We start from the raw sequence: 72089 nt of genomic DNA on the forward strand, positions 1-72089 counted from the left end.
ATGTATTTGTTTTATGCTTGTTGTATAGCACTTTGTAGATACTATATGAATAAAGATTGGATTTTATTTTGACAGACTATAAAATGCTTTTTTTTGAACATTTATGCGTGGCCATTTCATTCAAAGAAAGACTCTATCTGCTCTATCTGTGACCATGATTAGTTTAGGTGATTTTAAAGTCACTATGTAATTTCAGCCCTTAAAATGTGTGTTTCTGACTTCTTGTGAGGGCACACTGCTATTCATTGTATACTTTGCAGGAGAAGTGCAGAGGCATGAGGCAGAGTAATCACACTTCACAACTCGTTTTTTCTGGAACGACTTTACAGCAGGATTCTGCATCACATGCCAGCAACTGGATATCAACGCAATGGTCAGTTTTAAAGGCGCCAAGAAACACAAGAAGACATTATTTAAAAGGAAAGAAAGAAATGACAGAGCAGACTGCGGAAAGAGCTCAAAGTACAGGTAGGATGTAAGGTTGATGCCAAATTAGCCATCTAGAAAACTCTACCAAAGCTTAATAGTGTGGCTTTAACCTGGGAAATTGCTGCATAATCAAAATTAAAACAACATTAAACTTTTCACTTTTTTAACCTTTTTATTTTTCTTTTTTCTCTCTTTTGTCCAAGGTCAAATGCTTCCATTTATCAAAGATGGTTGTTTTTCATTTAAACCCAAAAGATTTTTTGGTGTGTTTGTGTTGTGCTTTTGGTGCAACAGTATTAGAGAAGCTAGAGGGATGGTGGTGGGCTAAGTTTTAGGAATCTGAATAATTAAACTTGACACCTGTGGGGCATTTATTTTCCTACTTTCCTTTGGTGTTCACTTAATTGAAATTTGTATAATTCTGTTGTCAATTTCACTTAAACATGCAAACACTAAGATGGTATTTAATATTTTATTTAAAATATTTCACTTAGTCATTTCCTGTGTCCTGAAGTGAACTAATTAAGTGAATGTGCAAAATTAAATCCGTTAAGTCCTTTCAGTGTGTCTCAGAAAGCCCCATGGAAAAACCCAGCGCTACAGGACCAAGAGACAGGAAGTAACATGCTACTGTGATGTCATATTACTCGTCATAACTGCCTGCAGCGCTTTGCTCTCTGAGATCCAGCACATTAGTGAAAGCAGCTGAGTAGCGAACACTTTCTCAGCGCTTTAGAAGTAAATTCAGTCAACTGCTGCTCGACAAAACACAAAGGTGTCTCTTTACGGCTGTCGCGTCTGTTGCTAGAGACCAAAACCGCTACGAGAGAGAAACGAGGCAACGCTCCACATCCGCGCTCCTGGTAATGCAACTTTACTCTGGCTGCTTATTGATCTGCCTGCTAATAAGGGATAAACATCTAATCGATCGCGCTCTTTATCAATGTGTGGTCTTCTGATCCTTTTTAAACCCCATGTGTTGCGGTGCTCGAGGTGCCCCCCTTCTGAGCGGGTTCAATTAGGTTTTCTGTATATTTGAGTCCATTTCAGTACAATTTAATACGAAAATAGCGGGACATATTTTAAAAAGTATGCCTCATCCAAATGTTTTTTCCTCCCTTAGCTCTTCCTGTTGATGAAGATTCATAATTCTGGCATCCTCACAGATAACATCTATTAAAGGTAAGAACTTTCACTTTATTCTTTGCACTTTTTCTTGATGTTTACCCTGCGGATAACAAGTAATTTTAAACGATCTGTCTATAAAAACATGTCCACTTATACTTTTTATCTTCCCTAATTGTTGCAGGCAGCTCCTCCATTTGGGAATCATGGTGCCAGGAGTGCTTAAGCTCTATGGCATTGTAACAGGGCTCTATGTTCTTGCGTTTTTTTATGGCATAGTGGACTCCTTTGGTGGTCTCATGTACAGCCCGGACTACCGCTACATACTGGAGCCGGAACAAACTCAGAGACAGTCATCCTTGAGCAACGACCCCCGAAGACCATCTATGACTAAAAACATTGGCTCATAAAGGGCTTGTAATGTATTTGTTGTATCCTTACCTTTAGGAAAGGCATTGCGCACTTGTTCTGTCTGTGAACCCCAGATCATGTTTCTGTTTGCTCATCTCCTGTCAAAACAATGTTGCAGCTAATATAGAGTAACTACAAAATCTTGGACTAATGTTACTGCACTACTGAATAATGATTTGCACTAAACCTTTTGTTTCTTGGATAAAATATTGTTTTTTTATTTGTTGTAATGGGTGTACTTTTATTGTAGGCCCTACATTGAACACAGGTCATAAGTTAACTCAAGTTGTTAAATGTACTGGGATTAAACAGTAAGATGACGCAGGGATTTGCAAGCCCACATAATCAACAGGTCCTGACAAAGTCCATGCTCCCTAAAGGACAAGAAAATGAAGATGATTGGGGAGGTTGCGCAACAGCAGCCCCTTAACTAGATACGGAGTTTCATGTCTGTCTTTCCTGGGCAGGAATCAAAGATTTCTACTTTTTGAGGCAGCTCTGAGCATCTTTTCTGCCTTATTTGCTGAGTATATTTGTTCTTAGAAAGATCAAATATTGTTTTATGAGTGTGAGGAGAACAGGCAGGGGAAAGTATATGTTTTCATCAATATAAGTCTGTGAACAAAAGACTTGCTTAATGACTCACCCCTGTTCCTGAGAAAACAGTATGACGCATTTAATATGTCACATGTAAGCTGATAAATTAAACTCCTTTTTTAAGGTGTTGAAATAGTTTAGGAAATAACTTAGAAGTGTTGATGGTGATGACAATGATGATAATAATGATATGTGTGTGTGTCACTTAACCAGGTCTTGTCCCCTCAAGAGTTTAATTATTTATACACTACTATTCCTTCATTTCCAAGTCCCGCCTTAATCCTGAAAGACAAGGTTAACATTGTTTTTCTGTAAAGTATATCCACTTACTGGGTTGAAATTATATAATAATAATAATAGAGGGTTCATTTAATACTTGCACACCTCCACACACACACATTAAAAAAAAAAGACCAGTCATTCAAGTTTACTCCTAACAAAGCCACTCTTCATATGTTTAGACTTTATGAGCCTCCTGAGGTTGCAACAAATGAGTCCATCTGTTTTAGAGGTTTGTCTTCACTCACATGACATATGGCACTGGAACCAGAAAAACCACAATCATTAGTCTTTTTTAAATTAAACCATTTATCATTCCAGCAAACATATAGTTAAATATAACCATGTGAAAGGAAGCAGCTTTTTGAAGATTTCCAAAGCCTGTTTTTGTAAATGCAGCAAAAGTAAAGCTTCTGTTCGGCAGTAAAATTACTAGTTAGTTTTTCTGAATCTTCCTCCACTCGACTGAAGACTCTTTGTTCTTGCTCTATAAAGGTAAATCAAACACTTTAGAATGAGGTCATGTCTGTTTACACTTCCTACAATTATTATGGCGCACACATTAACGACATTAAGTTTAGTTTCTCTTGGATACAAGAAGTTATTAGGCCTATGTCACGGTTGGTTTCATTACAAAAAAAAATCAAAATCGTATTCAGGTCTTTATTTGCAAATTACTCATTTGTATTAACAATCTACAAAACGTATTGCGTAACAGCACTGAAATGCCTCGTGCACTTGCTTCATGAATATACGTCGACCTCTTGCGTTGATTTATCTAAACTACAACTACTTCTTTACTCCACCATGCCGCACATATTCCTCATACATTGGAATGGAGAAGTTATTAAGACTTTTCAGCTTTCACTTATATTCTCTATGGGATTCCGATATTTTGGGCAGTTCATGAACCATCAATCAAACCGTTAGGAAAACTATTTTCACTGCAGGTGGCATGGGTTCATATCATCTCTTGAAATCTTAATCCTCCCAGCATCAGGACATCAGCATGCGGGCAAAAGCACCTGCTGACTAAACACAAAACCTTTTTTATGTTAATGACTAATTCAAGCACTTCCCACCCCTCACTTGCCTCTAAAGCGCAACACCACCGACCGAGACAGTGTCGGCGGGCATCTCGGTCACTAACGCGTATATTTATTATTCTGAGAGGTCCCCTCCTTGTGGACATGCACTGGAGACTCGTGGCCCTTGCTGGCTTGTGTGTCCCTCTCCTTTTTCTTTTGGGGAGTGCGAGCAGCAGCCGCCGGTGGGGGAAGACAGTGACTTTCCGCCGGACACAGCGGAATGAGAGCCGGGGACAGGTGCGCGCACGCCCCAGGAGAGATACAAGCAGCCCCTCCAACCCCTCTCATGGTCTTGCCTTCACCTCCTGTCGGATCCCACTCACCCCGGCCGAGCACGAGGTTCTAGATGACAACACTTATGAGGTGAGATTGATTTGCGTTGTTATTATTCTTCATTAGACTATTAATCACATTGATTTTAATCTTGCTGATGAGTTTATGAGATGATCATTATAATAATTACTAGCCTATAATAACTTGCCAAATCTTCTGTTTTCTCGTGATAGCAGGATAATTATTGTTATCTCGAGAAAACAAACATTTCTTTTCTCGTTTTCATGAGATAACGGATTATCCAAATGGGTCGCGAGGGGGAGAGCTATTCCATCACAGAACCAAGACAAAGAGACAAACATTCAGCCAGACCCCCAGTCGTTTTAGAAACTCAAATCAGCCTAATGTGCATGACTTTTCTGCTGGAAGCAGTGCTGGTTTTCACCCTTTGGGTGCAGCAGTCTGTCACTGAAGGAGCTCTGCAGGGCTGTAAGTTTTCCAGAGGGGTGTGGGGTGGTGGGGGGAATGAGGGGGACTGCCCTTCAACATGGATGAGAGCTATCCATCATCCCCCTCTCTTCTAACACCCCAGCTGGTCGGTCCAAAGGGTATCCCGGTACAGAGCTGTTCTGTACTGGAATGCCTCAGTATAGTTAAGCCAGCATCGGATGTAAGCTGTCAGATCAAGGAGCATCCATCACTGATCAATGCGTCCGATTTCACTTCTGTCAAGTCTCACAAAGGCTGAAATTGTGATGAGTCTGAAAATGAAGTTTTTACCATCAATTATTCACAGAATTACACATACACCATGATTTCCCTCCCCAGCTGTCATTGGGGTATATTTTGATCAATAAAATCAGCTGTAACACTTATTTTTAACCTTCTACCCTTGTTCATAGATACAAAGGTAGTCTTTTGCATTGTTTTAGGTCTACACCAGAGCTTATCTGGCAATAACATTTAACTATTTATCTGTTATTATTCTAATTATCAATCACAAAATACATTTTCCCTCATGTGCCACCAGAGGAAGTAAAAAATTGTGTTTGTATTTAGTAAAGTTTGTTTTATTTAACTCTAGATATATGTTCAGACATGTGAACCTTTCTTTTCTCTTTCCCTCCTAGACAGGGTTTAATGGTGATGATGGCTCCCATGTGATTCTCACATGGGTTGGTGATGGAACAGGAGTAAGTGTCTTTTTTTTTGTTTATTTGTTTTTTACATTTTATAAAAAAAAAAAAGGCCAAAAACACTTCTTTAAGAATGCATATGTCTCACTTAAGTTGAAATGATCATGAATGGATCCACCTGAACTGGGAATCTGACTCTGCTCTATGAAGTTTTAACCATGCCGTATTTCTTCTTAGGTGATCCTGGTACTTTCAACAATCAACACCCCACTTGATTCTTTCGTTGAAGGAGGCTCCTCACGACTTTACCGAAGGTGAGCCAGTGTCCTATCTCCACATTCACACCACTCTGTTTAGAAATAGTTAAAAAACTGTCTCTCTGCTTTCATCAGTACGGATTATGGCAAGTCTTTCCATGACATCTCCCAGCGCATCAACCACACCTTCATCAGGGAGGAGTTTGGAGTCAGTGTTGGACCGGGTAGCTCTGTAAGTGAACAGCTGCATCCTGTTAATAAAGTGGTTCTTAAACTGGAGGCTTTACAGGCCTCCACTGTTTTCGTAAATGACTGAAAACAGATAAAAGATTGGTATGGGTGAGAAAACAAAAGGATTGTGACCCTGGGCTTGTGGTGCAAGGGCAGTCTTACTTAACTGTTTTGCATGTGGTTGAGAAGTTTGTGAGGTTGCGACACAAAAGTGTGAAGACATCTTGCACCTTCTACAATTCACTTAAGACATATGTTTACTGTTACACCACACTCACCCTCTCAGTGTTACAGCTGAATTCTTTAAATACACTTCCACAGAAATTGAGACCATTTTTATCATTTTTACACAGGGATGTTGTTCACTGTTGCATGTTTTATATGACAAATTGAGTGCAGAAAGAAATAGTTTTTCTTCTAAACTATTTCCCCCTGTGAAATCAGAAAGACTGCTCACATTCTACCTCAACTGATTTTGATTACAGGTGATACTGACTGCAGACACTCCCATTGTTAACCACCCAGGCGGCATCATCTTCACCTCCACTGATGCCGGTGCAACCTTCAAGTTCATCCAGCTGCCCTTTCACCTGGCTCAACCAATCACATACCACTTCCTCAACCCAGACTACCTTGTGGGTCTTAGCATCGATGTGAGTCTTTTCATTTTCATCTCCCTGCCCATGTCTTCTAGATTTTTATCAAAGGACACACCTTGAAGTAAAAGCAAACATTCCTCTATTTCCTGGCTTGCAGGGTGATCTCTGGCTCTCTCTGGACTTTGGGATTAAGTGGACAAAAGTTCATGATGGAGTGCATTCTTTCTCATGGTGAGAATAATTAGAACAGAATTAGTCAAAGTGGACCATTGACTCTATCCAAAATCACTCAGCATGAGGCAGTTTGCTTTAAATAGAGTTACATGAAAAAAAAGTGGCCATCAAAACCATCTCATAAGATAACAGCAACATTTTTTGTGGTTATGTTTAATGTTTGTAACTTACTTTTTTTATTAGGGGGGCAGGGATCAATCTGTTCTTCAGCTGCAGCAGAGTAGATGCAGGTAAGAAACAAGAAAAAGTAACTTTAAAAAGGTAGTAAATGGTGGAAATAAGTGCAAGAGGATTAAAACAGCCTCACAATTGTCTAAACATGATAATCACATGCAAGAACATTAAAGCCATTTAGTTGCCATGTTTGCCAGTTGAAACACTGATGATTTATTATGGAGGAAGCTGATTTAAATTTATTACCAACAAGGAAAGATGGCCAAAACAACAGTGAACACAATCCAAGAACTAGATCAATAAACACATTTGAAGCCGTGTTTATGAATATAGCCTTCAGCTCTCAAATGTGTGTTCTTAAAATGCAGCTAACAGCTGAATTTCTTACTAACAGATGCACATGTAGCAAGCAGCTAAAAATGTGGCTAACAGCTATAAATGTGGCTGTTAGCTATATTATAAATTATTACTGAAGGACTCTTCTGATGTCAAGTATCCTTTAAAGGGATCATTTCTTGGTGAATTTGTTGTTGTCTATCTTCACTGGTCTTTATGCCTGTCAAAGATGGTGCCAACGGAAGAGATCTTGATATTAGCAGCGAATGTTTGATTTTTTTTCTCTCCTTTTGTTGTCAGTCATCATAAACTTATTAGAAACATAATAGCATCCTTCCTAGAACAACAAAGTATAAATTGCTCATTTAAATGGCTGTTGTGAAATCAGCTAGCAGCTGTTTTTTTCTGCTCTCATGTGTAGGATATAGGGTTGTTGTTTAGACTTGTTGACACGTTTGTACTGTTCCATTTCATATTTTCTGAATATCCTGACTTGGAAGTATGCCTGACTTTTAGAAGCACCTTTGTTTTTACTTGCCTTTTTAATGATGATGGACACTTTCATTAGGGTTCTGCTGGAGGCTTCTGCCAGTCAAAAGGAAGTTCTTTACTCCTGCTATCCGCAAGCGCTTTCTGAGATTAATTAAAAAAACATTTTACAGTTAGGCTACTGTTTGATGCTCTGATATCCCTAGCTGGCTTTTATAAACCTTGTTTGCTTTGGTGCGTGTAGATGACAACTGGTGATACCAATGTATTGCATAGCAGGAAAAATCAAACAGTATTAAATCGACTTGGTTGGACTTGATGCTCACAAGATAATAAATTGTTTATGTTTCAAACCATACCTTGCCTAAAGTAAATACTGGAGCAAAGCAGATCTTAATATAAGTGATTCAGTGCATGCATACGTAACTAATTCCAAGCTTTCCAAATTCCAGCATTGTAGACATCTATATTATTTCCAGCTAATATGTTTTGGCCCCATCTCGGTCTTCAATACTTAGCAACTATTTCTAAAGAACTGTATGCATCCTTTAAGTTTTTAATGTGATGCCAACTAGAGGTGGCTATTTTTGTAGTTTTACCAGGCTATCAGAGAATCAGAAAGACAGTAAAGGGGGTTTAGCTTTCTACTGGCACAAAGTCACCTTTTGCCTCAGGAGCATCTTTGTGGCTCCATGGTGGTTTTAAATGGGAACTGAATTAATCAGGGACCCCATGATTGAATATACAGCAAAATGAAAAATTTTCAGATAAATGCGTCTCATTTATAGCACATTCTCATGGTAGACACATTTTAAATGTAGTTGGTTTATAGGTTATCTATTTAATCACAGATAAACTTATTTTAAGTAAATGAAATGTGTTTTGGGGGTGTGTTTAGAATTTACTATCTATACATAAATACATTTTTATATATGTGAATGAATATTGGAACTAATATGTCAAAGCTTTGCCTGTGATTGTGATGACAACTTCAGCCCACAATTTAATATTTAATTTTATAGATATTTTTCATCACTTTGGAGGAAATACATTTTTATTTAAAAAAAAAACACTCAAAAACTAGTAAAACATTGTAAAACAATTAAAAAAAAAGGTCATTTGGACTAAGAAATGAAAGAATTTTAAGATAACATTTAACTTTCATGCCTTATTTTGCCGGTTAAAGATCAGTTTCTCACATGAAATGCTAAAAACTTTTATGCAAAAACTTATGCTGTATGCAAATACAGACGTGTGAGCAAAAGATTTTTCCACTAAGCACACTCATATTCTTGTCACTCTAGTTGAGGCAGATGAGAGAGGAGATTTGCTGCTGAAGAGGACGAAAGATCTGGGAAAGACCTTCACCACAATTCATGAGGACATTTACAGTTTTGGATACATTGGAGCTTTTCTCTTCTTCTCAGTGATGGAGGACTCGGTAAGCTGCGTGGGATAGTCCTGTAGCACATACGTCAGCATACAAATGACTTAAAATCCGACACATGATAATCTTTGCCTATCTACTGACACAGTCTGTTAATCCTAGAGATCTCCTCGGGTCATGTATTTCTCATCAGACCAAGGAGACACCTTCAGTCAAGCGTTACTTCCTTCTGCATCCACTGAGCAGGTAAGAGAAAATAAATGTATTTTAATGTTCTTTCTTGCTCAACGTTATTGGCAATAATATGGCTCTAAGTTCACAGTGGAAGATTAAAAACATATTACATGTTAAAAAATTAAATTAAAATAAAAAGAGCACCTCAGTGAGACAGAGTCTCTTCAAAGTAAAGATGGGATTAGTTTCAGAAATCTAAAAAAAAAACAAAAACCTGTGTCTATTTTGTGAAGAATTTGAATATTCCATCGATGGATTTTTAGTAGATGTATGAAGGGGGTCCTCAAGGAAATTTGGCTGAGAAACACTGGTCTATGCTCTAAGGGACTAAGAAATGAATGAATGCTGCTCTACGTGCTGCTCAGTAGCAAAAATCACAGCTTTAATAACGATCCATGTTCTTTAGTTTGACAAATATGCCAGGTTAAAAAAACTTATTTTATTATTACAACAAATGCTGTGTGAATGCATTAAGTTGTTAGTAAGTGGGTGTTTCTGCAGTAGGTTGAGTTTTCTGTATGTGAAATGGAGACTGGTCTGGTCTAGATCAGCTGATTGACTCCACTTTCCACATCTTTACCTCCTAGAAACTACTGCACATCATCGACAGCACATAACTGCACACTGCCTCCTCAGATCATACTATTATACTTTGGACAGTGAGCTGTTCTAAGCAGGATTACCAGTCTAATCTGGTTACTTATTTCTTTGGGAAATTAATAGTTTGCATCTTGTTGTATTTGCTTTCTGGATATGGCAGACTTGGACAATGATATGCCTACTTCCTGGGGCGTGTTCTGCATTTGGCTACTTGTTGTGAAAATTTTCTTAACCACAGAAAAGGATCCTGGTATCATCTACTATTCTACTCTATTGTGTGTTCTTTTCCTTTGTTTTGTTTTGTAACGTTGCAACTATCTCTCTGATGGATATGTTTTGCAGCTCCAGGATGGTCTGTTTCTCTCTTTGATCTCAACTCCAGATATTTAACTTGTTTTACTGATGAAAAAATAACTAAGGAAACAGATTTTATCCGCAATACATCTGTAAAAGAGTAAAGATCTGTGATTCCTAAACTCTTCTCTCAGTTATGATTAATGTTTTCTAAATACTAACACACTCGCATGCTTTGGCCTGTTGGGACATTATAGAGGCTTGTTCAGTTTAAGTAAATACAAAAGTGGCAACATTTCCGTTTTCAGCACCAACTGAACACACGCCTCCTCTGATGAAACATCCACCCGCACATCTTGTTGACACCCCAAACACAGCTTTTCTCTCCCAGTAATTAGACAAAGTTTATGGTGAAGATTAAATTGGTTATCAAAAACAACAACAAACAGAAAAAAACCTACAATTGCAGTTTTTCTGACCCACATGTGCTTTCTCTCTTCTTCTCTGTGTTTGCAGTTTTACTCCATCCTAGATGGAGATGAGGATATGCTCTTCATGCATGTGGACAACCCAGGAGGTACCAGACAAATATAGCAACACACTCACATGGTTAATCTCTTTGTCCATATTTTCCACTCGAAAAACATGGCACACATCTACAAAGTCTTAGCAACATGCCAGACACATATTTGTGCGTTTGCCCGCACAACATGAAATTTATAGCTCTCACCCTTCTTTTGTTGTAATAGAAAGGCTCAACAGAAACTGGTTTCACAAGTTCTCGTATTGCTGACAAATCAGCTTACTGAGTGAGTGTTTGTGTAAGCATTTCCAGCACCAAGTCTTGTTCCTTGTTCTTCTTCTTGTTCCTTTCCTTCCCTGCCTCCCCCCCTTTCACGCTATGCTTTCTTCTTTCACTTATTATTTTTCTTACTCTATTCTCTTCATTCACACATTATCATAATTCCCTTTTTTCCTCTGCTGGCTGCTTCAGTTTTTGCTGTTTAGGTCAGATGAAGGGACTTTTGATTTGCAGGGATAAATAGGGGAGGTATGGGGTAGAGGGGATTTATCTTTTGTCGCCTGACAGGAGGCCGGTTAAGGTTACACTGCAAAAGCTGACAATTATATCTTTAGATCAGGGTGCAGCACAAATGCACACACACTCACATACACACACATCACTGCCGCCAGCTTGGCCTGTCCTTCATGCATTACTTGACACATGTGTGTAGTCACACACATAAAATATGATTCATTACTTGTTGCTGAGATAGAAAGTTTTATGACGCCTGTTCCTACCTGCTGACTCTATTTTATGGGACTCAAAACTCTAAAAGATTCTAAGACACTGTGTAAAATGTAAGTAATGATTTACAGCATATCAGATGTTGAAACTGAGACATTTTACCCTTTCATGGAAAATTTGAGCTCATTTTGAATTTGGCGGCAGCAACTCATCTCTAAAAAGTTGGAACAGGCAGCAAAAGATAGAGCATTTCAGAGAAGCAGAGTCTCTCAGGTGTACAGATGGGGAGAAGTTCAACAAGATTGAATCATCTACAGCGTAAAATACAAACAAAGGTTTCAGAGAATCAGAAGGAATGTTTGTAGACAAGAGATGACGCTGAAGGTCAAACTGGATGCGTGTGATCTTGGGGTCCTCAGGCAGCACTGTATTAAAACCAGACATCATTCTTTATTGGAAATCACTGGATGGAGTCAAGAAATCTGTTTGTAAACACAGTTCACCCTGAAATCCACAATTAAAGGTTAAATAGTCCAGGTGCTGAACTGACCTGCTTGCAGTCCAGACCTTTCACCATGTGGACCATCATGAAACCAAAATTCCAGTTACAAAGGTCCAGGGCTGTAGAGCAGCTAAATCCTGCATCAGACTAGAATGGGACAACATTCCTCTCCTAAAACTCCAGCAACTGGTCTCCTCACTTCCCAGACGTTTCCAGACATGAGGAGATGCTCCACCATGATTCAAATAATCTACGGGAAAGCTCTTTAAATATTCCACTTTCAGGTTACATTGAATTTTTCAGTAAGGCTCCTGATGTTTCTTTGCAATAGGGATGAACCAATACCACATTTTTTCAAACACAAGTACAAGTACTTATATTTGAGTAATTGCAGATACCGAGTACCAATACGAGTACCAATAAATCCCATTCACCGTTCATTGGTAAGGAGTGTGGACCAGAATGTCGACTGAGTGGTTGTTTAATGTATGAAATGGATCAGCCTGCAGCCACCCTCTAAATGTAAGGCTTGAAAACGGTCAGATTCTTCATAAATAAGGATAAAGTGTTTTTGCAGGCTTCTGTTTGCTGCTGTGAAGAAGCAGCTACAACTCCAAATTATTACAAATATCACCAGTAGTAGTATGAAATTAATAATGTAAATATAAGACTTGAAACTATTAGAATCTCCATAAAGTAGGAGGTTAAAACTTTGCTTTTTTTTTTTTTTTTGTGGATTTCGTTCGCCGCTGTGACAATGCCCAAAATCAGCTTCGCTCACCAAGATAATGCAGAATTTTGATTTTTAAAATAGCACCAGTAATAAAATGTTACTGGACATCTAATAACTTAAAATGACAGCTGGAAAATTATCAGAATCTTAGTAAATAAGGAGGATAAAGGGATTTTTTGTGGATTTGGTGACAAAACACCTACATGCTCAAGATATCCATCTCTTGCTGAGATAATGCCAAATTTAGAATTTGTTTTTAATGACATTAATAATAACTTAGCTGTTTATGCATTATTTTTATAGTATCCACAGCATACAGTAGTAGCAGAACATCTAACCATGCATTTGACTCCTCTAACATGCACTGTATGCGTGTGCATGGGACTTGTGAAGTCCTGGTATGCGGCTCTCCCGAAAGCTCCAGTGTAATTCAAACCCTGGTAAACTTCACCCTGTTGCAACATTTTAGAGATTTATTGCTGCCATCAGACTCAAAATGAGCCAATATTTTCCATGAATTGGTAAAAAGTATCCGGTATGTTGTTTAAGTTCTATTGGGAATACAATACAGGTTTACGAGATTTACAAGTCATTGTATTCTGTTCATAACTTTTACGGAATTGGGGTTGTATTGCAGCAGTTAGTTACATGGTCTTCAAGCTGAACCTGAGCTGAACAGCCTCCCACTTGACATAGACAGGTGTGTCTTCTGTTTTACACCAGACACTTACTTTGGGACGATGTACACGTCAGATGATCGCGGGATCTTGTTCTCTAAGTCACTGGAGCGCCACCTGTTTGACGGACAGAGGAAGAGCGATTTCACCAACATTACATCACTAAGAGGAGTTTACCTCACTAATAAACTGGATGTGGGTAAGTTTCTTTTCCATCTAGCTCTTCGTCCATCTGTGCACTCAGTCATATTTGATCTGCAGGTCTTTGAACTACTTTTTGATTAAATCTTCAAAAGGAATTCTTTGGTCAGTTCCAACTTGGTGACATTTCTGAGGCATGGGCAGTTTTATAATCAGTAGTAAACAGCTGGTTTTTAATATTGTGTTTACCAGTTGAAATGAAGCTTATGTTTTTCCCTTTACCTTGATGAAACTATGTCATAATCAGTCAAGCAAAGACGTGAAGGAGAATTCATGAGGGTTTAAGAAAAAAACAACAACACAAACAGAATTTACCTGCAAAGGCTGTAACATATGTAACTGCTGAAGAGAAACTCCATTTGTTTAAAAGATGAATCAAATAAACCTAAATAAACTGGCCTATTTTACCTTGTGTGATTTTTTACTATTATTTCATGCAGACTGCATAAATATGGGTATCACCTTGGTAATATTATTTTATTAACGAGACTGATAATTGAAAAAAGGGGAAACAATAAAATAAAAAATACTTATTGCTTAATAAGAATGACTCATGCTGTATTACTGTATTAAACTAGCTGAATTTCATTGTTAATTCTGCTGAAATTGCGTGATTGTCTTCAAACATAGAAGATGGTCCAGTGTATCCTACATTAAAGGAAAAATAGCAAAGGAAGCACATAGCTGAAGTGTGAGTGAAAGCACACACTGATAAAGCCCTGAGCTGCTTCTGGAAAATCAGCATGAAAGATCAAAGAGGAAAACTTAACATGTTTACAAGAAAATACAAAAGAAAAAAAGATAACTGTGTTAATCTGACCAAAACTAGACTTTTACTATGCACAGTTAGACTCAATGGACTCACTCCAAACTTTTATATTTCTACATCTATTAGCTCCTTTTTTCTTTTTTTTAATTAGTTAAGTTGATTGGCTACTTATAAAGGCAAAATTCAGATAAAGCTCATTCTTTTGTCAGCAGCTAAACATATCAGCACACACTCGTGATCACTGCATCAAACATACTTCTGTAAGTAAATCAATTACCTTTCTATGCATGTGACAGGGAAAGCCGTCCAATAAAATAACCAGCTCAAGCCGTGATAGTGGCATGACTCAGCTGTGCATGCAGCTGCAGACTTAGCGAGGTCTGTTTTCAGTGTGACTGCTCTGCATAAGTCTTTCTGGGTCATTTTCTTTACTACATTAACTCACTCTCAGTGTTTAGTTTGTCCTGACTTGGCAAATTTACAGTAAACATAAGGACTGCAAAGGCTAAAATCAAATCCTCTAAATTCTGCATATTTATTTTCTTTTTAATTTGGTTATCTTCCAATGGGTAAAAACAAGTAAAGCAAATAATGACCTAAGCACTTTGTTACGTTGCAGATGGCCGGATAAGATCTGTAATTTCCTTCAACAGAGGAGGGACGTGGAGGCAGCTTAACAAGCCCGAGAATGTGGATTGTGGAGATCATGTCAAAAGTGTATGTCTAACAGAAAAACGTCTTAAGGCAGCCTTGTTGTTTTTTCAAATCCAGGTCTGGTCTTTCAAGTCAGTCAGTCTTCACCAAACCTTTTCATGTGTTTGTTTTTCCCAGTGCAACCTTCATATTCATGGAGAACACAGTCGAAAGAACTACATAGTCCCCATGCTGGCTCTGTCTGAGCCGACTGCCATTGGTCTTGTTGTTGCTCACGGTAATTTAACAGAACTTCACCTGCATTTACGGCCAAAAATGTTTCCCTTATATCTAATAAATGATCAAACATAAATGGAAGATCTCTTTTCACCAGGCAGTGTGGGCGATTCTTTGTCATCATCGCAGCATGCAGATGTGTTTGTATCCTCAGACGGGGGTTACAACTGGAGGGGTACACTGAGGGGCCCTCATCACTACAGCATATTGGACTCTGGGGGTCTCATTGTGGCTGTGGAAGCCCACCATGAAGGACAAGTCAAGACTATCAAGTACTTGAAAGATTTATTTGACCTCTGTTAGTCCCAGGGAATTTCATTTTAGAAATTGAAGTTCATTTAGGCTGTCTTACCATCAGATTCTCCACTGATGAAGGCCAGTGCTGGAAGCCGTACAACTTCACTGAGCAGCCTTTCTTCTTTGCTGGACTAGCGTCTGAGCCAGGCACCAAAGCTATGAGTGTCAGCGTGTGGGGCTTCAGGCCTGAGGAAGACGGCCAGCCGATGTGGGTGGCCGTCACCATTGATTTCCAGAGCCTCATTACCAGAGAATGTAAGTCGAGACACTTTAATAACATCTACTACCATATCACATAGAACTAGGGGTACAACAGTCTACATTAATACACCAATTTATTGATCAGTGAGCCAATATTATCAATCAGTGCGAACTCTTTGTACATTATGCATCCACGTGGTGGTCGGTACATCAACGCTTCTACTCTGAGGTGGTCTTTGAATTACAGTCATATGCAAAAGTTTGGGCACCCCTGATCATTTTCAAGATTCTTCTTTATAAATCACTGGTTGTTTGGATCATCAATTTCAGTTAAATATATCATATAGCAGACAAACACAGCGATATTGGAGAAGTGAAATGAAGTTTATTGGATTTACAGAAAGTGTGCAATAATTAATTAAACAAATAATGGCAGGTGCATAAATTTGGGCACCCCAACAGAAACATGTCATCAATATTTAGTAGATCCTCCTTTTGCAGAAATGACAGCCTCCAATCGCTTCCTATAACCTCCAATAAGTGCCTGGATTCTGGTTGAAGGTATTTTGGACCATTCTTCTTTGCAAAACATCTCCAGTTCAGTCAGATTTGATGGCTTCCGAGCATGGACAGCCTGCTTTAAATCACACCACAGATTTTCAATAATATTCAGGTCTGGGGACTGAGATGGCCATTCGAGAACATTGTACTTGTTCCTCTGCATGAATGCCTTTGTAGATTTTGAGCAGTGTTTAGGGTCATTGTCTTGTTGAAGTATCCAGCCCCGGCGCAGCTTCAACTTTGTGACTGATTCTTGAACATTGTTTGTAAGAATCTGCTGATACTGGGTAGAATCCATCCGACCTTCAACTTTAACAAGATTGCCAGTACCTGAACTGGCCACACAGCCCCACAGCATGATGGTACCGCCACCAAATTTTACTGTGGGCAGTAAGTGTTTGTCTTGGAATGCTGTGTTCTTTTCTCGCCATGCATACCGCCCCTTGTTATGTCCAAACAACTCCATTTTTGTTTCATCAGTCCACAGCACCTTATTCCAAAATGAAGCTGGCTTGTCCAAATGTGCTTGAGCATACCTTAAGCGACTCTTTTTGTGGCATGTGCGCAGAAAAGGCTTCTTCCTCATTACTCTCCCATACAGCATCTCCTTGTGCAAAGTGCGTTGAATGGTCGAACGATGCACAGTGACACCATCTGCAGCCAGGTCATGTTGTAGGTCTTTGGAGCTGGTCTGTGGATTGAGTTTGATTGTTCTCACCATCCTTCGCCTCTGCCTATCTGAGATTTTTCTGGGCCTGCCACTCCGGGCCTTTGCTTGAACTGTGTCTGTGGTCTTCCATTTTCTCACTATGTTCCTCACAGTGGAAATTGACACCTGGAATCTCTTAGCAAGCTTTTTGTATCCTTCACCTAAATCATGATGTTGAACAATTTTTGTTTTCAGGTCGTCTGACAGCTGTTTTGAGGTTCCCATGTTGTCACTCTTCAGAGAGGATGCAAAGAGGAGAAAAACTTGAAATTGGCCACCTTAAATACCCCTTCTGATGATTGGCTTCACCTGTGTATGTAGGTCAAGGGTCAATGAGCTTACAAAACAAATTTTGTGCGCCAATAATTATTGCTAAAGGTATTCAAATCAACATAACAACAAGGGTGCCCAAATTTATGCACCTGCGTATTTTCATTTAAGTAATTATTGCACATTTTCTGTAAATCCGATAAACTTCATTTCACTTCTCAAATATCGCTGTGTTTGTCTGCTATATGATATATTTAACTGCAATTGATGATCCAAACAACCAATGTTTTATTAAGAATAATCTTGTAAATAATCAGGGGTGCCCAAACTTTTGCATATGACTGTATTTGTTGCAGGAACTTTGGTTTCCATCTTTTAATTCAGCATTCTTGAAAAAATACAAAAAAATTAAATGCTTAACTATAACAGCATCCATATTTTAAAACCACTTCAGAGTTTCCTTCTTCTTTAGTTTATACGTAGCTGTCAAAGGTCAGTCTTTAATCATCTATCTTCACTCAGCCCTGTGGGGTCTAATGGGGTCCTACAGGACCAAAATTTCTGCCAAATTTAGAGCAGTTTTCCCTTCTTTTTATTGCTCTTTTTACTTATTTGAAGGAACATGAAATACTGTTTTGTAGCCAAATTCCTAAAGAACCTTTTCCGGGTTTCTTCCTGCACCATTTGGCTTTGTTACATGACTATTAAGATTTAGCTGTAATCATGTGCAACTGCAGCACATTTGCGTCACCAGTTCAAAATGACGTTACCTTAAAATTTTGTCCGTAAATTTGTATATTTAGAGCTATTTTGTTATAAGGTGGTTACCCGTGACAGTTACCATTATCACTGAATTCATCAGGTACAGACCAGGACTATGAGGAGTGGTTGGCTCATTCTACAGACGGAGTGGAGTCAGAGAGAAATGGCTGCATCCTGGGCATGAAAGAGACATACAGGAGGTTAAAGAAGAAGTCTGTGTGCAGAAATGGACGAAGCTTTGTGGTGAGCAAGAAGCAAAGCTCCTGCTTGTGCACCAGAGAGGACTTCTTATGGTACGTCAGATACAATGTGTTATTGGACCTGCACATAATTTGCAAACATTTTCATAAAAGTTGGGAAATTTTTTAAAGTGCAGAAAAAACTTAGATTTAAAATTTGCTAATTTGTTTGACTATATGCTTAAAAAACAAAAGAGAAAGTAATTACTTTTTAGAGTGTTCACTAATTAATTTTATTATATTTGGAAAGCATCAGCTGATTTGATTTATACAATTTACAACACTGTTTTTTTTAAGATTCTACCATCAAGAGATTATTTAGTGACCAGTAAGGGTGCCACAATTGGGTATAAAAAGGACCATCGTCATGGCTCACCATTTTGTGCCAAAACTATATCAGATAAACTTTTTTTTCTTTTAGTTTTGTAAACAATTTTGGTATTTCAAGATCTACAGGGCATAATACTATTGAAAGATTGTGATAAATGGAGAATATTCAGTGTATAAAGGTCAAGGATAGAAACCACTGTTGGGTGACCTGTGTGTCCTCAGGCAACACTGCATGAAAAGCTTCACACCACCATGATCTACACATGGACCACATGGGCTCAGAGATACCTTGGAAAACCATTTTCACTCAACACAGTTTCACTCACCGCTGCTTCCAGATATGTCAACTAAAACTGTACAAGGAGAAAGAGATTTATCAACTCTCTCCAGAAAGGTCACAAGGTTATCTCAGGTGGACAGAAAGACAGTGAACATATGTGCTATGGCGCTATGAATCCATGTTTCAGCTGCTTTAGGGAAAAGTGTTTGGTTCTGGGTGCCAGTGATAAGGAAGACCATTCAGGATGTGATCAGTGACTCCATGACTCCATTCTAACATTTTGTATGTTGCTGTCATCACACTTTAAATGTGCTCACAATAAACAAATAACACATTCAAGGTTTTTATTGCATTTTTAAAATGTTCCCATATTTTCCAGAAATCAAGTTTGTCTCACCAACAAGCTTTCTCAGGCTCAGTTTGTGTAGAAAACCTTTCTTTCTCCTTTACAACAGTGACTATGGTTACTATCGTCACTTGAACACTTCTGAGTGTGTGAGACAACCAAGTCCTCCAAATAAGACCTTAGAGACGTGTCTGACTGGAGAGGAGGATGAGCTTCTGACAACAGGGTAACAGTCACTCCTATTTTAACTGAGAACCCGTGTATCCTTATTACATTCTCACACATCTTTTTGCATTTTCTACATGTTTATAGGTACCGTAAAGTCCCGAGTGACAGGTGTGAGGGGGGATTCACTCCTCATCTTTCAGAGCAGACAGTCATCCGGCCATGTGGTGTTAAACCCAGCCCAGGCCCTCTTGCTAAGTCTACATCTTCAGTAACACACTTTGACACACCGGTCAGTAGGTTTGCCAGGCTACTATACTTTATATATGCGTCTTCATCATTAGTATTTCCATGATATATCAGTTGTTTTCTGTATGTTCAAGAGAGAAAGGCTGGTGTTGATCCTGGTGTGCACAGGAGCAGCTGTCATCATCCTTGTAGTGATCATCTCTGCAGTCCTTGCCGTCAGAAGAGTGGTTTATAGAACCAGGTGAGTTAGAAACAACACTCCTGCATGCATTCCTTTAGGCTTGAAGCAGAAGTTGATCATTGTGGTTTTTACAGGGCACCAGTGTATCGTTTCTCCAACCTACGCATTCAGGATGATAATAACTGCATCCCAGCCGATCTTGAGAGTGCCACCAGCAGCAATGGCACAGTCTGCCACCAAGACTCAGATGATGTAAGTAATTTAAAACTATCGTAGTACTTTTGTAGTTTACAAGTGTAATTTACAAAAATCAATTTCCTGTTTCTTACACTTTTATGTTTTTATTTTGCCAGGATCTTCTTGAATGATACAAGTTAAATGGATGTCATGAATTATTTAAAACCAGCTGCGCTGAAAAAGACTGCCATCTACATTTTCTTGGACTTATCCTGTCATTTTATTGGGAGGACTGTTGCATCAAGCTCTACATTTTTATGACAAACAAAAAAGAAAATAATGAATGAACTTTTTTCTTTAAACTGCTTTTTTCTTTTATTTGAACAGTATTTTTTATTTTAATTCAATGACTGTTTTGCACATCATTTTCTGCTTTTTTTTCTTGTATGTAAAAATACACCTAGAGCATTCCTGACAATGTGCATTAGCTAAATAACATTCTCTCTGTTACCATATGTTCACTCGATTTTGTTTGTTAAAGTTTTAAAAAAGGCTAGATTTTATATGTGGAGAGAAACTGCAAGAAAAACAAAACAGAAATTAATAACATACAGTAGCTACCATTTATTTTAAATTAATAATGAAAATATATATTTGTCCTTGTGTTAGTAACTTGGGCAGTTTAATTGGGTATAAGTTAAGTTGGTGGAATAAAGGTATATAGCGTTTCCTTAAATGTGCTTGAAAATATCTTCTTATAACTGTTGGGGGCGCTGGCAGTAATAAAACAGGTCCCGTCTGCCTAAAAATTAGTAAAGAAGAAGAAAACCGGAAGTGGACGTTAGCTCAACAAAGATTTTGCATGACAGATGTCTTACTCATGACAAATTGTTTCATAACTATCAGGCAAAGCGATTTTATATGCTGTTGATGACATGGACTCATATAGTGTATTTATACTGTAGATTTTATAAACAATAGGGGCTGAAGTTTTTTTTAAGTCACTTTTGTGTCTTTATTGACAAATAAAGCAAAACTACAAAATAAAAAAATATGGCTTGGTCGGGAAGCTGTAGATTCTGTTCTTGAAGAATAAATAAATCTGTGATCTGTAAAATTTTTAATCCAAAGTTTTTGTTTCCAAATCATTGAGTTTATATTTTCAAAAGTAAAACACACATAAATGTATATAGCTACATAGCAAGCCCTGCTCAGTAGTAATAGTATTTCAATGTGTGCGGCTGTTTTTGAGGTGGCACCCTTACCTGATCACTGTTACATAAATTTAACTTTAGGGTCTATGATAAAAAAGAACAGGTGTAAAGGCTTTAGAGGTTTAATGCAGTTTTATTAGAGAATGAAAAATAATGCAGCATTATTAGAGATGTTCAACATGATTTGTATTACAATTTTCAAATGAGTTATTAAATTCCAGTAGATGTAAAATCTATAAATTTCTTATTTAAAGCTTCAGGCTCTTATTCCTAAACATTCTGAGAATCCACTCAGAGAGCTCCTAACTTAGCCTAAAAATGTGTAGCAAGGACTCTTAGCTTAGGACTGATTCTAGAACATTCTCAGAGAACTCAAAGCAAGGAATGGACAGAAACTCCTGTCTTAGTGAGGCGGTGGTTGACCTCCTTGTTAGGTATAAGTCATCATTTCAAAAGCTGTGATTGGTTGAGCCTAAAAGCTAGGTACACCTTTGGTGAAAATGGGCATAGGACTGTCAATAAACTTAATTATATAATCTAATCTATATGAAAACTGTGTAATTATAAATAATATTTTACAGAAAAAGAAAATCTGTTATATAAATGGTAAGGTATACTTTAAAATGATCCTACAGAAAATGTAGAAACTCAGACCCACTTGCACAGTTTCCACCTGCTGGTAGTTTTATTTATTTGCTTACATTTATTTACCATGCTAGAAGTTGTTACGCTTTCAAATTTGAACATTTCAACTCCATTTTGTATTAACGAGGGTAAAAAAGCCGAGCTTCCATCGCTGGTGACCGGCCTGTAAGAAGCAGTGTTGGTTGGCATCCAGATCCACCACAAACCAGAGAACAGCCAAGGAGAAGAAAAGAAGAAGGAAAACCAGCTGGACAGAGGAACAGTGTTTGCTCCTGGATTAATTGGTCAATGAGAATAAAAGTTTTTTGTGAGGTATTTTTCACTAAAGACCACAAATATGATTCCTGCACCATCCAATCTGTAACATTTAATTAATTCACTGTCATCCAGTATTTGGAAAATATCTCTCCTGCCTCGTCTGTCGGCTATTCTATCCTCTGCTTAGGGAACTCCTAGGCTGCTTAAAAGTCCTCTTCCCTTAACAGATCCCACCTTAGAAGCTCTAAGAGCTAAGATTCTTTAGGAATAGCTTTTATCTTTACCAGGATCTATGCTTCTTTTATGGGAAATTCTAAAAAAAAAAACAAAAAAAAACATCATGATTCTCAGAATTTTCTTAGAGTTTGGTCACTAGGAGCAGCTCTTTGCACCAAGAATCTTTAGGAATACAGCCCAGGTTTCCAATCAACTATAGATAAATGTTCAATTTTAACTTTACAAGACATTGTGTGGTAACTATACAACATTACAGTAAAAAAGGAAGTCAAATATTTCTGGATTGTTATTTCTTAAGATAAGCAGAATATGAGAAGATAAATAGTCTTGTTCACTGGAAATAATTTAAAAATTGTTTTAATCCACATAATACACCAGTATGTAATAATCAATACCATTTTCTTAAGAAAAAATCTATTTTCATAGACAATCTTTTAAAGGAGTTTAGGCATATTTGCAGTTAATGAACAATATCAGAGATTTGTTTTCGCATCATGAAGATTTTTGCAACAAATATAATATAAATTCTACACTCAAAGGGCGAACAAGTAATTGGTAAAAGCTGCTACTGTCAAATCAACACTGACAGAGAATTTACTGTAATCAAAGATTTCATCTGAACTGAGACAGCTTTGTATAGAAAATATTAAATCTTCTGATAAAAAAGTCACAAATTTACCTGAATTGTATTAATAAAATAACATACGTTACATTTGAAAATTCATAATGAAGTCTATTTGTCTAATAAATATATCACACTGTAGTTTGAAGGAGATGATTATTGCTCCCAGTTTGTGATGGGGATTTTGAAAATTTAGACTACTTCTTTGTCATTGTAGTTTCGTCAAGAGTTTTTGGAATGATATGTGAAACTGGTTGTAGTCCAGGGAAAATGACTTGAATTGAATTTACAAATTAATTTTTTTATTTTACATAAACATCAGGATCTTCTGGTTGATCATTTCAATTTAGTGGATTTTTTCACAAATGCAATTTCTTTTAAACTGAGACAAATTTTGTTGATTGGAAAAACAGTTTAAAGTTGTTTATTCTCTGATGTTGAGAATGAATCGGCTGGTAAACTGTTGTCACTGATGGAAAATGTCCATGTATTTTTAGTTATTTTTTAACAGCTCTAAGAAACTCGTATTTGCTTTTTTCAACAGAGTGGAGCATCCTGTTCCTTGTTTCTTCCTCTAGCTCAGCTACCATGACTTTAAAAATCATCACTGTTGCGTAGCGAGATTGTGGTCACCGTGGTTACTAAGCAGGTAAGGGTGGTTAAAGGTAATTCTGCAGTTACTGAATTTACTGAATTATTACTGTACTTATTTCAGTTTCAGTTATAAATGTTAGTTACAGACGGGAACGTTACCTAGCATACGATTTAACATTTAAGCTAGTTAGCGGAGTGTCGCTTCCGGTTTGTGGATAAATAACGTTTAGTATAGTTTGTTTTCTTTCTCCATTAAAAAGAGAAAAACACACGATTAAAGCCAGAGTCTCGTTTATTAAATTAAATTGACTAACTACGTGTAGCGAAGTTAAAAGGAAGCAATTTTAAGGGCAACTACACACAGTCATGCAAATTAATAAGTCCATTAGTCGGCCTTTACGTGGATTCCAGGAGACATGTTACTGACATGAATAAATAACTTTAGAACTGAGAAAACTGAGACTGATTTGATTGATTTCTAACTTTAGGTATTTAGCTGTGAGGGAAAAGTGCCCGGTGAGTCGCTAAGATGGTCAGAGCTGGCGGTAAGTTAATGGTATTTCCTGAAAACCTCTCTTTGAGTCACTGAATTATAAACTATAGTTGCTAACTCAGAGCAGGATCTTTAAAGATGTTAGATTTTGAACACATGTTTGTGTTTCTTGTTAATTGTCCGTGACGCTGCCATCTCTGCTATTTTACAGGCACATTGAAGTTAGCTGCGCTGGTTGCAGTTTTCTTCTTAGGCGTGTTTTTGGTTTTTCAACTCCTGGCGATCAACACGGATTTTAAAATTGGCAATGTGATTTGTAAGTATGAGATTTTGTCAATTTACAAGTTATTTCTCTGAGCTGATGTGTCTTAGGTTTACAGAAAAAACTTTAAGTTGAAACACAGTATAAAGATAATTTCTAATATCGTGCTTATGATTTGTTCATTAACTATGATGAGCATTAAGAAAACTGTTGCACATACAAGTTCTTAGTTCCCCAGCTATAACTTACACATTAACTTAAATTAATTGATATATAAATAGTCCAGCATTAAACTTGTGAGGGGAAAAATAGTTAACATAACACTGAATCTAATCATTTATTTGCCACACCTTTTTGTACTCATTTCTCTCACATTTTCAGCTGTAGAAACTTGCACCTCTTTCCAGTCAGTGTCAAGTCTATACTTCCTTTAGAGATTAGATTGTTTTTGGTTAAATTATACTTTAAGACTTCTGTTTAAATGAGCATTTATTTGACTTTATGTATGTATGGTTTTGCTTTTCAGCAAGATATTTGCCAGCAAATGAAGTTAGTAAGTATCCCCAAAATGTACCGCCATCTGTTTTTCTTTATTTTCTCAATTACTTATGTATTTTTGATTCATGTTTCCCCCTTTTCTCTGAGTCTCTCCATTGGAATTGGTAATCATGAGTTTGTGTCACACTGTGCTGCGACATCTAGATGATAACACGCTGCAAAGATTAGCCGTGTACATAGCATTTCAAGCAGAGTTGTGAATAGGTTCATGTGACTTGTCTGATTTTGAGCTTCTCATTATTTGATGTGTAAACTAAGTTTTACATTCACAGCAACACAGCCATTAAAACATAAATGTGGGCTGTCCAAGACATGTCCACCTGGACACTTTGCATTCAAGATGGCGAGCGGTGCAGCCAGTGTGGTTGGGCCCAGAATTTGCCTAGAAGACAAATTGTAAGTTCAATTTTTTTGTTCTTCTTCTTCTTTTTTCCTGTATGTGTGACTGCAAGTGTTTAAACAGAAAGAAACTTTACTTTGTCCTCTTTTTGTGTTCTAAGGCTTATTGTCGTCTATTAGATGAGAAATGTACAAATAAAACACAAACTGGAAGCTCATCTTTAACTCAAAAGTTGATTCATATAAACAGTTAGTTGTATTCTCATTTTATTACTTTTTAAATAACATTTAATAAATCTACACCAACCTACGTACTAAAAAAGACCATTTCAGATCAACGTAGGCTGATTCCAACAACTGATTACCATACTGCAGTCAAACTCAATTATTTTGAATAAGAGCCAAAGGTTTAACCTCTCGGATCGTTGTATGTTTTTAGCCAAATCAGAGGCTCAGAAACCGGTTTTACTTAACAGTGACAGTTCTGTTAAACTTTTCAGAAAGTTGTTGTATTGTTAAAACTATGCCCAGGCACTCGGGAGTATTTCTTTACCATAGCCTCTGTAGGTTTAGGCACTCCTGTGAAGGCCATTTCCCACTGCTGAGTGGGGATGAGTCTTGTTACACACCTCACAGACAAATGAACCGTTGCACATGTCTAAGGTTTCCTTTTTTTTGGAAACAAACGAAGTCTATTTGCTTTTGGAAAAAACAAGCTGTCAGTCAATTTAAATTAAATACATCACTTGTTTTATGGCTCTTGCAATCCATGAATATTAGATAAATATAAAAAAATCAAGATTTTTTCTAAACTTTAGATGTTTTTCTCTCGGCTATAGCAGCAGTCACCTTTTTGAAACGCTAAACTAGAGCTGCTGTGTGTCGTAAGCATTCAAATCCATTAATCAGAACAACCAGCTCAGTTGTAGAAAATCCAGCATTTCATAACGTTTATTAATAAACTACATCAAAACATTCAGTAAGGATAAAAACTGTCATCACCTGAATACATTTTAGATTGTGACAGCTGCATCTGCAAATCTAGTTCAGGATATGAAATCTGCCATCATGTAAAAACAATTATTTTGTGTGCAGCTGTAAGAATATTTGCAGTGGGAAAGTTTTAAACCTTTCCTTTTTTTTATATTTTGCTTCCAAGCAGCCAGACTTTGATGTAATTTTTTGAAGTGGTTTGGAGCAATAGTTTTTTATTGTTAATCATTTATAAATGAATGTGTTTTGGACTGTTTCAGTCTGGAGTTAAGGTGTGGAGGTTGAGCCCAAATGCAGGGAGATGGGTGGATGAATACAAACAAAAAGTTTGTTTTCATGTAATAACAGAAGGTGCAGCCACAGCAGGTTTAACCCTCGTGTTGTCTTTACATTTGCTACGCACCGTTTGTCCTCCTAGGTCAACTTGAAAAGTACAAAATGATTGTTAAATTTTTTTTTTTTTACCTTGTCTGTGAACTTCTTTCCAGTAAATTAAAATATGTTTTACACTTTTTACTTTATGATAAACCTCAGTGACCTAAATTTTTTCCAAAATTTTTAGTCAAAAAATATGCAGAAATGTTTTATTAAATTCACTATAGTTATGATTAGAGGCAGAAATATTGATAGAATATCTCAGACAGCTGTATGTAGAAGTTTAGTCAGAATACTGTTTTCAAACCAAACTGGTAACTGGTAAGAATTAACCATCTGCACCTTAGAAACAATTCCTACCTTAGTCTATAATTTAGATGTTGCTGTAGGCTCACCACAAAGGGGCATACCGATTTCACAGCCAACATGAGGGGTTTGGGAAGACCACAACAACCCCTAACCCCTGTGGGGGAGCTTGCAGTGACCACTAATCTTGATCTCTTTAGGAACATCCCAGGGGGTTACATCATCAAAATTTGGGCCTGATACTGCAAAGTAAGTCTGTAAAGTCCACTTACAGCGCCAGGTCGCGAAGGTGGACCTGGAAAAGACATACTTAAAACTGAAGATAAGAAATCCACGGAGACGTAGGCCAACATGTCAGTGAATGATGACGTTGCACAACCAACTGTTTCTCTTAGGCAAAAAAGTATGCAATGGGGAAGTTGTCAGACACAAACTGAACTAAAATAAGTTGAAAAATGGAGTTGTCTGTTCATTTCTGTAAATCAGTAGTTTTGACAGATCAATCAGCCATATGGTGACCTACCCTAGCCTGAACAGAACCTACTCCCGACCATGCTATGTTTACAGTATGACCATTTTGGTACAGAACACCCAAGATAACTGTTTAATCTAGGTTAACATAGCCAGCTATAAAAAAGTAAACTCGCTTTTTGGAATATCCCCCACAATATGAAAGACAAAGATCTGCCTGGGAGCAAAGAAAGCAGGTTATTTAAACTGATGGAGCTGAATAGATGTGGCAATCTGAAACAGAACCCTGGTGAAACAAGGAGCAAACTAAGGAATAAACAAAGGAAACCAGAAAAAAAACTGGAAGCTCAGATAAAACCCACAAAAGACTCCGTCTAGACTTTAAAAACAAAACAAACAAAAAAAAGGACAAACAGAAATGCAACAAGGACGAAACTCAACAGAACCCAAAACTCAAAGACCCACAGCGTTAACTGAGCGAGGGACCAACCAGTGTTCAGTTTTCATTAAAAACGATGAAGCTCTGCTCTCCAAGTCACCACAAAAAGTTCATGTACAGTTTCATAAAGAGAATTATTTTCTCCTAAAAAAGTCTCAAGTTAAAAAAAACAAATAAAATTAACATTAAAAGAGATTTTAAAGAAAAAAACACAGTTTAAATATATTTGAAAGCATATTGTAATAACGGGGTCAGTCGGCTCAGGACTGCTGACAGGAGGCCTCCTCCTTTATTTTGTGAAAGTATCCTGATGAGCTCCGGTCTAACTGTCCTTCTACTCTTTCCAGCTTAATGAGCAGCGTGAAGAACAACGTGGGGAGAGGAATCAACCTTGCCCTGGTTAATGGTAACGTTTTTCAGTCGGATTACAAGCAGTAAATAAGCTGCAGTGTCCATTCTCAGGCCAAAATGTGTCGTGGTAATGAGCCACTTTCTGTATTTGCATTGATGATGTGGTCTGATGGAGCCTTGTTCATTCTGTAGGGAAAACTGGGCAACTTGTCACAACAGCTTTTTATGACATGTGGGCAGGAGGTGAGTTCACTTCAGAGATGTTTTATTTTGAGCACTTATAGATGAGTGTATTTTGTGTTAAACCATGTGCAACCCGTTTAGATGTGGCTCCTCTTATTAAATTCCTGAATGAAATTGAAGATGGGACGATTGTAATGATGGCCTCATTTGATGATCCTGCAACAAAGTAAGAATTTTCTCCTCATCGTCTCCTAACATGTAATTAATCTAAATTGTTTTAGTTAGTAATTATCTTCTTTGCACTATAGACTAAATGATGAAGCCAGGAAGCTGATCACTGATCTGGGCAGCTCTGTTGTGGCGAATTTGGGCTTCCGGGACAACTGGATCTTTGTTGGAGGCAAAGGCATCAAGACCAAGACCCCGTTTGAGCAGGTAAGATAAATGCAGTGACAAAAATCTTTGTTGTACACTTCATCTTAACAAAGTCATTTAATGCAGCGTTCTGTTCACTTTATTCTTGCATCAACTGAAATTATTATTCTTATTATTGGTGTTGCTTAATAACATACAGGCTTAATAACCTGAATATAAATAACAACCTTAAAATCAGTACTGCTTAATTATTTATTCTTGAACTCTGGAACAGGTAACCTACCCGTTACAGCATTACTGTGTTAATATGACACACGTGGGAATGACTAAATCATTTAAAGATCATATAACAGCTTGCTGGGAAGTCGCGTCGCAAATTCCAAACTTCTTCACTGACAGATTTTCCATAAATGACTGAAAAGTGGTGGCAAAAAAACTCTCCGGACAGAAAAAAAGTTACTCGTTAAATGTCCTGATTAAACAGTTTTATTCAGTCGCCGCACATATTCTTAAAGTTCAGATCTCGTTAACAAGCCTGTAAGGAACAGTGTCCATTTTAAGCCGTTATACGACTTAGAAATGAAAATGATTCAGCCTGTTCAGCCGTGTGCGCTCCCGTGATGTGCACGGCTTTATCAGCGTAACACCGCAGTGAGGGAAATGCTGCGGTTGCTCCTCAATGGAGAGCGAGTTTTTCTGGTAGAGTTAAAAAAAATAAAAAACCTTTGTGTGTGATTTTCAGGTTGTAGATGACTGTATGCAGTGCTGGTAGATGTCGGCTCACCTGTGTGTGCGCACTGGTCTGTGTGCGGTCGCATCACAGCCAAACTCCAAGAGCGTGATACAGAGTGCTGCTGACATACTTCAGACTCTTCTGTTTTATTTAAAAAAAAAAAAACTCAGTACAGTAATACCTCGAGATACCAGTGCATTAACATACAAATTTTTTGAGATACGAACTGTGATTCAACCAAATTTTTGCCTTGAGATACCAACAAATTTTTGAGATACGAGCATCCGAGCCGACGCCGCCGAACAAAGACCCACAACAGCAACGTGTGCTCTGTTTCCTCCGCCTTGGCTTCCCGCACCTCATTCGGTTAGTGTTCGTGTAGCTCGCTTTGCTAACACTTATGTAAAGCTGTGCTTTTATTTTGTGCTTTTATTTTGCGTACGGTACAACTTTATCGTATTTAAAACCATGGATCCTAAGAAAGTGCGTGTCAAGGACAGTGCTGTGAAGAAGAAGAAGATGTCTATTGAATTAAAACGGGAAATCAACAACAACTGGAGCGGAATTTTGCCAGCTGGAATGGATTAATGGGATTTCAGTTCATTTAAATGGGGAAAATTGTTTTGAGATACGAGCAAACTGAGATACGAACAAGGTCATGGAACAAATTAAACTCGTATCTTGAGGTATTACTGTAAAAACCTTTTGTCTAGACTGAGACTATAAATGAAACGCTGTGTAGATTTCAGCATTAGCTCATTTAAGTCCATTTTTCCTGTAAATTATCAGTCAGTTGCTGCTTGTCGCTGCCTGAGCTCTACTGGCTGTGCTTGCATTGATAAAAAGCACTTTGAATTGCTTTGCGTTGTAAGGTGCTATACAAAATTTTCAAGCAGTTTAAGTGGAGCATTGCACTTGACATACACACCCAGGTCATCGTAATAATCACTGCTGATGTAAATATATGCTTTTTCTTCAGTTCTAGGAGTTATTAATTTTTGCCAGTGTGGCGGTGAGATGGGCATTAAATTCTGTGCCAAGTTGTCTTAAAAAGGTCTTAAAGTCTAAATTTGTAAAAAGCTGTAAGAACCCTGTTTGCTCTTCAGGAGGAAGTTATTGTCACAAACTCTGTTTCCCTGACATGGCTGTTGTTGTTGCTGCACAGTAGGAGGAGAGCAGGAAGAGATTCTTCCATTTGTAGAAATTAATTTAAAAAGCTAGAGAAAGACATTAAGAGAAGAACATAGTATTAATTGCCCAACCATGCTTTTCTAGCCCAGAATTTTCCATGAATTTTAATTGGCAACTTCCTCATTGCATGCTTCCTTAATTTTAAAACCTTATTTTCTGTTCAGTACACTAGCATACGTGAGTGTGGTTGATGTTGCTGACTTCTTGCTTAGCTTCTCTCGTCTGCTTGCAATTTTCTGAGTTTTTATTTTATTTTATTTTTTTCAAATTTTTTCCTTGCAAAGAATTTAAGAACAGGGACTCCTGGTCACTTATAAATCACTGGAACAATATTTTTTTAAAGATTTAGTTGGCTATCATTGGAGCACTAGTGGAATAATGTCTCCTAACCCTGCAGTATCAGTGAGAGTATGAGCAACAATGTCAGATGTGGAGCCTCACGCTACATACTTGGCTGAAATACTTCCTTGGATGTATTCAAATGACACTGGAATGGCTGGGGAAAATCCCAATGATAAATAGAATACAAGGATCAATAAAAAAATTCTAAAACTCAGCCAAGGGCTACTAACAAACCATGAGGAGAAGCCACAGTTCCACCACCAGGAGGATTAGAGAAGCTATCACCTCCTCCACACAAAAAGAAATGGACTCAGTTCTGGTTGGGGACTCTGTGACAGCATGTGAGGATGGCAAAGACAGAAAATCTAACTTTTGAAAACAACCCCTCTCCCCATAAAATGGCTAAAGGAAAAGTGGACTTTGAAAAAAGAGCATGTTTGTGAATGTAAAGGACAAAGTTGTGTGTCTTCTGTGGAGACAGTGAGGCTAAAATGAAAGAATAAAATGTAAGAAAACACTATGAAACGAAGCACCACGATAGATACCAACACCAGGAAACAAAGTCTCCAAAAGGTAGAAGTTTCTAAAGTTTTTAAGGGAGACTAAGTGAGAAAAAATGTTGAACATTAACCAAATTTTGTGGTGGCAGTAAAATCACTTATCAGTTCATATTTTGGCTTTACAGGTTGGCGGCTATTTTAGATTCAGTAACGTTCACTATGAACTACGATTTTTTCAAATGAGGAAATGGCTGTTATTTGCCTGTAGAAAATGTTTTCCCTTAAAATTACTCTGAAAAAGAAAATACATCTAGAGCCATAAGAAATAAATGCAACAGATTTGAAGACTTTTTTCATTTATTTAATGATAAATGTTGTTTTATAGATAATAACTAATATGCTCTGTTAGTTACAGGTTCAGTGTGTGCAATAAGGTCATTTAAAATAAAGTTTTCTAATTAACATTGAACCAGTCCGATCTGAACTTTCATTTTGGCCAGCTGTGTATTTGAGTTTGACCCACAATAACAATTCCCACCCTTTCCACTGAGAAATGCTATGAATTTGCTAACTTTTTTAGCAAAAAAATTAAAACACTTTGACTGTTTTGCATTAACATTTTGTCTAACAAGGAATGTAGTCTGTGTGTGAAACCTAAAGATAACTCTGATGTTATGTCACAATTTAACATGGTGGATTTAAAAATCCTACAAGAAATAGTTTGACATCTGAAATTAGCAACATGCACTCTGGACATGATAAAATCCAACTTTAAAAAACCTTTTTTACCTCAGTGGAAAATGATCTCTTACTTACAGTTCACAGTTTACTGACATCGGGCATTTTTCTCATGTCACCAAAGATAGCTGCCATTAAGCCACTCTTAAAGAAAAGGATTCTAGACGCCTCTATAATGAACTACTATAGACAGTCTCTAACCTCTTTTATTTCCAAGATTATTGAGAAAGTTGTATTTAACCAGCTTAATGATTTTAAATTTCAGTCCGGCTTCCGACCTCATCACAGCCCTGAAACAGCTCTGGTCAGAGTGTTAAATGACATTAGGTTGAATACTGATTCTGGTCAAGTATCAGTCCTGGTTCTGGTCCAGTACCAGACTTGGTTCTGCTGGATCTCAGTGCTGCGTTTGATACTGTAGATCACAGAATCCTGTTGCACAGACTGAAAAACTGGGCTGGACTTTCTGGAGCGGTCCTTAACTGGTTCAGGTCCTATTTAGAAGGCCGGAGTTATTTTGTTATGATCGGCAGCCATGAATCCGAGCAAGTGGTTTTGACTTGTGGAGTCCCCCAGGGGTCAGTCCTTGGACCTCTTCTGTTCAACTTGTATCTGCTCCCTTTAGGTCAAATATTACAGAACTATTACATTAATTATCAGTTATGCAGATGATACACGACATTGCAAATAAACACCTGGATGAGGGAGAATTTTCTACAATTAAATGAAGACAAAACTGAGATTATTCTGTTTGGTAGCAAAGAGAAGAGGGTCAGCACTGGCAAACACCTGGAGACTCGGCCTCTTAAAATCACCAACCAAGCTGGTAACCTTGGAGTGTTGATAGACTCAGACCTGACTTTCAGCAGCCACATCAAAGCTTCACTAAGAAGCTTTTTAACAGGACTTCCTAAAAACAGCATAAAACATCTGCAGCTCATCCAGATGCTGCTGCTGGAGTTTTAACCAGGACTAAGAGATCTGAACACATCACACCAGTTCTTTACACTGGTTTCCAGTCAGTCACAGAAAAGATTTGAAAACCCTTCCTATCGTTTACATCCCAGAACGATTCAGGCCCAGAATACATCTGTGATATGTTCAGAGGATATAAACCTAGCAGAGCTCTTAGATGCAAAGACTCTGGTCAACTAGTCCAGACCAGTCCAGACTTATATTACCGGAACTGATAATCATGTTATTTACATTTTATGCTCTTATCAGAACACTAAAGTCTCCTCATGCTATGTGTTGCTGGGCTGCTAGTCCAATAAAAACACTGTCTCTTGTGTTTGCTCCTCAGCACATAAAGAACAGTGCAGACACCAACAAATACGAAGGCTGGCCCGAAGTCTTGGAGATGGAAGGCTGCATACCACAGAGGCAGGACTGATGGCCACTCACCCCACTTTTCACCCCCTAACCCTGCCCTTCTGTTCTCGTGAGACTTTGTCATGGTTACTTTCCTTCGAGCCCGGTCTCACCCCAGAAGATTTTGCTGAAATTTTTCTGCTGGCTTCTGTGGAATGGAAACTTCACGCTTCAATAGCAGCAGCAAATAAAACTTTGAACTTTTTCTTTGCTTTCCTTTCAGTACATTTTCATATATGATTACTGGAGCTTAATAATGGAGGTAGTGTGTAGCATGCACTGAACAAAAGGGATTTATTTCAGTTGTTGGCTTTCTTTCACTCTTTCTACCCTTTAAGTCCTAAGACTTAGCTGTGATGTATTTTTATTGAAAGTGGAGAATTTTGCTCTCACTTGTGTTCAGCGGTGGCTTAAGTTTCCATGACCTTTATTTATCCTGCCTTAACTATACTTTTCATACCTTTTTTTTTTTAACCAGTAAATCCTTTTATTAATACGTTTTTAAGATGCTTGTTTTCATGACTTTATAACCAAATGTACCACATTGACTGTGAAATTTGTAAATATTTCTTAAAATAGGAGACATTTTAATGATTAATTTAATGAACACTGCAATGATAGAATTTCTTAAATAAATGATGTACATTTGTGTGGGTTGATGTCACATGTTATTTCTCTTTTAAGCAGCATATATTAGTCTGTTCACACTTTTTCTCTAAATCCAGTTCAGTAAATTGATAGTCAGGAAAGGTTTGACGCTCAAGGCGTTCGCTGTGGTTTTTCTGCCAGGACGTCTAACATACCGGTTAGATTATTCTGTAGGGTAGCCAGGTTTGGCAGAACTTTTATCAACTGAATGTTTTCTTTAAGAAGGGAGCAACAAGTTTAACTGGTTAATGAGAGTAGTTTCAACAAAGCTCAGAAGACGCTGCAGTCGTGTGATGTCAGGAATGCCTCTACCCATCCTTTTCCAGAGAAGATGAGTAGAAAATGTGCTAACCCCAGCAGCTGCAAGCTAATGCAACTCTGATACAAAAGATCTTAGATAATATCTTTTAAATTTTTTGGTTTAGACTGGTTTGATCATTAGTGTCTCAGATGAACTTAATTGAAGGGGAATTATTAAAGAAGGTCATTCTAATCTACATTAAGCAAGTCACAGTTTTCACACAGTTTGGGGAACTAAGAAGGATATTTCTGCAAATGAAAAGAGGGAAAAGTGTGAAAGGAATGGAAACATTTGACCAAAACTTATACAAGACCATTATACTGTTACAAAAACTGGTGTGTGATTCAGAGGGCGAATGGGTTGGTTCAGATAAAGACTTATCAAGGAAACTCCGTGTTAGCAGTTGGTAAGAAGCCAAAGATGAGCAGCAAACAGGTATTTGTACTGTCTATAACGTAGTCCCAAAACCCTCTCTTTGAGACTACAGCTGCTCATAAAGCTGAATTTCAGCTACCCTAAACCAGTGCTGGGCTCAGAAATACATGAGGACAAATTTTCAACTAGTTTTCTATACAGATGACTGCTGGATGGATGGCATTCTGAATGGTTTATGGATGGCCACCATGACGCAGCAAGACTGCGACATTGGCAGGGGAGTGAAGTTTTGCCTCAATAATAAACAGGAAAAGAAAAATATGTAGCTATATTTTATAAAGAATTTTCATATTTAAGAAATATGAAAACTTGATTATTTTCAAAGAAAATCAATAAATTAAAAATATTAAGAAATTAAAAAAGCATTATTGAATATATTTGTTGCAGTAAAATATCTATTAAAAAAAAACAAGTACGACTTTCTTAATGATTCATAGATTAAAAGGTTAGAAGAAATATAAATGTTTTTTTGTGTTTTTTTTACATAATGAAAAAAGAAAACAAGTCTACATTTTCAGTTTTTTTTGTACAACTCAATGTTTTAAAACTGCAGAATAATTAGGAAATTATTGCATAAGCTAATGTAATTTTTAAAGATACTCCCCTGTGGTCATAAAGGGATGGACATGGTCAGCAACAATACTCAGGTAGGCTGTGCTGGTTAAACCAGGCCACGTTGGTACTAAGGGGCCCAGAGTGGGCCTAGAAAATCTCCCCCCACCATTACACCAGCAGCAGCCTGAAGTGTTGATCCAAGACAGGATGGATCCATGTTTTCATGATGTTTCCAGCAGATTCTGAGCCGAGCATCTGAATGTGGAGCTGAAATGGAGACTCATCAGACCAGCAACGTTTCTCCATCTTCTATTGTCCAGTGTTGGTGAATGTGTGTGTTTCCTCAGTTTCCTGTTCTTAGCTGGCAGGAGGCACCCGGTGTGTCTTCTGCTGCTGTAGCCCATCTGCTTCAATATTTGACTTCCTGTTGTCTTTCTATCATCTCCAACCAGTCTGCCCATTCTCCTCTGATCTCTGACATCAACCAGACATTCTGGTCCAGACAACTGCTGCTCACTGGAACTTTTCTCTTCTTCACACCATTCTCTGGGAACTCTAGAGATGGTTGTGTGTGAAAATCCCAGATCAGCAGTTTCTGAACTACTCAGACCAACAGCCATCTTCCTCATTCTGATACTCTGTTTGAACTTCAGCAGGTCATCTTGACCATGTCTAGATAAATAAATGCACTTATGTGCAGCCCCATGATTGGCTGATTTGATGTGTGTGTTAACAAGCAGTTCAACAAGTCCATCTAATAAAGTGACTGATGATTGTTTATATAGTTTTCAGCTTCCTTATTTACTCAAGTCTTCATTCATTGATCCTTGGTCCATCTTTGCGGGCCAATTTCTTCCAAATCAAACAACAGGTGACCTTTAGATCTGCCCTAAAATTCATTTTTAGGGGAAAAAAAAAGGAAATTAGTTGAATATTGGAAGTACTTTTTATACTAAATAACAGAATATAAGAAAAAGTTAATTACTTGCTCATTTTAACAACAACAGCAGTAATTTTGCACATGGCCAGTGGCAACATGTGGCGTTCAGCAACAGTTCTGTTAACAAACCTGCAGGAGGCACCGTTGCCTCATTTTCTCCAGCCTCCACGTCAGCTGGTTTACAGTGTTTTCACTTTTCGTTGTTGTGCCTCAGGTGCATAGCAGAGCAGATGTGCTTGACAGTGTCTTTTATCCATCCACGTAAGGATGGAGACCTTTGGTATGTTTTCATAACATCTCTGTAGGTAATTTAATATGTATCGAAGCACCTAACACCTCATAAATCTAAATAAATGTGACCAATTTTATTGATAGAAAAATCTTACAGTTGCATAATCAACATGCCAGGCAAGGAAATAAATAAAAAGTAATGCATTTGTATCAGAGTATGTGAGATTTCTACTGCTGAAGGTTGTGTTCATGTGATGTTGTATTGTTATAACATGCAGGTACAGGTAAAAGACTGACTCAACCTGCCATCTGAATTTACGTCACAGGCTTCTTCGTCACTTATGAACACTGTTTTTATTGGTCTACTGGTAATTTGACCTCTTGAGTTCCCCTCTTATCCCCCACCATAAAGAAAAACACTGCACATTCTCCTCTGATCTCATCTGCACACCATCCCTCTGACATTTTATATCCCCATGTGTTTTTAAGGGGTTATAAGGAGCAGCATTTGTTTGGCAGCTGTTCCAGTAAGAGCCCTGCTTGTGCCTCCCACTGAGGCCAGTTTTGTGACTATATGAAAAAAACTTGTTATTCTACATTTGGAGATGTATGTTGCTTGTGTGCCTGAAACCATCAGAAGTGTTCTTATCAGTACTATTGTGGGCTGAAAGTCTTCTGCTCTGAGATAAAGTGTAGGAGTGGCTCCTCTTGCTCGTCTTATATAAAACATGCTATATGCTGCATTATGTATGAATGCAGACTATCTCCCATTGCTTAAACCTCTAGATGTCTCTCGGGGGGCCTGAGGGCAGAGATTTATGAAAACAGGAGGTCTATGAGGATAGCTCGCTCTCACGAAAGGGTGATTCTGAGTAAAGCAGCAGCCATAGTCTTTGTTTATGTTTGGGTGTCTTTCTCAAGTCCCTTCTTCATGCTCCCAGAATAAATCTGTCCACTAAACAAAGGTGCTTGCTTCTCAAAGGGGCTCTAAAGGGCTCAACCTTCTCATTGCGACCCCTGACCATTGCCCTTTGACCACCTGGCCAAGAACACTCATGCTACTGTTTCCTTCATCCTTTCGAATACATAACCACAGCATGAAACAGTTTCTAAAAGAAAAGAAGCAACAAATAATTGAGACTTAGCACAGACAAAAAAATACTCTCATATACCCTCTGATGCCTAACAGCTGCCTCTCTCTGTACTGTAGTGTGTCCTGATCCTGTCACTGTGGATCTGCTGACAACAAAATCCCTCAGAGACCACAACTGAGGCCTGACCTATCCAAAACGAATTCTTATCTGTGTGCACATTAAGACACCCAAAATCTGGATAATTAGGAATAAAACACACCAAGAGTCCTTGAGAAGCATCTCTTCCTTCATGTCAGTAATTTCAGATTTAAGATCTTGAATCTTGGGGTTTCTGATCTGGCTTGTTATTATAGGTCTTAGCTGGTGAGTGACAGGTTTATATAACCTCTTTATCTTGAGCTCAGTGGATGCAAATCTAGTTTTGCATCATTTTTACAAGTCATGACAGATTTGTTTGACTACTTTTTATGTTTTTGATGACAGGCTCAGCCGGCTTCAGCGTAGGTTGCTAGCCTTGCAGATTACTGGAGAGGCATTCTGCAATTATTTAGAGTCTATATTCTTTGCTGGAGGGGCTGTGTTGCTCTACTTTTCTCCTTAAAATTCCCCAAAAGTGTTCTGCTGGATTGTTTGGGTGACGTTCTTGACCAGGTAAAAGTTTGTTTGTTGTTTTGAAACAACAAATGTAGAGTCATCATGACATTGTGCTGATCTCTTGGTACTAGACACATTATAAGACCCACCCCAGATGTCTGGGTTGGAGTTGTTTTGGTGGAACGATTGGAACCAACATTAAATGGAAATCTTTCCCCCTCATATATGTTTTTGCTACTGTTGCAGCTTCCAAGAACAAATCCTTGAGCCGCTGAGAGTATGAGGTCGGGTCCTCGGGTTTGCAGCTTTGTGACGCGCCTGGAGGCTTTAGTAGTAGTTACAAACAATGCTGAGCTATCACAGAACAGCAAGGATGGATGAATGGAAAAATGAAAACCAGCGATTAAAACAGATTAAAAAAGTGAGTAGCGGTCAACAAAATTATGGCTACTGCCCAACCCTGTCTCTCTCATCTGTGTCACAGGTAGGTGCACACCTTTACACATACTTCCATACATAAACCACATGAACCACTGCTTCTGCAGCACACACACGCACTTAAACGCACCTTATCTACACTTTTCTTCCACCTCACTCCTATTTTCACTCATAAATTCTCCAGAGTAGGGTTCCCCCCCAAAACAATGCTCAGATTCCTTTTGATGTGTTCAAAACCACAACACGTAACATGAAGGACCCAGATCAGGGCCACCACTATCTGAACATAAACACTGTCATGCTCCTTTTCTTTTTGCAGGCTGTAACTGCTCCCCCACTCTCTTTTCAGTTGCTGAACTCCAAACAAAGCCAAGCCCTCTTGTTTACATTCAGCTCTGCACATTACCCCCTCCCCCCCCCCCCCCCCCCCCCCCCGACTTATCCACAACTGTGTCTTTCAGGATCTTTGACCCCACCCTCCTCTCTTTCCCAACTCCCTACTATAACCTCACCGCCCTTGCTTTTTACCCCACCCCCAATCCTATGATTGCCTTCCCAACACTCATATGCACAGCTTATCCAGGCAGCTGTGTTTACACTCAGTGTGCCTGTGGGAACTTCCTGCTGACCTCAGCAGACACCACACAAACCCGCAGACTCACATATATCGATACCTGATCATATGGATCTATTCATTGTGCACATTGTGTATAGTCTTACACTAAAGTGGGTCAAATGCATGTAGACAATGAGACTTTACAAAGACGGAGACAGAAGACTGAAAACTGCTGGGATGGCTGAACATGACTGAATTATGCTTCAAATTGTTCATCTTTGCAGTTATTCAGAAACAGTGTTTTTTTTTTTCTCTCCCACCCGGGAGTCATACAATCCCAGTGTTACCATTTTAACGAAACCTGAAAACTTCAAGTTTAGATACTGATACCATGCCCACTGTCACCCTCGCTAATGGCTAACATGGCTCACTCTCAAGTATGCACATGGTCTCTTTGGTCTTGTGCAGAAAACAAAAGTCTCATTCATAGCCGTCTTCTTGACTTTTCACTGCCTCAAGCTCTGGGTCAGGAAGTTGAGATGGATCGCGTCACTGCTGCTGAAAAACAGACCCATCCCACTTTCAACCAATCCAAACTCCAAGCTCTCTCAGGTTGGTGTTTTTAAAAGTTGCACACTGGGCTTAGCATCAAAATTCTGTGTAGAAGCGGATGTAAAATCCTGCATGAATCCTGTATGACAGGGCAAGTTTAAAGGGTGTATATTATCTAGCTAGGGGAAGAGAAGATTGCTGGTCTAAAGTCTCTTTCAAGCCTTTTCAAGCTGGGACTGATGTGTCTCCATTGTGGATTGGTGAGATTTGTTATATGCTTGAAGCGGAACGAGGGTGGGGGGTAAAGTTAACCCATGTCTGATAACACCACTGATTTGGCACAGGCGGTAGTAACAGAGAAACAGACCAGACTCATGTAAAGTTTAACATCAAACCAGCATCATGGCATGGTGCACATGTAAATAATTTGCATGGAATCATGCATGCTCCAGTGCAATGAGTCAAAATATTCTGTTGTGTGTGCTGCGTACGGGTAACTAGGGAGATGGTATGTGGGATAGATGTACATTTTATACACCACACTACACCCAACTGCCAAGTTAATATCATTCCTCCTCTGATTCTACAATGCCCTAATGATTTGTGAGAGGACACCACGGTATGGATAAGGCTTGTTTGGAAAACTTGTGAATGGACCCAAGGTGATGAGTTCATCGTTGGTAGAAAATACAACTGATCTGTGAAAGGGGCTCATGACTTTCCAAATTTCTACTTCCCTCTAACCTATAAATGGTTAGAGCTACATGTTACTAAGGGCTACATGGTTATGGCTCACGCATCTTACATTCATGTAATGTTAACGTTGATTATCATCTTCCAATTTACAACCAGTGATTATGTGGACAAACACAGGAATGATATGTTTATTGGTGAGAATGAGTTGGAATATACGTGCATTCTACTTTTATGTGATGTGAATGTTCACGGAATTTTTAAATATTCAAATAACAGAAAATAATAGTGTTCTGCAGATTCCAAAACAAAAAGAAGTGAAAACTCAGTGACTCAGTTTCTAATTTGCTTGAATGTCCACGTTTTGTTTCCCAGAAACAAAAGTGTCACCCAATCATGGTGGTAAAATCATGTTGACAGGAGTTACTGTTTTTTCGTATATATTTTTATATATATATATATAAATTTTCTAAGTTTAATAACATGCTCCACTTAAACTCATCATCATAACCTGATGGACATTTGGTAATCAATAACTTCTCTAATTTTTGTTCTGATTTTGGCAAATGAATAAACTACTTAAACTTCATATCAGCTATATGGATACTTTTGTTTTTTTCCCCCAAATTCATGTAAACAACATTGATTGCATGAGATGCAGCTTTGTGACTAAAGAACAAACAGAAAATTACATAAAATGTACAAATAGTAAAAGATGCACACATATGATTGGAACTACATTTACACACAAATTAGCACATTAACTTCTGCTTCGTCTTCAGGGGGTTTTAAATGGACGGATGCTGTGAAAAAGGCTCATATTGACTTAAATCATAATCTTTGTGTTAGATTTGTGTTTACAAAAATGAGTGATGGGGAAAAAAAGTAATAAAAGCACCAAAATTCAGTATCAACAGTTATTTTTGCTTATTAGCTCAAGCTTACAAGTTTCAATGAAATGTAAATATAAACTATATGTTGTGTCTTTGAGTTTCATGCAGTTTATCTTGTGTGTGGTTCATGCAGGATTTCTGTAAGAACATTATTAATGTGGTCTGGTGGACTTCTAGTCCCATGGTCAGAGAGTCTGCCTCATTCATTACGCAACAGTCTAGACATCTCTATCACTCCTGAAACACATACTGAGGCATTACACATTTTCATTTTCTATTTTGTTTGTTACACTAATATTAAGTAGATGCACTCATAATATATCTTTCGATTTAATGTGCTTATTGTAGGAGCTAAAAAGAGCATTTTAGGGACTTGCTTTCAGAAAATGTATAGCAAAGTTGTTGTTTTTGCTTGCCAACTTTAAAAACCAACAACAAGAACAACAAAAAAACACTTGTTCAGACCAAATCGATGACTTTGACAAGAGTTGTTGCACTGTTATATGTGTGTGACATAAGAACTATCAGAATGATTACAGGCCTGGAGCCATAACAGAGCCATAACTATGCCAGCTGGTGCTGAGCTATGAGCACAGAAAATCACATCGTAATTTCTCTGACAAGCTAGCACAGCCTTTCCCCATAAATAGAGCCATCTCATCAAGTCCTCTGCATCGGTTTGCATCTTGCATGCCCTTCACTTCACAACATAAGTGTAGCATGCCATAAAAGCTGATTGGATGTCATTCCATTTTGTTTGTGTCTCCAGAGAGACACTGAATCCTAAATGTGTTTATAGCCAATATATGCTTTTTTAGACTATGAGCTTACAAGGGGTCCAATGCAAAACTTATATGGCTGTTGGAGGATGAGCCTGCAAAGTGAACATGAAAAAGAAACTATAAAAAACTGCTATAAAATAATCCAAAAACAAATGCTACTAAAAAGCACAATGCTGGCTTTTCAAGCGCTTGTAATTAAGTCCAGAAAAAGCCAATAAATTGAAATTAGTGTAGATTTTTGTCTTTTAACTGCTTCCGTTTAGATGCCGTTCATAATTTCCAAACTTTAAACTCCTCTTCTAGTATCTGTTCATGTTCAAACAAATTAGAATCAAAAGTGGCAGAAGTACATATTCAAGCCTGAATAGGAAAGAGTGGGAAGCCTGCAGAGCTGAAGATGTCTTTAAAAAAACATAAAATAAAATAGTTTCTGCAGAATTATAACCCTGGAAAAGCCATGAAAAAATAAAATGTGTGCAAGAAGGGCCTCAGACATGGGTGGGCTCTTATAGTAGAGGTTGGTTTGTGGCTACTCTGTAAGTTATGTGTATTGTAGAGCACAGACACCCTATAATTTATTTTTATTTTTCCCATTTAAGGCACTTTTTGGGAGCGTTTGTCCTTCTATAATCAAGGGGTTTAGAACAAAGAGGCATAGAGTGAATTTAAAGCTCCTGATATTGGGGGAAATGATATTTATAGAAACAAATATAGAAAACAACATAGAAACAAAACTGACTTCATATTTTTGTTGTGGCTTGTTACTCCTGACCTCCTTTTCTGATAGCATCATCCAAATTGTGAAAGATAGAAAATTATAATCAAAAACCAACGTGTGATTTGTCCTTTGACCAAGTTTTAGTGAAAATATATGACTCAATAATCAATTCATTTGACAGAAGCTATCTCATCTGCCAATGTATTAAATCAAACCAACTTAACATTCTGTTTTGTATTCCTGCTTCTAGTCGTTGCTTTAAGCACCTTCTTCCTGGAAATATCACACAGGTCATGACAGATGGCAGCGGATCCAGATCCAACTTGTATTTATATGTTCTGGCCAAGTTATGGTGAGAATTTGTGACTTGATTATCAACTAATATGACACTAGGCTACACAGAGAGTACCTTGAATCCATGTGTGGAGGGGAGGTGCTGTTCATTCTCACGGTAGTATCTGGCCGTAGCTTTTCTCATCTCAACTCTGCTCAGGAAAGCAGATTTCTAATACAAGCATGTGAAATTCCTCCGGCTCTGCTCATATAAAGGCTTGCAAAATTGCAAAGGCTCACTTTACTGTAATACTTTTGACATGGTGTTTGACTCCTGGAACAAAGTGTAGAAAATTGCACCTTGTGACCATCTTATGACTGCATATAACTACAGGGAAAATTCACTTTGACATTAAAAAGGTGGCATAGTTCACACAACATGAAGCTAAAGGGAGCAAAGGCACTAAGTAAAAGAGCCAGACTCTGGCTGATGAGAATGTTCTAGAGGATTTCCTCTTATTGTATGGCTGCCTGTCCCAGAATGACAGATTTTGTTATTGTCTCCTCTGGGTGGAGGCACAAGATCAAATTATCATACAGGGAGATAAAAAGAGCAAGGCGGATGCATTTGAGATGACTCTTACTATGCATCAATACTCTTTTTCTTCCATAAATGTTTTCAAGTGTTAAAACAGGTGTTACACATATTAATAGAGTATTTTCTGTCCATACATTAAGCAGTTATGTGAACGGTTAAAAGCCTGCATCTCTGATTGTATGGGGTTAAAAGAAGAGGGGATGCTACACCATGCTGAACCTCACCCTGGAACTACTTTTTACACCATGCTGAACATCACCCTGGAACTACTTTTTACACCATGCTGAACATCACCCTGGAACTACTTTTTACACCATGCTGAACATCACCCTGGAACTACTTTTTACACCATGCTGAACATCACCCTGGAACTACTTTTTACACCATGCTGAACCTCACCGGAACTACTTTTTACACCATGCTGAACCTCACCCTGGAACTACTTTTTACACCATGCTGAACATCACCCTGGAACTACTTTTTACACCATGCTGAACATCACCCTGGAACTACTTTTTACACCATGCTGAACCTCACCGGAACTACTTTTTACACCATGCTGAACCTCACCGGAACTACTTTTTACACCATGCTGAACCTCACCCTGGAACTACTTTTTACACCATGCTGAACATCACCCTGGAACTACTTTTTACACCATGCTGAACCTCACCGGAACTACTTTTTACACCATGCTGAACATCACCCTGGAACTACTTTTTACACCATGCTGAACCTCACCGGAACTACTTTTTACACCATGCTGAACCTCACCCTGGAACTACTTTTTACACCATGCTGAACATCACCCTGGAACTACTTTTTAGTAGTACTTTAGTAGTACTTTTTAGTGCCATCAGATTCACTATCGGCTCATATTTACCATGAAATGGTAAAATGTCTCAGTCTCAGTTGTTTGGCTGGGGAAAACAGAAAAGAATGTTTCTTTTATGTTTTTAACATGACTTTTTTTTATTTAAATTTTGCACAGCGTCCTAATTTTTTTGGAATTGTGATTGTAAAATTAACTGGAATTAAACCAGTTTTATTCTGATTGTTGGATCACGCTCCTGAACTGCTGAGCCACAGCTACTCACTTTCAAAACTACAAAAAACAAATGTCCTGAGGCAGAAATCTAGCTCCTATTTACAGTGACAGAATGTTTTAGATTAACATTTCCATCTCCCAACACTTTCACAGCACACTGTAGGATAGCCAAAAAACATTTCTAACATCACAAAAAAAAATTCTCACAACCACTGTTTTGACTAGAAAGACCTCAGGGTTGAGAACAGATTGAACCTACAGAGTTGTGTGTGTATGTTTTGAGATCCCTCCAAGCCCAACTGTATACTCTGTAACTGACGGCACTTCACCATTTCCCCAACTGTACAAACGCAGGACTGTCTGCTCGGTGTTTTTGCTTCTATAAAAAGGATGCAGGTGTGTAGGTTTAACCTACACTTTCACCTCATGGTATGCCCCACACACATATGTTGATCCTATGGGAGCAGTGTTGCTTCACACTCCTCTGTGAATCCTGGTAAAAATAACTTTTTGCTGTTCTCAATCCACATTCCAGTTATCAGTAAAAGGGCTGATGTTAGTGTCCAAGTCTTCGTGTGTACAAAACACACTCAGACAAACACACTCAGACAAACACAAAGTACTTCTTTATGCTTTGTTTGGGGAAAAACAGAAAGTTGAGACTACATGAAAAATGTTTGTGGGTATGAATGAGCATATTTTAGTCACTCCAGCTGATTACCTCTGAGTTTTTCATGAAATTCAGAGAACAGTAAGAGCGGAGGTCATTGAACTTTGAGGAGGTGTTGCAATCTTGCTTCTCAGGTAACCAATGAGGATCCAGAAATACCTGGTGATAGGAGAGGAGGGGAGTGGCTGCAGGGCTTGCTCTGGCAAAATAACTTCATGTTGATGTGTGTGTATGTGTGTAAGAGGGTGTGGAAGACAGAAAAACAGTGGGGGTGGATGAGGGTGTTAAACAGGACTGATAAGGTGACTGGGACAAACACGCTCTAAAGGTGATTGGACAGACAACGGGGGCGTTAGCACATCAAACTGCCTCTAAATGTTTTGGGGATTAGTTTAAGCCATAGATGTGTGTGTGTGTGCGTTTATATCCCTGATTTGTATCTATGAGTCTGCTTGTGGGTTTCATTGTCTTCATGGTTGCTTGTGTATCCACCAGCACAGAACCATATGTGTTTCATTTCAGAGTCTGCACAGTCCCTTCTCAGATCGTTTTTCACAACATCCCTGATCTCTGCCCCCTCTCTGCAAATGGCCTCCTATGTTACATGAGCCATGTAGAAACACAACACCATTTGGTCCAAAGATGTCCAAATATGGCCCATTTGGTCACGCCTGCCCACGCCTTAAAAGGCTGGTGCAAGAAAATCATTCATCCTACTAATTCAATCAACAGCAATTTCATTACTATAGCACAACAGACAGATAACAATGCTTCTCATTTTCTCTGCTCTGTCTGCTCAAACCATCCAAGTGTTTTTAAATGGCAAATGCAATTACCAACAGCACATCTTGTGCAGAGCTGCACACTGCTGTGGTAGTTCCGGATTCTGTGTGGAGTTTGCACGCTCTTGTGCATGAATGGGTTCTGTCTGTACTCTTCACATCCTCCCACAGCCAAAAACATGCATGCGGGGTCAATTTGTGTTTCTAAATTCTCCTTTGGAGTAAGTGAGTGTGATGGACTGGTATCCTGTCCAGGGTGCACCTCAGGACTCACCTGAGGGCAGTTGGGATAGGCTTCATAGACAATGGCTGGATGGACATCTTGTGCAAAATGCTAATAGCAGTCAATGACAACACCCCCTTTGTCTTTATTAGCTTGGTGTGGGGAATGCTAGGTGAGCCACAGAAGCAACTCATTTAAGCTCTATTTGCCTTTATTATGTGACCTCTATATCAAGCCTATCATTTTCACCTCCTTTGTTCGGAACCCTCACCGCTGTCTCTCCCACTCTCCCTTCTCCGGTAATCTGCATCAGTTTGGTGATAATTATAGCTTACTGGAAGAGATGCGGCTGGCTGTGAGCACTGCCTCTTGGGTTGGAAAAAACAAGGAGACTTCCATTTTGCTGTTTCCTTTGGGAAGCAGAATGAAGGACTGTGAGAGTGACATTGGGAGGGGGCAGGGGGGCTTTGGTAAACAGGATTGCTTCTGCTCATCTCCCCGTCTTGTCTTCTTTTCACTTCCTGCCAAATAAATGAGGCTGCAGGGGTTGATGCTTGCCACTGTCATAATTTTGATCCCCTTCCCTTTTTCTCACTCAACCAGTCACATTCATTTACTCCCTTTCACACATACCCTTTTAAGTGCTGTAAAGGGTGGGCGTGATAATGGTTTCTGGGACGTCTGAGAATGCTGGTCTACCCTCTTGGTACTGAGCAAATGTCTGCAGCACCCATATGCATGTGTGTAGTCAGTTTCTAAGGCTCCCGGGGGGTTGGATCTTGTTACATTAATGGTAGGGGTCTTGCCATCCTTTAATGGCACTCAGAGCTCATCGGGGACAGATAGATGACACAAGACACAGAGGACCACAGGATAAATACTTGCACACAGGATAAATGCACATATATTTATGAAGAAACCATGTAACGTATCTCCATTAGAGGAACATTTAATCATCCAGATAACATGCCTTTTACCGAATAAGAAATGCCAGTTTAAAATCCCAAGCAAACTTTTTTTTCTTTTCTTTTCTTTTGTATGCCGGACTCTTCTCCTGCTAAGCCATGCTGTTGTAATGGAGGTAGCATGTGGTCTAGCATTGTCTTGCTGAAACCTGGCCTTCCCTAAAGAGATGTTGTCTGGATGGGAGCAGATGTTGCTCTAAAACTTCCATGCACTTTTCAGCTTTCTTGATTTCTCTTAGATATGTTAAGAATTGATAACCGTATGATTTTTATTGTAAATTCCACAAAATGTAAGAAAGTTTAGAGAGGAATTAAAGCTCAGTTGTACACATTTCCTCTTTTGGGCAGATTGGTTGCAATTTGCATACATTCTTTTTTTTATTTATAACTCTTTAGCTCCTTCCCGAAAGTTAAAGACAAGTGCATTTTTTTTGTTTATTTGTAGAAAGAACTTCTTTGTTATATGGAAGTAAAAGAGCCTAGAGACATCACAAAGAAAAGGATTGTGGTTGTAAAACATGGGCTGAAGAGATTTAGATGCAAGGAAGTAGTGCTTTTCTGTTCTTTGGGATTTTTTTAACATATAATTTAGCAGAATGCAAGAAGCAAGGAAATATTTATAAGTCATGATTAGAAAGCAGGATTGGTATAAAAGAAAGGAATTACGCTCTTGTGGGGCCCAAAGCACTTTGTGGTCCAGTGTTTGGCTCTTGGTCACACTTGTGGAAATGTTGAGCTCTACAGGTATGATTGGTGCTGAAAAACTAATGAACTCCAGGATCGGTTGCTAGCTGGGTCTCATTTTATTGTTGTTTACCGTTTTGACTGTAAACTCGTGCTTATGCTTATAGACAAAGGGTGTTCCACCCTTAGTGACAGAGAAATGGCTGATGAGTGTTTTGCAAATGTTGACATAGTTAACAGATTTTAACCATTGACCCTGCAGGGAAGGGAAAGGCTCCACTGTGGTTATAAAACAGCTCAGCTCGACGGGAGACCTTCTAATAAACATAGGTATTCAGTTATTGTTCAGTTTACGTCTGTGAGAAGGTGTTTCTTGGTGTTTTCTTTAGTTTACAGGCATGGAACACTGAAAAAAGTGCATGAGAAATGTTAAAAGTACAGTGTTGGAGTGTTGGAGTCAGTCTTATATCACGTTAACACCTCCCTGTCTTCATGAGTTGAGTTTATCAGGTGTAAGTGAGCCAGAACTGCAGTTACAGAACATATAAAAGAGAAAAAAAAAAGGCTCAGCCACCTCAGCAGGGCCTCTTTGTTGTAATCATCATTAAATCCTGGTTCATAGGAGTTTCTGCAGAAACGGCTCAGTCAAAAACAGAACAAATAAACTAGTTTTTCCTTTATCAAGATGAAGTTAAAGGCAGGACAAAAATGCAAACAGCCTCAAAAGAGTTTAAAAATCACAAATAGACCAAACAAAATGCAGAAAAGAAATAAAAAAAAAACAAAAAACAAAAACAAAAGGACACCAAAAACAATAAAAAAGGGACAGGACTAAATTTTTCTGACTGAATCCGAATCCCTCCCACCAGTGAACTGAGCAGACATGTGAGCTGACAGGCATTTAACAAAGTGAGACATCTGTAATTTTAAACACCAACTACTACAATAATCTACCTGCTGTTTAGGTGCAGCCTAACACTTGATTTAGATGAGCTATAAATCTGTGACAAGTAGATATTTCTATTTTTAATTCAATTTAAAGGACGTGATTCACAGATTAACCCCTCAGATGTTGCAGATGACAGAAGAGTTCCTCTCTTCTCTAGTTGCATTTTAGGACTTAAAGCATCTTTTAAATATGTTGCTGTGTCACAGTGAGGAGGGGGGGGCAAATAGATGAGGAGGCACAACTCAGCCTCAGGACAGCAGGAAAACAGGAGGTTAATAGAGTGGCATAGTAAGTGGAAACAGGTGTGCTAATTGGACTAAGGAGCAGGTGAGATTGGTTAAAATTTGACAACAAGAAAGCAACAAATGAACACAAAAGAGGCCAAAAATCAAGACCATTAAAATCCAGGCTAAGCACATCTCTTCTTACTGCAGCAAGCCTCTCCTCCATTTTTTGGTTTGCTGCAGTGACGCATCCTGGAAATGAGAAGTCTCCGGGAAAGAACATTTTGTCTATGGTGCATTGCTTATTTTAGACATTAAAGGTCTAAGCTGCACAATGAAAAAGGACAAAATGTGTTTTAAACTGATGCTGGGAAGATGAATGGTTGAAATAACATACTCAAATCTTCATCCCCAAAATGATGGGACAAAATGTGTAAGACCGATATATTCAGTAAGAACATTTCCTCATCATGCTGAGAAAAAAACAAAAAAACCCAATCACAACACAGTGGACATCATGTTCCCCTGCAGAAATAGCAAATGATCAACTTCAGCTTGATTTTTGTTGCTGGAAAATTTAGTTGTTTCCCTTTTATTTGTGTATTTTCATAAAAACCAAAGTAAATGTCAGCATGTATGCTTTCTGTGTTCTGTAAAGAAACTTCCATCAGTTCATTGAGGTTTTCCTGGAAAGAACAACCTGGCAGTAGTGAGTCAAAACATCAAAACAAAGTAAAAAACACTTATTTCATTTGAACAGTCATTTTGAAGGTGGCGACTCTTCTGAAGACCAACGTTACACAAACAGGTGATACATGCATGGAAAAATTGTCGTGGTTGAGCAGCTGTGGTGCTCACTTCAGTGACCATTACCTTTGGTCAGGGTGAGTGTGGTTTCTAATTTTGTCACCATACTGATATGAAGTATGGCTCACCACAAAGGTCCTGGTTGTTATCAGTAAGTTTCCATTTCAAGAACTGTAGGCCTGTAGTTTCAGGATACTCAAGCCCAGATATTCAGTTTGTCACACGATCAATTACTTAAAACCTGCCATCACAGCAGAGTGAATGTGTCTGGATCCAACCTTGAAAGACCTCTTGCTGGTAACTGATCATCTAATTTCATCCATGTTAGCTATTTTTAAAGCAGTAAATTGTGCTGATCCTCTCCTCACCCTACATTTCACACATTGTGTAACAGGTGTGGCTTCTTCTCAGGGATAATGTTTGTAGAGCAAACAATATATATAATGTGTCTGAGGGAAAATTGCCTGACCCACTGGAAAGTGGATGTTTGTTCTGTGCACGAAGTGGAAAATAAATGCAGGTGGCTTCTTCTCACCATTTCATCCGAGTCTCGACAGAGAAACTGAGGGCAGTGTGAAACATGCAATATGGGCAACCAAAGCTGTTCTATTTTAGATGCTCTTATTTTTATATGCTATTTTTGAACATTAGAATGTCTCACTGAAACCTGCTTGTAAAGGTAAGACATCCCATTGTATTAAACGAGTATATATGGAGGAGCTCAAAAAATTGGGACATTGGGTATTTACCAGTAAATTAGCTTTACTAAGGCCTCTAATAAAAGTACACAACATCACAGAGCCTAGTTTGTAGACTTGCTGCTAATAACACCCTGTGTGGTCCATTTCAGTGTCCATTTCTTGTAAACACACACAAGAACATATATACAGTCATGGACAAAATTGTTGGTACCCTTCGGTTAATGAAAGAAAATATCACAATGGTCACAGAAATAACTTGAATCTCACAAAAGTAATAATAAATAAAAATTCTATGAAATTTAACCAATGAAAATCAGGCATTGCTTTTCAACCATGTTTTAACAGAATTATTTAAAAAAATAAACTCATGAAACAGGCCTGGACAAAAATGATGGTACCCTTAACTTAATATTTTGTTGCACAACCTTTTGAGGCAATCACTGCAATCAAACAATTCCTGTAACTGTCAGTGAGACTTCTGCACCTCTCAGCAGGTATTTCGGTCCACTCCTCATAAGCAAACTGCTCCAGTTGTCTCAGGTTTGAAGGGTGCCTTTTCCAGACGGCATGTTTCAGCTCCTCCCAAAGATGCTCAATACGATTTAGGTCAGGGCTCATAGAAGGCCACTTTAGAATAGTCCAATGTTTCGTTCTTAGCCATTCTTGGGTGATTTTAGCTGTGTTTTGGGTCATTGTCCTGTTGCAAGACCCATAACCTGCGACTGAGACCAAGCTTTCTGACACTGGCCAGCACATTTCTCTCTAGAATCTCTTGATAGTCTTGAGATTTCATTGTACCGCCACAGATTCAAGACACCCTGTACCAGATGCAGCAAAGCAGCCCCAGAACATAACAGAGCCTCCTCCATGTTTCAAAGTAGGGACGATGTTCTTTTCTTCATATGCTTCATTTTTCCATCTGTAAACATAGAGCTGATGAGCCTTGGCAAAAGGTTCCATTTTTGTCTCATGTGTCCATAGGACATTCTCCCAGAAGCTTTTTGGCTTGTCAACATGTAGTTTGGCTTTTTTATGATTTGTTTTCAACAATGGTGTCCTCCTTGGTCGTCTCCCATTAAGTCCACTTTGGCTCAAACGACGACGGATGGTGCGATCTGACACTGATGTTCCTTGAGCTTGAAGTTCACCTTTATTCTCTTTAAAAGTTTTTCTGGGCTCTTTTGTTACCGTTCGTATTATCCGTCTGTTTGATTTGTCATCAGTTTTCCTTCTGCGGCCACGTCCAGGGAGGTTGGCTACAGTCCCATGGATCTTAAATTTCTGAATAATATGTGCAACTGTAGTCACAGGAACATCAAGCTGCTTGGAGATGGTCTTATAGCCTTTACCTTTAACATGCTTATCTATAATTTTCTTTCTAATCTCCTGAGACAACTCTTTCCTTTGCTTCCTCTGGTCCATATTGAGTGTGGTACACACCATGTCACCAAACAGCACAGTGACTACCTGTAGTCCTAAATATAGGCCCATTGACTGGTTACAAGATCGTAGACACCTGTAATGCTAATTAGTGGACACACCTTGGATTAACACGTCCCTTTGGTCACATTATTTTCAGTCTTTTGTAGGGGTACCATCATTTTTGTCCAGGCCTGTTTCATGAGTTTATTTTTTTAAATAATTCTGTTGAAACATGGTTGAAAAGCAATGTCTGACTTTCATTGGTTAAATTTCATAGAATTTTTATTTATTATTACTTTTGTGAGATTCAAGTTATTTCTGTGACCATTGTGATATTTTCTTTCATTAACCGAAGGGTACCAACAATTTTGTCCATGACTGTATATAATTTTAACTCTTGCAGGTCATTTTTTTGTAATTTCAGGTAATTTTTCCCTCAATTTTTGTGCACCAGTCTGGTTGTGTTTCCTCATATTGGATTATTTTTTGTAAGAGTTTCTCTTGAAGAACTTTTAAATTCCAATTTCAGTTCAGGCACTGAATAAATTTACTACCCTTTCATCTCATTAGAGGACAAAAACGTCCTTTTTCAAAGGAAAAATTGCATTATTATTCTTTTCCGTGATTTTGCTTAAATATTTTAAATTCTTTTACTCCTGATCAAAACTACCAAATATGTAGCCATTTAAATTATTTTAATCCTTTAAATGCCAATTTAGTACTTGATAAAGAAGAAATACAGCTGATAAAATGAGTTATTTTCCATATAATAAATGTCAGGGAGGTCATCTTGTTAAAAAGATCAAAACTAATGTTTTTAATTTTTTTTTTAGCACGTTTAAGACTGATTAGTAAAGATCCTGCAGCTCCCAAACATGTAATTGATGGAAAATAACTTTATTATTATTGTACCCAAAGACATGCATGTTAGGTTAGTTGGTCATTCTAAATTCTCCCTGGTAAGGTTTGTTCCTGGAGAGGCAGTGTGGTTTTCATCGTGGTCATTGAACAGTGGACCAGCTCTACACTCTCTTCAGGGTCTTGGAGGGGGCATGGGAGTTCGCTCAACCAGTCTACATGCACTTTGTGGACTTGAGAAGGCGTATGACCATGTCCCTCTGAGGCTCCTGTGTGGGGTGCTCCTGGAATATGGAGTGCCTGACCCCCTTGTACAGCTATCTGGTCTTTGTATGACTGGTGTCTGAGCTTGGTCTGCATTGCCGGCAATAAATCAGATTCATTTCCAGTAAGGGTTGGACTCCGCCAAGGCTGCCCTTTGTCAACAATTCTGTTCTTAATTTTTATGGACATAATTTCTAGGTGCAGCCGAGGCGTTGAGGGGATCTGGTTTGGTGGCCTCAGGATTGGGTTGGAATGAGATTTAGCACCTCCAAATCCAAGACCATGGTCCTCAGACAGAAAAGGGGGGAGGCCTTCTCCGGGTCGGCAGTGAGGTCCTGCCCCAAGTGGAGGAGTTCACGGATCTCGGGGTCTTGTTCATGAGTGAAGGATGGAGCTGGAGATCGACAGGCAGATTGGTGCGACGTCTGCAGTGATGGATGAATGGATGGATTTCTGTTACTAAACTTTAAATGACTGAAGTTCTCCACCCCAATTTTTTGAGGAATATGTTGCAGACCTTAAGTGTAAAACTGATGTATATCCACAACTGTTTAAAAGATGAAGAGACAAAGTTTGAAATATATTGGTTTCTCTCTTTTTTTCAGTGTTTTTTTTTTACTTGGAGTTGTAGTTCAAACTTGAAACAGTGGCTTTCAGTTCAGTTTCTAGTATGTTTTTACACCTCTCCATTCTGATCCAGCTCCCATTTTCGGCGTGCAGTGAGTTTGCACCAGTACCCTTTCATTCAGTTTCATTAGAGTAACTAAGAGTGTTAGTATTGAGGCAATGGATAATGTCTGTTTCCCCTTTCGCTGCCTTTCTCAACACCCCGTTATCCATCTTCCTCCTCCCTGCCTTCTATTCATTGGACTGCTTATAGCTTTGATTACGACAGCATTTGTTGTGGCATTGTTGCCATTGTTTCCATTTATTTCCATCCAGTGTTGCATTCATTTTAAAACAGAAAGTGAATCAGCCTGTCTAACTTTCAGTGGTAAATTGTTCCACAGTTTTGGGCCGGTGACTGAAAACATACATTCCCCTCTAAGCTTCCTCTTGGACTTATGGACAACTAACAGTAGTTGATCTGCCGACCTGAGAGAACGAGGCATGGAGCAGATCAGATACTGTGGGGCGAAGCCATTAAGACATTTAATAACAAATAATGATTTTAAAATTAATCCTAAAACTAAGCCAATGGAGGGAAGCTAAGACTGGGGTAATATGCTCTTTTTTCCTAGTACCAGTTAAAAGCTGAGCAACAGAGTTCAAAACTAGCTGGAGTCGTGCGACTGACATCTGACTGAGCCCAGAATAAAATACATTACAATAGTCAAGACGAGCCATGACTAAAGCATGGATTCAAATCTCAAAGTTTTGCAAAGAAAGGAGAAATTTAACTTTAGCCAGTTGTTGCAGATGAAAAAAAATATGGATTTGACTACTGAGTTAGTTTGTGCATCAAACTTGAGATTAATGTCTAACTTTAATTATCCAGTAGGCTTGTACACATTTACATAGTTAAATCCAGGTGTTGACTTTTCTTTTGGCCAGATATTGTTTAAAAGTGTGCAGTTTTATGGAGCTTAATGCTTTTGTTTCTGAATCAACTCCATCATCCGTGCTATCAGATGTATGGCAAATGTTTATTATTAAATTTAGTTGTTTTGTCTTCCCGAACTAAATCAACTTATTGCAAGTGAATTTTTTTTTAATTATCAGTGTAAACAGTGAGTCCATTTATGTGATCATCAAAATAAGAAATCTGGGAGTAATCCGATAATTGTAGTAATCCAATCTGCACTTCTAAAATATAATATTCTAAAATAAAAATATAAAATATATAAAAATATTCTAAAATAAAATATAATATTCTAAAATAAAATATGATATTCTAAAATAAAAATATAAAATATATAAAAATATTCTAAAATAAAATATGATATTCTAAAATAAAATATGATATTCTAAAATAAAAATATAAAATATATAAAAATATTCTAAAATAAAATATAATATTCTAAAATAAAATATGATATTCTAAAATAAAATATGATATTCTAAAATAAAAAAATATAAAATATATAAAAATATTCTAAAATAAAATATAATATTCTAAAATAAAATATGATATTCTAAAATAAAAATAAAAAATATATAAAAATATTCTAAAATAAAATATGATATTCTAAAATAAAAATATAAAATATATAAAAATATTCTAAAATAACATATAATATTCTAAAATAAAATATGATATTCTAAAAAATGTGTCTACATTACCAGCCCATTATCAGATTTATTTTGGAGGATGTACGTCATTTCCTGTTATTTTCAAAACATCTGTTTTGTTGACAGTGTGCATGTTTACATGCACACCAAAAATCTAATCATAATCTGATTTCTTGAGTCATCAGATAATCCAAGTGACCATGTAAACAGGAAAATCTAATATTCTTTATCAGATAACGTCCATTATCAGACTATGAGAAATCAGATTTACACACATAGATTTCTCCCCAATACCCTGTGACCTTTGTTCATGTAAATCCATATATCTGATTTATTTTATGTTTTAACATCTGCACATGTGCAAAAGAATCCTTAAACAGAAGTAAGAGATGTTAAAAACAGACGGAAACTATGCCGTCGTGATGGCATCCAGCAGCAGGAGGAAAATGAAAAGTCATTTCTGGAATGAGGAGCAGACAACTTGCATGCCCCAGGAAATGAAAACCCTGTTGTTTCGTCAGGGCTTATGACGCCCTTCATCACCCTTCATCAGATCACAGTTTCATAAATGTGCTTTGAGACATTCTAAAGTTCTCTCTCTGTTGTGCATCTGTGAGATCTTTGAGCAGCCCTTCGTTCCACCTGTCCTTACCCCAAATGTGCATCTAGCGAGCACGGTTTTTTACGAAGCGGTTGCAGAAAAATTCTTACTCCAAGATCAGGGGCGAAGGCTTGTTGTAGAAAAAGTAACCAGCGTTTCCTCCTCTTGAAGGAAGTAAAGTATTCACACATAGGCTTATTAGCTCCCACATCTGGACAACTAATGGATAGACAGTTGGCGCCGCCATGTTTAACAAAACTGGATGTTTTAAAAATGACCGGAAGTGACGTCACCACACACGTACGCCCTCTGAAATAAATCTGATAATGAATCGGTATTGTAGACACAGATTTTTAGAATATATTCCAAAAGTGCATGTAAACCCATCAGATCAGATGGTTTACTCCCAGATTTCTGATTTTGATGATCATGTAAATGAATTCGGTGAATTTCGGATTATTAGTTGTCGGCTGATAGTCGGATACTTTTAGGTCTAAATTTATTAGGACAGCTTCTGTAGGTGTTTATGGACAATATACAGAAATAAAACACTTTTTAAGAATTTTTTCACTTTAGCCTACACATTATACTGCATGTTAATACTGATGCAGCTGGCTGTGTCTTTAACAATGATTTCAGTAAATCTCAACCTGACTGAATCATTATGTTTAAATAAAAATCTACATTCAATCTAGAATGCTGCTCTAATCTCCAACACTGTGCTGGAGTATAGATTTATATTTTATTAACAAATTACACCTTTTGAAATAATTTAACATGACTACATTGTCTGATTCCTACTAACTCACTTTCTGGATGCAAACATAGGCTGTTAAAAGGGTATATGATGCTCTTTCAGCCCCTTGGAAACTATTTTATGTCCATTTTTTAGAAAACTGATTTGCTATGAGAAACCTTTGTTCGTCTTTACTTTGCCTCATGAGGAAGCTCAGATTTACCAGTAACAGAAGACCAAAAACTGTCTTGTTAGTTGACCCTTTGAAGATTACCTGCAGAATTTCTTCATTCATCTGATTGCTGCATATATAATATTACAATTTTTACTGTTGTATCAATCTGTTTGTTTCCATTGAGTTGAAAAAAAGGGACAACTTTGATCTATTTCATGCAATTTCAGCTTTGTAATGACACAAAAGTAGAAGTAAAGGTAAAAGCCTTTATTTAGAAAAAGTACAGGGCCACATTTCATCCCATAGTCATACATGGTATACAATGACATGCAAAAAATAAGAAATACACAGTATTAGCACATGTATTAAAAATATTTAGCGTTACTGAGTAGAAACAGACTAGATATGAAGAAAGGAAGCATTGTTGGGCTTCTGGATGCTTCTGAAATGGGCATTGTGGCATCAGATTTTATGAAGTGTGGCCTGGATATTTTCCTTGGCAAGGATGAGAAAGAGAACAACTGCTACTGGCTGCGAGCAGTACATAAGGAGCAGTAGGCTCCAACTACAAATCACAGCACATGCAACGCAACCATATCGCAGCCAAAGCTTGGTCTCTAGGAAAGCGTCTGGCTTAGAGGGTTTTAATGCTGACAATTACTGCTCCGTGCACTGATTTTTATTTCCCCCAAAGTAGTCTAAAAAACACAAAAGGCTATTGTAGACTTTCCACTGTAATTCATGATGTACTTGCAATATTCATTAAGTATTTGGTCATGTGCACGTGTTTTTCCATGGTCAAATAGGCCTGCAAAACCAATGTAAAAATTAAATCCAGACCTATATGACATCTAAAAGCAAGGAGACCTGGATCCTGATTACTCCAGTACATCCACAAAACCTTAGTGTGACCAATTTTATCTTTCACACTGAATGGCAGCTGCATACTTGCAAGAATCACTAGAGATTCAACAACATTAAAATCTATATGGAAAGACTCCAAACCATCTATTTGTGTCCAAAACACAAAAGTTTGGGCCAATCCTTGTCTAATACTGGCAGTTATGGGTGTGTTTTAGATGTGCCAACAGTTAACTAGGGTTGCTCCCGTTATAGCGCTGCACCAATGATTGGCTCAAGTTCCCTTGTTTACATCCAGCCAAGCTGTTACCACATGCCTTTAATTGGATAGAAAGAAAATACTCCCTATATGAAACTACACACAACATGGCATCTGGATTTTCTTCAGTAACAGGGTCGCGATTTCTGGACAGACACATCCCTATTCAGTCTAATTAAGAATGAAATCTAATTGAATTTGATTCTTATTTACACAATGCAGACATCTCTATGGTTTTTCCAAAACTTGGCAACTCACACCAAAACAATCATGATGGATAGAAATCATGACAAACCTGAGAAAAAAAAAGATTTATTTAAAGATAAATTTTCCTTTTTATTAGCATATTTTTCACCCCGCTTTTTTTTTTTAAACTACTGCACTACCTCTGGCGGACAAACGCATATATATATATATATATATATGTACAGATAACATGTATCTGACACACTGTTTTCTTTGTAATAACTCTATTGTCTTGCGAGCCCTCCTGTATTCTAATGTATGCAAAATTCATTACAAAGAGCGTCCTTGCAGCAAGGTGAGGCTATGTAAGAAATCAGCTTATTATTGCTCTTGAAAGAAAGGCTCAGTCAGGGAGCTGATTAAGTGCAAGTGTAGAAGAGTGGAGATTGATTCAATGCAGGATTGAAATATATATTTTTTTAAATATGAAACACGAGCAGAAGAAGCTGATCCATCTAAAATCAGGTCACTTCTCCATTTCCATAGATGGTTTTAGTATGTGTGGAAAGGGTTTTTGTGTCTAAGCTAAGCCATTTGGGGATGTGTCAATCCAATTTCCTGCTTCGGCATGTCATAATTATTGCATGAAATATTTAGATGGTGATTCTCGCTTCCTTGTCTTAGGCCACCTCAGAATATACAATTAGAAAACATGCACATGCAAACACTTCTCAAAAAGCACCAACATCTCCAAACAGAAAAAGAATCTATTTGGATCAGAATAAATAAAGGAAGCAGGTGGAGCATTATGGGTAATGTGTTGAAACACTCACAAAAACAGTGTGGGGCTGGTTTTACTTGATCTTCTTTGTTTGTTTGATGAGGGTTTTCTTTAAAAATATTATTCCATTTTATGCTTTTATTCAGCCAGTTAGATGAATCCATAACCTTGTATATTATTAGAGGTTTTCACCAAAACTTCTCACCATAACAGTCATATTGCAAGTGTTTGGGGACAATTTAACCCTTATTGCTCTCTAAGGTTCAGAGGACAAATCCTGTCTGAGACCTTAATGTATTGCCATGTTCACCCTCAGAGTATCCAGCAAGGTGAGGGATTTACAGATCCAATCTTAACTCATCAAGTCCACCTCAATAACATCAGACAAGCTTGGAGCAGAAATCTCACCTCCTCGTTTTTAACATGTCTCCCCAACCTTTTTGTTGACTTCATAAAAATTCTGCTTTTGTTTTTTATTTCAAAGCACAGCCAAAGTTAGAGCCAGTTACTGCACAAGAGTGTCCTTACTGTTTATGTCTGCTTCCCCATGAGATCATCTGAGATTACTTGAGATTTCCTGAGGTGGTGCATTACTGACTGTTTGCTGCCTTTGTCTACATCATTGTAAGAATATAAATAGTGTGTTGCTTTCAAATCTTATATGCCTCTCTGAGATTACAGTGATCATCTGTACAGTTTCTTATTGTGTGTGATGCCACCCACTTCCAATATAACTCTATATAAACTCTTGGTACACCTTGCTACTACCCGGTTGGACCCCCCTTTCCTTCAGAACTGACTTAATTATTACTGCAAATTTGTTGGCTGCATCCATGATGAAAATGTCCCATTCCACCACATCCCAAAGCTGAGATCTGGTGACTGTGAAGGTCATTGAAGGACAACTCATGCTCATAAAACCAGATTAAGATGATCTGAACTTTGTGAAATGGTGCATGATGTTTGTTAAAAGAACACTTTTGCATAAATGAGTGATGGCGCCTTATTAGGTTTTCAAATGAGCACCCTCCTTTGTCAGTGTTTTTCTGATAGGCCCAGAATGTCTGCGCAATTAAAGCAGTAAACCCCCAAGACACCATCTGCAGTCTGCTGTTGCACCGGAACCACAAACTGTCCTCTTCAACATCTCTAGAGAAATCCTTCTTGCCTTCTGGTGAGCTATTTCTTTCACTCTCATTTCACGGAACAGCTTCAGTTTTGGAGTGTCTATGAATCCTTTGCATCCTAATTTGACTGCACAGACGTTGCATTTCCAGTCAGTGATGCAGTGAACGCAGTGATGTAAACAAGCCGGAGTGAGCTCTTGGTCACGCCTACGGTTGGTAGAGGTGATTTCAGCTGGAAAGTACAGATGTTGTCCTTGGTCTATGGCCATTCTTCAATCATGTCCATCATCTAGCTGCCTTGCTGCTGATTTTGGCAAAATGTATCTAGCTTGTCCATTTTCTTTGCAACATACTGAATCATTTCCTCTATATAAAAAATTAAAGTTTCCAACATCTACACAGATACTGATATGTTTGCAATAGACAAATATCAACTAGTAGACATATCAATATCAGTCACATTTCTTTCAGATGGGGACTGATGTGCCTTTGTTGGTGGGGGGTGTGGAGTTGAGACACAACAAATGAAGGGAATATGTGTGTAAGGGAAAGTCAGTGATTCCACAATGCCAGCTTGAAGTGTGTAAACACACAATGATACAGGGCTGAGTTTCCTCTGTTTATATGTAAACTACCAAAGAATACCAGCGATGAGTTGATTATTGTGAAATGGTATATTAAAACTATTGAGACTCAAAAGCAGCAATATCTGTCAAAACAATTATACAGTAACAGAGCATTAAAAAAAAAAAGAAAAAAAAACTTTTTGAAGTTTTGTCTAGAAAATCCCAAGTGAAACTTGAATTGCGCAATTCCCAGTTTGCCTCCCAAAAAATCAAGACAGGGCCTTGAGATTGTCTGAGGCTAAGTAGCACCTGAAACAGCTACACGCACATAAGGAATCACCACTTGCAGCTTACTGACTTATTGTACATCACATGTAAGGATCTATTGTAAGTATGTGTTCCTTCTTTATAAAGGTCATGAGGAATAAAGGACAGGGACCACTGCTTTAAGTTTCCCAGCAGACACAGATTCATGTACTTTAAAGCTCTTTATCATTCTGTCCTCATAATCCTCTTCGCTTTTACCCAACTGCTTGTACTTTGGTCTGTACCTTAACCCCGTCTCTCCCGAGCATTGCCTAATTAGTGGTCACACAGCGAGTGGGTAACAGACGAAGAGCCTATTTACCAAATGACTACCCCGTGCATGTGACTGACTGCGAGGCAAATTCCATGAGCCCATGTGTTTCTCTCTTTTGAGAGGCTTTTGAAGCACAACTAGAAGAATGGCTGAATACTTTCAGAGTATGCATTTTTCTTTAGCTTTTTTTGTTGGTTTGTTTGTTTTTTAAATGACTCGGCCTAGTTGTTTTCACTCTAAGGACAAAACAGTTTCTCTTCAGTTTCCTCTTTCAGGGAAGTTTGGGGATTTTTATGTCCGTTTTCCAGCAATAGTTTGTTGTTGAAATACATTTACGAAAAGAAGAGGGGACTTTGGGAGACTGATAAACAAAAAACAAGAAAAGAAAAGGGAAACTGAGGTAAACAGGGTATTCAAATGTGTCATTTTAACAAAACAATCAAAATCAAACTTTTAGATTCCCAGGTCGCTCAGCTTGGTGATGTTTGTCTTTGTAAACCCATGCTGTAATTGTTTTGGTAAACAAATGGTCGCAAACAGCATTGTGCAGATACAATGATCACTTTAGACTGTAACAGATGTTAAAGGACCAAATCACAGGCCACTGTAAGCTTTCCTGGTGGTCCATAAGCTCCGGTGTTCCTCCTCCACGTCTGTTGTCTGTCTGAGATCAGCTGTAGTCAAACACTGACCAGAACAAAGAGATAAACCAGCAGCCTCTTATTAACGTCAGAGTTCAAATTTTTATCAGTTGTGGCCAAAAAATCAATTTGCAAGTCTGCTAGTTGTAAAGTGAGAGTCTGTTTAAGGACAATGTGACCTGCAGCTAGACCATAAGACACTTAGTCACACGGCTTCTTAACAATGATTTTATCAGATGGGAGAAAAGTAGTAAACAACTATGAATGAAATGTATTCAATCTGCAGAGCAAGCTGGAAAGTTATTTAGAATAAAATAATGCTAAATTTGGGGCCTTTTATTTATGATGAATGGCGTGCAATGTTTTCTTTTCCTTTCATAGACCTGATGGTTACATTGACAAACTACAAGCCTCCAGGCTGTTTTCTGCACAGTCTTGTTATTTTTTTCAGCACACACACAACCTACATCTCACTGTGCAACTTAAACAACCGCTCAAGAATGTGAACAAACTTGATAACCTTCAAGTTAGCACTCTCACATGTTTTCACTGGGACTGACAAACCCACACAGTGAGATAAAAACTCACTGAGGATCCACAGGAGGTGTTTAGCCTGTAGCTTTCCAGTTAAAGGACCTACCAGGCTGCACGGCTCATTACAACTCCTCTCCCTCTCCACAGCCCTGTAATTATAAATCCCCTGACAACCCATCCACATCATAAAGCCTTTCATTAGCATATGGAAGCACAGGAAAGTATGAGTTCATCATGAATGAGATATCCATCTATGTACCTTCAGGGTTTTAGATGGTTTTAGATTTGCATGGACAAAATGGCCTGTTTGTTGATGTTTCAGCTGAAAGGGGAAGTTTGGAGTGCTTTAGGTTTGCCGTGCTTGGTACGTTTACATATCACACGCCTGTGCGGGAAATGATGTTTGTTTAATCTATGTGTGGATGGGTGTGCATGCCATATTTGTGTCTGTGTTGCAGCGAGGCGGGGCAAGACTAATTTCACTTGAGCAGGCGGAGATGTCATCAGCGTAGGCAAATGCTACAGTTTGAGAGGACTGTTTATCAGCTGCAACACACAATTACACTCTTATCCTTTCCTCTCATACACGGACACACACGTTAGTACTGCAGGGGATTATCAGGCAAACTTGTTATGGTATGCAGAGAGCAGTTTTACAGATAACAAACTGAAAGTTGGGCCATGAAATGTGAGACTCATCTGCTGTCATTTGCCTGCTTTTGTTGATTTAGAGGCGAGACCTTGGTGATACTGTCACCTGTGTGTTTTTCCAACAGACTCGCTGTCCTGTAGCTGTTTTGTTCCACAGCAAACCCTTAGGACATACAAGCACAGCAGATATTATTTCCCACTCACAGCCTCTTTGGATCCTCATGAGACTTGATGGTTTGCATCCCATAACAGTCAACCATTATATGACACCAGTGTGGATTACAGCCTTAATTAAATTGATATATTGTATGCAATCTGTGATAAGTTATCTTTAATTTCTGATTTACACAACCAACAGTTCAATATGTTAAAGTTAAATGTCATAAAAGCGCAAAAATGAGAATTTGTGAGCCATAATTTGAAACTTATTTTGTACTCTGGTGTAAAATGAGCACCATGTCACAAGGCTGCACACTATTGACCCTCAGTTTTGTTCATCCCACAGTTTTATTTTGTGCCTGCCAGGTTCCTTGTTTAAAACTTATTGTGTTGGATCACGAGATGAGCCCCGGATCGCCCATGCTTTTCCCACGTGCCCACGTTGTTCTCCCTCTGTGCCAGTCTTGTTTGGGGCTGGCTTTCTCTCCCTGCAGACATAAGAGGCCCATTGAAGCAGTGAGGCCCCAGCAGGCAGCTCTACGGGGGTTGGTAGAGATGGCTAATAACAAGCTGACTGTTATGTATTTAAAACAGATGCAGGGTGTATATTTGTTAGAATGTGATAGTAGGCCTCGGTCTGTATGCAGAAGACTTGAGCAAAAAGGCTGTTTTTGATGATGTAGGTCAACAGAGTTCTCCACCCGCCCCTTCAAGCAGGACTTTTTGACCTCCTGTTTTGTGTGAGACTTCTCTTTGAGCCACTGTCCTGCAGAGACGACAGTCCAGGATGGGCTTGTGTGTTTGTGTGTAGATTGCTTTGCTGAGAGACCGAATGATGTCACCAATCCCAGTAGTACAATTGACCCTGTTGATGTCTCCTGGCAGCCAGAAAAAAAAGGCAGTGTTCATTGTCTCAGCCTGTGGCAACACTACACAGTTATTGACCGTCCTGGACACACTACAAACTGTATTTATCTCTTTACAGACTATTGTGAATTAACATTAAAGGGATACCATCCCTTAAACCCTTAATGACAAAATAAATTAGCTGCTGTTGGCCAAAAGAAGTAAATCTAGTTGGAAACAGCATGCTCTAAAAACAGTGAATTAATTAGTTAATTAATTAATTAATAGATTTCTTACTCCTCTAAACCAAATGGATCTCACATCCACTTATGTTTTTTAAACCACTGTGTTATATCATGAGAACAAGGTGTGGCTTTTCAATGAATTTAGTTTGAAGGTGAAGAGATAATCTGATACCACTAGAAGTCTTCAAGAAAAGCTGTTTTTTTTCCTTAGTCCTCTCAAACTGCATCTGCGATTTTTTTACATTTATACAGCAGCTTATACAAAAGGAGAACCTTAATTTCACAGCACATGTATCTTTTCCTACACTTTGTTAAAAGGAGGGGGTAGTAAGGGAAATTCAGCTGGAGATGATTTGGAACTTTGCTGCTTCATGTCAAATATTATGCACTGTCCTTAACCAATGACTCACACATGAATCTATTTCCTTTTTGCTGTTATTAACCATTAAAACTCCACCAAATCACTGGTATTATATCATTTTCAGAAAAAAAAATAAAAAAAAATAATACATTTTCTTTAAAAGGGCCTTTCAAAACACCCAAGGACACTGTACAAAAGAACATTAAAATGATTAAAAATAATAAGTACAAAACAAACATTAAAACGGTTAAAAACAAAAAGTACAAAACAAAAGAAAACGGAACGGAGGACAACATAGAGATGGTGAGTGACTAGACTGCATAGGACTGTCTGAGCAAATATGTTTTGAGTTGTGATTTGAAGAGAGGAAGAGAGTCTATGGCACGGATATCAGGGGGAAGAGAGTTCCAGAGGTGAAAAAAAGATTGCTATCACTATTGTGTCGTTAAGAAACCTCCATTTTGACCCAAAAATTAGGATGAAGCCACTTCCTGTCAAATGTTTTGACTATTTAGATAGCTTAAGTAGTCTTTGTAAAGATAGTTGGTATAGAAAAGCATAAATAACCGTAAGTAGCACGGAAAAAAACCTGTAGCAAAAAGTGTAAATATGGAAATAGTTTCTGTTGTGTGTTTGTTTTAATGACAAAATTCTTCTCCTGAAAGCCAAGAGGATGATATGCAGACGAGAAAAGGCTTAGTCACTTTTGATCTGTGTGTTATTTCTACAAAGTCCCCCAGATAGCAAAAAAAAAAAAAGTGTTTGGCCCAAATATGGCCCACACCTGCAGTTTTGTTTGGCCCATATTTGGCCTTGACTTATGGCCTTGACTCCATGAGTGTAGTTGCTAAAACTCACCAACATGACCTCCACATGTGGCCCAAAAAAAATTTTTGCTTAAGTTTGTGTTAAGTCTAGCTCACTATATTTGGACCAGTTCTGGGCCACACAACACAGCTGTAATCCACATCTGTCCCACAAGACACTTCTAAACCCACATCCAGACTGGCATCTGAAATCTGGACCACATCTGGTCCAGAGTTCCAAGGCTTAATATTTATTTATTTTTTATGTAATTACTAGTTTTTATTTTAAGGTGTACTGTATGATTGTATTTTGGCACTAAACTGCTATGAGGTGAAAGGCATTAGGTAGGAATGCCTGCTAAGGGCACTAATGAGGAAAACATTTAAAGGTACAGTGTATAAAAATGACTGACATCTTGTGGTAAAGATGAACACAGAAATGACTTCTTCAAGGGATAAATGTTTTCATCTGTGAGTGGATCCAGTGACCTCAGACTCAGCGATGACTGCGCTACAGGCTATCATTTTTCATCATGGTCTTTTTAAGGCATTACCTATGCCACAGTGTTCTAGCTCCTATCAAACAAAGTCAGGTTCTCACTTCACACAGAGAGTTGTTTGTCCATTCAGAGACACCGTAGTAAAAATGGTGGAACAAATATTACTGCTGCCATATATGTGGACCTACGGCAAGTAGAATTAAATTAATCATTACAGTGAAAATGATAAAGAAAAACCTAATCTGACATGCTTGACATAAACAGTGGTTATTTATATCCTTCTATTTAATACCTGAAATATACACAGAGAGAACAGCCTGTGGAAACCTGAGGGGATGTTTGTCTCAAAAACCCCTGAAAGTTAACCATCAAACCACTTTTACCATCAAGATGTTTTGCATAAGCTGATTTATGGACCGTAACATAGTGGCCACTGGTATGCATGCCACAGGATGCATAAATCAAATCTGTGTATACATATCTGTCCAATTCCAAGCACATGCATGTGTTTGTGATGAAGGAGACTGGAACTTGTTACCTGCTGTGAAGGTTATTTGTGTTTCTAAACTACTTCCCCACATGTAATTAAGCTTGATAAAGTGTGACATATTCTGCACAATTCTGTGAGAGGTAATGTCCTATGATAAGACAACAAACCGAACGACCTATGTGCATGGAGAATTACAACTCACAAAAAGCATTTGTGCATACACAAGTGTCCGAACATTTGCTCTATCGGTGTTAATCCTATGTTCCTTGAACCAGACCTCCAGTTATCCCTGTGGTTAAGACATACCGGGTGACATTGGGATGCCACTGAATCCTGGACCTCTGTAATCCCTGTGCATGTTCACCCTCTGGCTGGCCTCCACTGGAGGCTTCAATTTCACAATCCCCCATTGTTTCACCTATCCAGTCCCCCACTGAGTTACATAAGTAAATCACAAGTGTTTCCACCCATGTAAACACAATGCAACTCAAACATAAACACACACTTTGTGGATTACTTCTCTGCCACAGTCATTTATGAGACAACAGCCTATTATTGTCACGATACGAGAATCTAATGTTTAAAATTTGTAAGTATATTTTGAGGCTGATATTTTAAAGCTGAGATGAGTCTACAGCTATTGGTTGCTTTCAGAAACTGTACTTGAAGAGACTGGCATAGACACATCTTAAACTAATTCTAGCCCATCTCAGAAAGTACGTTCTGCATTAGGTGTATGCACCGATTTGCCAAAATGTAGTGTGCATTGTGCAATATATGCAGATTATTGCAAAATCTGTGGTAAGTGAAACGTAACCAGATGGTGGACTGATTTATAAAAGTTCTCCAGTATACATTTAACCAGTCTATGCTGTATCCCATAACAATGTGTCAGCTGAATGATACACATTTGATAGTGTAATTGTTTTTTCTTTGACTGTTATTTTCTGCACATTCAGGCAGTAAATATAACAGCTGTAGCATGGAGATATACATTTTGTAATTTTTCTTCCATGACCATTACACACAATAAGCACAGCTTTGACTTCTGCTTTTCAAATCAAAAATTGGCCAAAAATACAAAAGCATGCTACAAAACGAACTACTTATTGGCTCACATACTACATGCTAGTGATGTACTACCCACTATACCTAGCACTAGCATGTATAATGTGGTTTGAAAACAGGTTTGTATTATTTCTTTTAACATTCAGAGCCAATGGTTAGAGGTTTAAGATTATCGTGTAGTATTAGGGCTAATTTATTCTCAATATTAAATACACATATGCATATGGACAGAGTCATATTTCACTACATTTTCAAAAGGCTTGTGGATGCATACACAGATGCAGAAAACAAAGCAACACCACTGGAAATTGTTGGGGCACAGTATAACTTATAGCCGACCAGGGAAAGGAACAAAGAACAAGCTGTGATGTATTTAATGGCCACACAGACCACCGCCATTTACTCCACTGCCTATTTTTATGTCTCTTTCTGAGAATGTGCATTAACATGGTCTCCTCCACCATTGTTGCTATAGAAACTGATGTTGAAACTCAGAAGTGAACTCTGCACCACCCTCTAGGGCAGGGGTGGCCAAAGTAAGTCCTCGAGAGCCACAGTCCTGCAGGTTTTCCAAATTTCCCTGCTCCAGCACACCTGACTCAAATTAAATGGATCCAACAGCCTATAAGGATCTGCACAGTGACTCATTAGTTTAAGTCAGGTGTGTTGGAGCAGGGAAATTTGGAAAACCTGCAGGATTGTGGCTATCAAGGATCGACGTTGGCCTCCCCTGCCCTAAGGGATGTATTGCCTAACAACCAAACCAACAGAAAGCACGTGGGCAGTATGTGGACGGTGACATTTAATAACTTTTGTGATGGATGTACCTTTTACGTATGTAACTGAGCATAAATGAGCCCTTAGCATGCTATAATCATGTAGCTAGTATTAGTATGCTAGCTAAGGAGCACTAAAGGCTGTGCTTACTGCACAAGAGGACAAAAAAGAAAATAACGTAATTTTGTTCTTGCCCCCTGGCTTCTGAGTTCATGTGGCTTGTTCTTGACACATGAATCGAACTAAACGTTTTTTTTTTTTTGTGTGTGTGTGGCATTAATGTGAGAAAATGTGAAGCCGTAAGTAGTCATTTCCATGTTGGTCAATGCAGTGAGAAAGTATGAAAATCTATACAGCACATCACTTTCGTAATCCTTACAGCACATCATGTAGGGCCTGTGTAGACTCTGACACTTCCATGTGCAAAACTCTGCCCTGCCACGGACAAAGAGTCTCATAAGTATAAGTTTTGTTTTTGCGGAGTAAGCTTAATATAAAGTGAAAGAAAACACCATGTAATTAAGGGATCACCAGTGTCATTAGGGTTAAGTATGTTAAAACTATATATAGCTAACAAAATTACATTAATTCAGCATTTCAGTAATTCAATATCCTATGTAAATATTTATAGATTTCTTTTACAGATATTATTAAAGTTCAGAATCTAGACTCTGAACCCATGACATTGAGACAGGAGTGAAGGGTAAATTATTCTGGCATTGAATTTTGACCTCACAATAAACCAGGAATGTTAAATTCTGGTCCTGGAGGCCCATTCATGGGCTTTAGCTGATTCAAATGAAATAGATCTTCCCACCAGCTTGTCATCTAGTTTTACAAAAACCTGTTAATGACCCATTAATTTGAGGTGTGTTGAGGCAGGGAAACGTATCCATCCTGGTGATCAGCGGCCTTTAAGGACCAGAAATGAGCGTCCTTGATATACTCATCGCTTTGATCAATGACAACAACCTACAAAGATGGAATCATTTATATCACTAAAAATAAGCACAGTCTCATGCTAGCCCAACCTTCATGTCACTACCAACCATCCTCTGTCAAGCACACACCCACAGACTCATTTTCATAAGCTAAGTGTATGAGAAGTATTTCTGAACACATTTAGCACTATAATGTAATTGTCCCATAGATCGTCTACTCTGCTTCCAGCAGACTAATGTGGAAACTTCAGTGGTGAAGAAAAAAAAATCCCCCTCTAGTGAAGATAAATGCTCATCATGCAAGACAGGTGAAAATGAGCATTGACCACTCTCCACTTGTAAGAGGTTTTCTCTGGGTTGACGACTTCTCTCCTCTACTTGTTTTCTCCATCAGGGTCTAAAAGGTCTGAAAGGAGAGGAGAATGATGTCATTCATGTAATAGATGGAGCCATGAGTCCACTTGATATGATTTCTGCTAAATTTATTGGCGTCATACACTGTTGGAGCCTCTGGGGTGAAACTGAGCAGCTGCATGGGGGGAGACATGACTAAGTCTCCTCCCCACACCCATCAGCACACACATGCACTCAATTTCCTAACACAAGACATGATATGTCAGTAGATACACATGTTGTGTGAGCACATTAAGAAATCACCATTCTGGGGCATAAAGATAACCAAAATGTTTGTGAAAGCAAAAGAAATCCTTATCTGTGGTGTTGACCTCAAAGTCTAAGAAGATAAACCCATCAGATGCTTCAGTGCAGGCAGGAAGCAGAATACTATCTGCAGCCTGGGACCAGTGGGGGGATTGAATCCATGTGAGCTCATTGTGGTTTTTTTGTTTCTTCCTCCCTCATAGTGCTGAAAAACAAATCTGTGTGTGAATGAAAAAACAACAAGTAATTCATTGTGATCATGCGACTTTGTGTCTGTATGGAAGTCTTAGAATACTTCTCATTTTAACTGTATCAAGGATTTACTTGTTGACTATTTTAAAGGTTATTTGTCCTTTTCTGCTTTAGAAAATCATTGTACCTTTCCTTCAAAGTCATTATTTTAAATTAGATTTATAATTCATTAAGTCAATATAATGTTCTGATGTAATACCATACAAATTCTGGGTACATTTGTTTTGGGTTACTATTGGAATAATAGTGAGAAATTATCCTTGGAGACTATAATTTGAGTTTCTTGAGTCCAGTATGACAGTGGTTCTAAAACTGTTTGAGCCACGACCCTCAAAAAATATATGTTGATGTTTGCAACCCCCAGTTTGAGAACGACATTTAGCATTTTTCTCTGTTAGCTTTAGATAAGCACAGTTTTAGACATTTAGTTTTCATCCAAATTGATTTACAAGTGATAATCACAATAAAACTAATGCAAGGTTCAACATCTCAAGGGCTCTTTGGTCCTGTTCACACGTACACAGTTTAGGCAAACCCAGAAATTTGTATTTATTTGTACCTTTCTTCTATATGCTAATGCAGTTTTGGGGCATTGAAAGCACATTTTTATTAGAATGTTATGCAGGCTGATTTTCAGATCACCTAACAGGGTAACTAGTGTTTTTGCTGCTAGTGTCAGATTGTGAGTCATCTTTGTTTACATGGCAGTGGCTGGTGCCAAACATGCAAAAAGAATCTTTTACATGTTGGCATATAAATTTACCAGTAAGGTCTGTACATACTCTGTATAAACAGAGAAATGTGTTGCTGCGAGAAAAGTAGAACTTTTTTTTTTCTTTCAGCCTGGTTTGGGATTTCTTGTAGCTTGATTGCAACTCATGATCTAACTTTTTTTCATGCAGTGTATGACAACTATTATGGGCTTGAAGTGGGAATGGTCAACACAGAGAAGCTGGAGGCAGAAAGTTGCCACTGATGTGAAAAGTTCAACATGGTTAAATGGCTAGTTTTGAGGACAAGCTGGTGAGGAAGAAGGTGAGGAAGTCCAAAAATCTATGCAACACATTATGTAGGGCAGGGATCACCGACTCCAGTCCCTGCAGCAACACGCCTGATTCAAATGACTGGGTCATTAACAGACTTGTCAAAGCTTGACAACAAGCAGATGACGATCCATTTTATTTGAATCAGGTGCTGCAGTAGGGAAATGTCCAGTATCTGCAGGATACCGGCCTTTGAGGAGACATGGCCCAAGCAAATCTCTGCCCGGTGCCTCACATGAAGTTTCTTGTGAAGTATTAAATGTCCTGGTAAGTAGGGCTGGGAGGATCAATCCAAATATCAATAGTATTGATATCAAAGCTAGAATCGGTATCGTTCAAGACCTAGAAATTAAAGAAATGGACTGGAGGACGCAGGTTCAAGTTCCTTTACTCGCAATAAAATGAGCTAATATTATACATGTTTTTAATTAATAGTTAAAAGCCAAAATAAAACAAAAAGATAAATAAATTCACATATAATGTAAAAAAAATATATATATAAACTTAATTTTTTCTTTTGGA

The 72089-nt window shown here is 38.2% G+C and overlaps 2 protein-coding genes and 1 long non-coding RNA gene across 7 annotated transcripts; all 3 read left to right on the plus strand.

Moving 5' to 3' along the window:
* The first annotated feature begins 1093 nt into the window (after positions 1–1093).
* LOC121634944 lies at positions 1094–2167 on the plus strand. The gene is made up of 3 exons (XR_006009326.1): positions 1094–1292; positions 1553–1611; positions 1739–2167. It is a non-coding gene; the product is annotated as an uncharacterized LOC121634944 (long non-coding RNA).
* A 1372-nt stretch (positions 2168–3539) lies between these two features.
* Positions 3540–21146, plus strand: si:dkey-159a18.1 (sortilin). 2 transcript variants are annotated; one of them, XM_041977914.1, is made up of 21 exons: positions 3546–4292; positions 5333–5395; positions 5576–5652; positions 5731–5827; positions 6312–6479; positions 6583–6656; positions 6843–6889; positions 8963–9099; positions 9208–9291; positions 10690–10750; positions 13381–13533; positions 14924–15021; positions 15136–15235; positions 15332–15506; positions 15593–15786; positions 18135–18327; positions 19339–19455; positions 19542–19686; positions 19778–19884; positions 19959–20076; positions 20178–21146. In XM_041977914.1, exons 1-21 carry the CDS (start codon positions 3894–3896, stop codon positions 20190–20192), a joined length of 2622 nt encoding a protein of 873 aa, XP_041833848.1. In that variant the 5' UTR covers positions 3546–3893; the 3' UTR covers positions 20193–21146. The 2 variants fall into 2 exon arrangements, with proteins under 2 accessions (XP_041833849.1, XP_041833848.1); XM_041977915.1 differs by lacking the exons at positions 19339–19455; positions 19542–19686; positions 19778–19884; positions 19959–20076; positions 20178–21146 and adding an exon at positions 18826–19321 and having other exon boundaries at positions 3540–4292.
* A 2398-nt stretch (positions 21147–23544) lies between these two features.
* fam3c (FAM3 metabolism regulating signaling molecule C) lies at positions 23545–34242 on the plus strand. 4 transcript variants are annotated; one of them, XM_041977811.1, is made up of 10 exons: positions 23545–23626; positions 24060–24116; positions 24276–24380; positions 24853–24879; positions 25157–25280; positions 28155–28213; positions 28351–28401; positions 28483–28567; positions 28650–28776; positions 33524–34242. In XM_041977811.1, exons 2-10 carry the CDS (start codon positions 24101–24103, stop codon positions 33611–33613), a joined length of 684 nt encoding a protein of 227 aa, XP_041833745.1. In that variant the 5' UTR covers positions 23545–23626; positions 24060–24100; the 3' UTR covers positions 33614–34242. The 4 variants fall into 4 exon arrangements, with proteins under 4 accessions (XP_041833745.1, XP_041833747.1, XP_041833746.1 ...); XM_041977813.1 differs by having other exon boundaries at positions 24276–24368; XM_041977812.1 differs by having other exon boundaries at positions 23582–23642.
* The last annotated feature ends 37847 nt before the right edge of the window (positions 34243–72089 follow it).

The sequence above is a fragment of the Melanotaenia boesemani genome, chromosome 23, assembly GCF_017639745.1.
Source record: "Melanotaenia boesemani isolate fMelBoe1 chromosome 23, fMelBoe1.pri, whole genome shotgun sequence".
Classification (NCBI taxonomy): domain Eukaryota; kingdom Metazoa; phylum Chordata; class Actinopteri; order Atheriniformes; family Melanotaeniidae; genus Melanotaenia; species Melanotaenia boesemani.

Bases quoted from the DNA above. Each gene is read 5' to 3' on its own strand.
- si:dkey-159a18.1 (XM_041977914.1), top strand. From the start codon at position 3,894: ATGTTAATGACTAATTCAAGCACTTCCCACCCCTCACTTGCCTCTAAA. The intron at 9,100-9,207 runs GTAAGCTGCGTG...TGTTAATCCTAG, and splicing joins TCTCAGTGATGGAGGACTCG to AGATCTCCTCGGGTCATGTA. The intron at 10,751-13,380 runs GTACCAGACAAA...GTTTTACACCAG, and splicing joins GCATGTGGACAACCCAGGAG to ACACTTACTTTGGGACGATG.
- fam3c (XM_041977811.1), top strand. The intron at 28,568-28,649 runs GTAAGAATTTTC...TTTGCACTATAG, and splicing joins TTTGATGATCCTGCAACAAA to ACTAAATGATGAAGCCAGGA. The intron at 28,777-33,523 runs GTAAGATAAATG...TTTGCTCCTCAG, and splicing joins CCAAGACCCCGTTTGAGCAG to CACATAAAGAACAGTGCAGA.